At 41.6% G+C, this 57144-nt stretch overlaps 2 protein-coding genes and 1 long non-coding RNA gene across 4 annotated transcripts; 1 reads left to right on the forward strand and 2 right to left on the reverse strand.

Moving 5' to 3' along the window:
• Positions 1-341: 341 nt before the first annotated feature.
• Positions 342-16600, reverse strand: topaz1 (testis and ovary specific TOPAZ 1). Of its 2 annotated transcripts, XM_032581935.1 has the most exons (19): positions 14174-16600; positions 14044-14093; positions 13870-13955; positions 12760-12806; positions 12634-12677; positions 12438-12496; positions 12032-12118; positions 11683-11740; positions 6222-6373; positions 6031-6123; positions 5815-5930; positions 5655-5718; positions 5401-5572; positions 4659-4759; positions 4420-4585; positions 1814-1966; positions 1505-1708; positions 1236-1422; positions 342-1043 (listed from the first exon to the last, which is right to left on the reverse strand). In XM_032581935.1, exons 1-19 carry the CDS (start codon positions 16420-16422, stop codon positions 821-823), a joined length of 4311 nt encoding a protein of 1436 aa, XP_032437826.1. In that variant the 5' UTR covers positions 16423-16600; the 3' UTR covers positions 342-820. The 2 variants fall into 2 exon arrangements, with proteins under 2 accessions (XP_032437826.1, XP_032437827.1); XM_032581936.1 differs by lacking the exons at positions 12634-12677; positions 12760-12806; positions 14044-14093; positions 14174-16600 and having other exon boundaries at positions 13870-13961.
• A 3169-nt stretch (positions 16601-19769) lies between these two features.
• LOC116730609 (uncharacterized) lies at positions 19770-30787 on the reverse strand. Its single transcript, XR_004341362.1, has 3 exons — positions 30648-30787; positions 27650-27787; positions 19770-20427 (listed from the first exon to the last, which is right to left on the reverse strand). It is a non-coding gene; the product is annotated as an uncharacterized LOC116730609 (long non-coding RNA).
• Positions 30788-50386: 19599 nt separating this feature from the next.
• On the forward strand, positions 50387-54501 carry abhd5b (abhydrolase domain containing 5, lysophosphatidic acid acyltransferase b). The gene is made up of 7 exons (XM_032580009.1): positions 50387-50493; positions 51180-51262; positions 51348-51756; positions 52219-52370; positions 53685-53796; positions 53882-54062; positions 54147-54501. The coding sequence occupies exons 1-7, from the start codon at positions 50450-50452 to the stop codon at positions 54252-54254; spliced, it is 1089 nt and encodes a 362-aa protein (XP_032435900.1). The 5' UTR covers positions 50387-50449; the 3' UTR covers positions 54255-54501.
• The last annotated feature ends 2643 nt before the right edge of the window (positions 54502-57144 follow it).

Here is a 57144-nt window from a genome sequence, read left to right on the forward strand (position 1 = left end):
CTCTTCCCCCCCTTCAGATTACTGTCACAGTACACTATTGCTAAAAAATTATTTAAAAACTAAAAGAAAGCGATTCACTTTTGGATAAAACCAAAGTAACATACTTATTGCAACGGTGAAGTATCCTTCCGCCGAAGCACCGCCAGTTTATAGTTAACGTCTCTAAATGATGTTTGAAACAAATTACTCCCTTTAAATATTCCTGAATATGAAAACCTGAAATGTTTCAGAGAATAAAACATGTTTTAAACAATTTTACAGTTCAAGTTTGCATATTTAAGCATGATTAATCACAGCGCTAGTGTGATTGACAGCAACACTATAAATACACACACCCACACAAAGAAGTAAACTTTTAATAAAAAACTTAATTCAAAGAAATCGTAAATTACAGGTCCTGAACAAGCAACAGTTTTGATTATAACAAACAATACGGCAACATAATGTGGTCATATAAATACATATTTAATTATTTTATATACAGATAACACTGTAACACCCACTCCACCCCCCAAAAATTACATGTGATTGTTCCCCGCAAGAAAAAGAATTCTAAGTTGCTCCCTTAAAACTCTGAGTGAAAGCCAACAAAACTACCTCAGGAAAATAAAGAGCTTTAAATAAACATGAACATAAAAAGTTTGATCACCTGGCATCAGTCTTTGGTTGTGATTTCCTGCGACTGGGTCGCCATGTGTGTAAGGAAGAAAAGAAATGTAGAACTAGAACAGAAACACGCCGTTCTACCTGATTTCATTGATGTTTCTCGGAGCATTCACGGACGCTGGAACATAAGAAGACGTCAAAATAGTTACCGAGGTCAGTTGGGGTTGACACTTTTGGGTCGTTGCGTCCACATCTCGCTGGCCCACAAGTGATTGTGGCGGAGCCAGCGGCGCGCGGAGGGAACGTCCAGCCGGAACAGCTGCTCCTGGGAGGAGTTGACCGCTGTGTAGCGGACAGTGAGTTTGGGCTGGGGCAGGCAAGCTGCGGAGAGAAGCCGGTTACCTGCCGAGATGTACTCCCCCTCGCAGGTTTGAGTCCTGCAAGAGAGGCCATGCAGAGCACAGTGAGACCACATAGTGCGGCCTTTAAAAATAAAACTCTTTCACATTTTGTCAACTCCAAATAAAAAAAGTTTGATGTATTTTATTGGTGATTTTTAGCAGCGTGCCGATTGCAGTTTTTTGGCCGATCAAGCACTTTCGTAAAACCCTGCAAAAGCATCGACGTACCTTTTTAGAGTGATGCTGAGGGAAGAAGAGGCGGTGTCTGAAAGAGGAAGAATGGCTGACGCATTGAAGGCAACAAACATCTCCAAGGCGAGAGCGAGCTCCACCTCGCCGAGCTGACAGGGTACGACCAGCGCCATCAAACCAGGGGCAGCCGATACGTCAGGGTAGTAGCCCGCACTCAGAGAATCTGGGGGATTAACACGGACACTCTGAGGTTTTAAACAGCTAATAATGAGATTTTTACGGGACAGTGATCCAGTGATATTTACGTTTGAAGACTTCCCGCGCCCGCAGCCACAGGTTTTGCCTGCCCAGTTTCTCGAGTAGCATCTGCAGCAGTGAGTGATCGACAGCCAGCTGTTTACTCAGCATGAAGTCCAGCAGGTCTGACGCTACAGGTAGAATCTGTCTCTCCACACACACTTGAAGGTGAGACGTAAACATAGGACTGTACCTGGAGATGTCTATAAGGTCTGGAGGTAGGAGGGGGAAGGAAATGTCTGAAAGCATCAGTAAGATCAAATCCAAATACTAGGAAATGTTAAAAACCGCTCACACACACACAAACACACACACACCGCTGGGTTCCTTAACTCCTGGCAGATTACAGAGGACCTCCAAGGTGTCCCGGTGAGAGGTTTTCCCAGACAGACGCCTCAGCAGATTAGTCCTGCCCTCCAGATCAGTGGGCTCGCACGGCCACAAACCCGAACTCAGGAACCAGTTGTGTTCTGCAGGGACGAATTCCCAAACTCAACTACAAGAACATCTCAAATTAGAATGTCATGAAAAGGTTTCATTTATGTCAGTAATTTAATTCAAAATGGGAACTTTTGTTACATCAATGTAGTCCTTTTTCTCCAGGTACGACCCAGTCAAGTCTCTGGTTCTGGAATCACCCAAACTCTTGAATGGACTTTGCTTTACACTGTTTTTCTAAACTTTCCATTAATATGCTAAATCCTTTTTTGTTGGCCTAATATGGGGGTCGGTAACCCACGGCTCTGTAGTGCTGCCTAGTGGCTCTCTGGAACTTTTTCAAAAATGTTTGAAAATGGAAAAAGATGGGGGTGGGAAATATATTTTTTGTTTTAATATGGTTTTTGTAGGAGGACAAACACGACACAATCATTCTAAACGTTTTCCAATGCTATAAAAATGTGTAGAATAAATATTAAATTTCAACATTTCTGTCAACGAAGATTTGCGTCATAGCCTGTGACGTTTCTTCCAGCTGGGGCAGGTGGCTGTTGTAAACAAACCGATGGGTGTGTGGTGGGCCAGGGAGAGCTTTGGGGAAAAATAGCCGAGGAGAGATTCTACAATTCTTGGACCGAATCATTTGCATTCATTGCCAATGCAGAAGGATTACCTGAATGTTTGCTCTGTAGCGAGAAGTTGTCAAATAACAAAAAGACAGTACTTTCCGCATTATAGAGCGCACCTTACTGTAAGCCACACCTACAAATAATATTAAAAAAAAAAGGAAACATGTATATATATATACAGTATGTTGAGAAGCTGTCCAGTGATTTCCGTAAACAGAAGTTACATTACACACGTAAGAACACAATCCTGTCTTAGGCACATATATTTAGTAACAAAGTGGTTGTTTTTATAAATTGATTAATGATTTTTGTCAGTATATATTTAGAATGACACCTAGCGATATTATTGTGTTTTGTTGCTCAGGTCAGAGGATGGCTGCGTGTCAAAAGAGAAGATGCTGCTGCTATTGTCTTACCATTGCACTGACTTGCTTGGCATTTGCAGAGAAATCAAACTTTAAGTGTATTAATTTTATTTTATACACTTTACCTTTTCAAAAGGCTACTGCGTTATATTATACCTGCAGGTTCCGTTTTGTTGTGTGTTTGATCCCACACTTAACGTGATCATTTACAAAGAGCATTCGTCGTTATGCAAACTGCATTTGGGAGCAGATTTCCCCGAGTTCCAAATCGAAAAAAAGACCCTTTCCCTGTCGAATCTTCATGATAAAAATTACATCAAAAATCTGATTTCTTTATTGTATTTCTTTAATTTTATCAATGCAACAAAACATAAAACATTAATATTGTAACGGAAGGTGAACTTAAAGCATCATTGTACAACAGAGTCATGTGGTGCGTCATTAAGGACGCACTGCAGGGTGAGAATAAACATTTAATCATGAATGCTAATTATGTATACACTTAGTCGTTTTGATAATAGGCTAATATAAACACTTAAAGCCTGTTTTGCCTTTATAAGGCCTTTAAAAGGCCTTTGCCTTTAAAAGCCTTATATAAGGCTTTTAATTTTTTGCGGCTCCAGAAAGATTTGTTTTTTTTGGCTCTTTCAACATTTTGGGTTGCCGACTCCTGGCCTAATAACATTCTGATAATACTATAAGGAACTTAATTTAGCTTTTTTTTAAAATCAGTTCTAAGGCAGAAACGATTAATCGGGATTAATTGATTATTGAAATAATCTTCAACTAATTTTGTAATCAATTAATTAATTGTTAACTGGAATATGCAAAATTATTAAAAGGTCATTTGTTGAAAGAACAAAACTCTTAGTAATTAATTTTGTACAGTTTTGTACAAAACTGTACAAAAACCACATACATTTTGCATTAAAAAAAAAAAAAACCTTTGTAAATATCTTTCACCCAGAACTCCAAGTGGAAAGGTTTTCAGCTTTACCTTGTTCAAACTTTGTAAAAATAAATAAAGAAATAAGATCTAGCATTAAGAACCTTTTGCTACCTAATTAATTGGTTAATCAAAAAACAGATTAGCCCCACATTGTATTAGCGTTAAGTATGTTGTTAGAAGCATTTCTTTAGCTGCAGCTGGATCCTTTTCCACAAATGATTGAGTGTAAAGTAAAACATGCTGTGTTTTTGTACTTTAAGCAATACAATGTTTATTTTCGTATGTTTGTTTTCCACCTTTTAATGTATTTCTAGTATTGTGTAAAAAGGTTTATGTGGTTAAATAAAAATCTGCCGAATGTGCTCATTTTTGTATCCAATTAATCAATTAATCATCAGCGGAATCGATTACTGAAGTTGCACCCCCAATGCTAACCTACTTTTCTTTTTATATTCAGCCAACTGTAAGCTGATTTGCCCAAGAGGAGCAGCTTCAGTTATAACTGTCTGAGATCTGATGAGAGTCCGGACAGGCAGCGTTACCTCGGAGTGTGTTTAGCGCTCCCTCCACACTCCCACTCAGGTAGAAGAGCTCCGTTGCCACAGTGATCAGGCAGCAGCGCGACGCTCCGTCCTCGTTCCCAAATAAGCTCTTCAGTGTTGTGTAGTCGACTTTTAAGGCGGACATCACCTCCACCACTATGCGGCCCTGCATGTGGACATCATTAACCGAACGAAAGAAAGCTGGAGAAACGCAGGAGAGAAACGGAGCGGTTTGTTACCTTAACCCAGTGGTGATTTTTGTGGTATCTCAACATCAAAGACACTCCGATTCTGCCCACAAAAGTCTTCACCAGATTCTCCTCACTTTCATTTTGGCGCACTAAAAAAAATAAAAAAATAAAAAATTGCAATCATTACGGTGCCTAGAAAAAGTATCCATTTTCTGCCACAAACGTTGGGATTATATCCATTATCCAACTGGAGCTGCGTTTCCATTGACCATATAACAACGCAATTTGGTATTTTGAAAATAAATTTGTTAAAGGGAAACATGCCAATTTCGGAAAAGAAAAAAAAAGTATTTTCAAAAAAAAAAAAAAAAAAATGTTTTGCCAATAGGATGAGGTGGTTTTCCGGCTGTATTGCAATTGGTTTATTTTTCAAAACTGCAATGGAAACACATGATCAACAACCAGATGCTGCCGCTGGCGCAAACCACGAAGAAGACGACGACAGGAAGTAGTTGCAGTATTAATTTTTTTTTTTTCAAGGTTTATCGCGTGAACAAACTTACTCAACATCTGATTTTAATTGAGATTATTATCCAATGGAAACACCACAAATTGCAAAATTTTGTTTTTGCGACATTAGCGGAATAGCGACAAAGTTCTGAGCAAATCTGTAACGGAATTGAAGGTAGTGAAGCAGAAGAAAAAAAAAAAAGAAGTAAAACGTGTACTGTGCATTTAAAAATATAAAGGAAGAGTACCAAGTACTAGACACATTATTGAGAACGTTCACCTGTCTTAGCGAAAGCAGCGTAAGGCAGTGAGACCTTGTCTTTGCTCTCAGACAGAAGCGCTATAGCAATGCGGCCGCTGATTCGCTCCACCTGGTTTGGGTGTTGGCTGAACTGGCAGATGGACCTGTACACCTCTCCCATCCGTTTCCAGTCTTCCTGCTTGGCACAAAGCTGACAAAATGGATGATATGAATAAATATAATAAGAAACAGTGTAATCTTTAGGGATGACCCAAAAATCAAACAGAACTAACCTCTATTTCAACAATCCCATGCACTAAATTGAGATACTCAGGACTCTGCATGCAGGCAGGTGAGCTAAATGAGTTAAATCACAAGTTTTTACGTTATTACACAAACAATTAGGAACTACAGCAGCTAAAATCATGAGTAAAACCTGAAGGTGTTACTAACTTGTGGTTTCCACCCAGAGCGACGTGCGAGTTGTGATGAGCCACCTGCTGAAACATGGGGCTGTGTTTTACGTCGTCTATGCAGTCCAAGCTCAGCTCCAAACCGACGCTGGCCATCTGTTGTCAAACAAAACAGCAACAGAAATTCCCTCATTCACATAAAAACAAACAAAAAAAAGACTCGACAGCAAACCCGAGGATGAACAAACTGAGACACCTTGAATGTGAGCTGCATCAGTTCAGGCACGAAGTTCATGAGATCCTTGTCCCTCACGTAGTTAAAGAGAGCCAGCAGGAACTCGTGGCCCGGCTGGAGGAGGACAGGAGAGGGTTAAATCACGCGATGTCCCCCCGCCGTCTCGTAGGCAACACGCTGGATTATGTTACATACATGACTGCTGCACTGACCACTATGTTGTGGGCCAAGCTGACGCGGAGGACTGAGAAGACGTTGGACATCATGCCGGCTTTCAGCAGAGCCCAGAGCAGGGTGAGGAGGACCGGCATGGAGAAATACGCCCCCGGTGGACTGTTCTGGTAGTACCCAGTAAACACAGCGCCTGGAGGGGGCAGGTGGGAAAAAAACATACATGCTTCTGAACTCCACTGAACCTTGCAGTGGTTATGAGAATTTTTTTTGTCTCATTATAAACATGAATTTCAGTGTATTTTAATTGAGATTTTCTGTGATAGATCTTTAGAAAGCAGTTGAAAACCAAAACACTGCTTTCACAATGCTTTACAAATAAAATCCAAAAAGTTTGGGTAGGTGTGAACATGCAATCGAATTTTGATGTGCACAAAAAAAGAAAAAAAGGGAAATCCTGTCCGTCTCTGTTTGACTGAAGTGAACTCTGGCACAGTTCGAATACATATGTGAACACCAAGGGGACCAGAGACTGCTTCAAAAGCAGGAAGCGGACTACAATGAAGGGCATTCTGGGTAAGTATAACCATAACAAATGTGAGAGTCTAGTGTTAGCGACAGAAATGGCTTGTGATCTTTTACCAGAAACAGAAGAAAAATCTTACACCGCTAAAATTTGTCGCTGCTACATCTTTGTTTACATTTTGTGAAGAAGAAAGGCGCACTCGTTTCTTCTTCAGAGGTTTTCGTGCTGTTTTTTTCTTCAGTGGTTCTTGGTGCAGCGCCACCACTGGTGAGGAGGTGAACAGGTTTTTGAAAGTGTTTAGTTAATTTGTCATAGTGTGGTGTGACAGTGAACCACACCAACTGAAAACGTACAGTACAGAGCAAAAGTTTGGACACACCTTTTAATTCAATGAGTTTCCTTTATTTTCATGACTATTGACATTGTAGATTCACACTGAAGGCATCAAAACTATGAATAACACATGTGGAAATATACACTAAACAAAAAAGTGTAAAACAACTGAAAATAGCCCTTATATTCTAGTTTCTTCAAAGTAGCAACCTTTTGCTGTGATTACTGCTTTGCACACACTCTGCATTTTCTTGATGAGCTTCAAGAGGTAGTCACCTGAAATGGTTTTCACTTCATAGCTGAGCCCTGTCAGGTTAATAAGTGCGATTTCTTGCCTTATAAATAGTCATGAAAATAAAGAAAACCCATTGAATTAGAAAGGTGTGTCCAAACTTTTGGTCTGTACTGTACGAAATGTCGTAATTTTGTTTCCCGATCAAACAGAGTCTACTGGACTAGCAAGTGTGAAAACATCATGAAAGATTTTGTTCAGCAGGGCTCTTTTTATTTAATGCCAACCAGTCAAATCAACTTTGACCTGATTGTCAGTTGTTTCTGGAAAAAAATATTAAAAAATATCCCAAAACATAAGATAAGATAAAATAAAATAAGATTTACTGTCATTGTCATCAACAGATTACAACGAGATTGAGATTTGCTCGACTCTAGTTAAGATGCAGGTTATGTGTATATACATAATATACAAAGATAAAGAAATAAATAGTACAAAATGAGAAATAAATAGACATCAGAAGATGGTTGCAGCGCCTGAAGGTGTCGCAATAGAATTTACATTTTTAACAAAGTGGTGTCAAGAGCAGAAGTTCTTATGCCTTTGAATTTAGTGCCATGATTGCCATCGGGTAAAAACTGTTTTTTAGGCGATTTGTCCTGTTTTTTTATTGCTCTGTATCTCTTGCCTAATGGCAGCAGCTGGAAGAGACCATGGCCAGCGTGTGAAGAGTCATTTAAAATGTCCAAAACTTTCTTGTGGAGCCTGGAAGTGTAAATCTGTTCCATAGTGGGGAGGGGGCAGCCTATGGTTCTCTCTGCTGCCCTAACAACCCTCTGGAGCGCCTTCTTGTCCACGGATGTGCTACTGCCGTACCAGACACACAGACTGTACGTGAGCACACTCTCTATGGAGCAGTGATAGAAGGCCTGCAGCAGGTCTGAGGGGAGACGGTTCTTCTTGAGTATTCTCAGAAAGTACAGTCTCTGCTGTGCCTTCTTCAACAGCTCCTTGGTGTTGGTGCTCCAGGTTAGCTTGTCCTCCAACTCCATGCCCAGAAACCTGAACACTGGGACCCTCTCCACACAGATCCCACTGATGGTGAGAGGATGGATGTCCGTTTTGTTCTTCCTGAAGTCGATCACCAGCTCCTTTGTTTTGGAGGTGTTGAGGAGCAGGTTATTGACTTTGCACCACTCTGACAGCCGCTTCACCTCATCCCTGTACTCCAGCTCCCCCTTCCCGCCTGAGATGAGACCAACAACAGTCGTGTCATCTGCAAACTTTATGATCTTGTTGCTGAGGTGGTTGGAGACACAGTCATGAGTGTAGAGGGTGTAGAGAAGTGGGCTGAGCACGCAACCCTGTGGCGATCCGGTGTTCAGGCTCAGAGCAGTGGAGGTGTGGGGGCCCAGTCTGACCCTCTGAGAGCGACCTGTTAGGAAGTCCAGGATCCAACTGCAGGTGGCTGATGGTTTGCTAGCTTGGACACCAGACGTTGGGGAAGTATAGTATTAAATGCTGAGCTGAAGTCCACGAAGAGCATTCTGACGTAGCTCCCCTGCTTCTCTAAGTGGGTCAGGGCAGCATGAAGTGCTGTGGATACAGCGTCCTCTGTGGACCTCTTTGCTTTGTAGGCAAATTGGAGAGGGTCCAGCTCAGCAGGCAGGCCAGCGAGGATGTGACTCCGCACCAGTCTCTCGAAGCACTTCATGATGATCGGTGTGAGTGCCACTGGATGGTAGTCGTTCAGGGTGTTGATGTTGGTTCTTTTCGGCAGGGGGACAATGGTAGAGGACTTTAGGCAGGGAGGGACAGGGGCTTGAGACAGGGACTGGTTAAAAATCTTTGTGAAGATTCCAGCCAGTTGGTCTGCACAGTCTTTAAGCACCCGTCCCAACACACCGTCAGGTCCCGCAGCCTTCCTTGGGTTCACCTTCCTCATCACCTGCCTCACCTCACACTCCTCTACTGTGAGAGCAGAGCTGCTGTGGACAGGCAGCTGTGATGGAGCTGTGGTAGGTGTCGCCTCAAAGCGGGCAAAGAAGATATTCATCTCCTCTGCCAGGGAAGTGGTTCCCTCCGTGCATGGCTGGTTGCTGGATCTGTAGTTTGTAATGTGCTGAAGACCCTGCCACACCTGCCTGGTGTTGTTGCTCCTGAGCTGCTTCTCTATTCTCCCTCTGTATGATGCCTTAGCTTGGCAGATGCCTCTTCTCAGGTTGGCTCTGGCAGAACTGTAGAGTGCTTTGTCCCCAGACCTGAAAGCAGCGTTCCTGGCTTTCAAGAGGCCCCAGACCTCCTTAGTCATCCAGGGTTTCCTATTCGGATAGATCCTCATGAGTCTGTTCCTGGTGACATTGTCCGTGCAGAACCTGATGTAGTCCAAGACTGCTGAGGTGTAGTTCTCCAGGTCCTGATGTGCAAAAACCTCCCAGTCAGTTCTCTGGAAGCAGTCCTGTAGTTGGTGAGAGGCATCCTCAGGCCAGATGGTGACAGTCCGGGTTGTACTGGGGACACGTTTCCGCAGGGGGTGTAAGCAGGGATCAGTAGCAGGGACATGTGATCAGACTGGCCAAGGTGTGCTAAGGGTTTAGCCCTGTATGCTTGTCTGATGTTTGTGTCCAGCTTGTGTCCAGAGTTTTATCACCCCTGGTTGTGCACTTTATGTGTTGATGGAATTTGGGGAGGACTGATTTCAGATCAGCATGATTAAAGTCCCCAGAGACGATGTGAACAGCCTCGGGGTACTTGTTCTGGTTGTTGCTGATAGTATCATGCAGGAGTCCCACGGCCGAGCTAGCGTTAGCATCCGGTGGTATGTAAACCGCAGTGAGTAGAATGGCGTTAAACTCACGTGGGAGGTATCGGGGTCTGCATTTAATTGTGATGAACTCCACGCCGGGAGAACAGTGGCTAACAACTACTATGGAGTTCTTACACCAGCTGTTATTTACATAAATGCATAGTCCACCTCCTCTTTTCTTACCGGAGCTCGCTGATCGGTCCTGTCAATGTGCTGTGTAGCCTGCTAGCTCGATCTCCGGGTCCGGTATGGTTGGATTTAACCACGTCTCCGTGATCAACAGAATGCAGCATTCCCGGATGAGGTTGTCAGTTGCAATCCACAGCTTCCATTCGTCCAGTTTGTTAGCGAGAGACCTCACGTTGGAGAGAAAAATGCTTGGTAGCGGTGGTTTGTGTGGCTGTTTCCTGAGCCTCGCTAACACGCCGCTGCGACACCCCCTCTTTTGTTTACGATCTCTGCGCCGTCGCCCTGTCGTAGATACTGGGATTGTAATCCAGGGAGAGCCCGGTGTCCGTGCAATATCGACCGGAATGTTGTTGTGGACACGGAAAAGCTCCTGTGACAGACTTTCCCCGATTGCTTGACCAATGGCCAGTATATTTTGTCGGTTGTACGTGTTTTTAACCGCGCAAAGTGGAAAAGACAAACTTCGAGTCGGTGAGCACAAAGCCGCTGCGTCTACGCGCGCCGCCATCTTGAAAAATAATGGAAATGATGCATTTAGGTGACAATAAAGTGTTTTGAATCTAGGTGAAAAGGTTTAGCTCTGTCTCATACATCACTTAGAGCATACTGGCATTGTTTTTTCTGCTTTTTATTCCATATAGCCCAAATTTGCTGATATGTGAAGCTTCTCTGCAGCTACCAGGTTTGCAGTTGTGCAAAAAAATAAAAAACACAAAAACTTAAAATTTTCTGGTGATCAGTTGAACATGACAATGTGAGACGTTCAACCTCAAAACAATTGTGTTGTTTTTCTAACTTCATGATGCCATTCTCTCTGACCTGTCTGCTGAAAAATGTGATCGTCATAATTCTGTTCGTTCATCAATTCTTTTTAATAGACCTCTGTTGCTTTTACTGAGATTAAGCTACACAGAAGTAGACCCATCAGTCCATCCATTTCTGTTCACCCTTTGTCCCTAATGGGGTCGGGAGGGTTGCTGGTGCCTATATCCAGCTACGTTCCGGGTGAGAGGCGGGGTTCACCCTGGACAGGTCGCCAGTCTGTCGCAGGGTAACACAGAGACATACAGGACAAACAACCATTCACACACACACTCACACCTAGAGAGAATTTAGAGAGAGACCAATTAACCTGACAGTCATGTTTTTGGACTCCGGAGTACCCGGAGAGAACCCACGCATGCACAGGGAGAACATGCAAACTCCATTCAGAAAGACCCCGGCCGGGAATCGAACCCAGGACCTTCTTGCTGCAAGGCAACAGTGCTACCAACTGCGCCACTGTGCAGCCCCAGAAGTAGACCAAGTTTGCTAATAAGATGTCTTCTGAAGACAGGAAAAAAGGAAATCCTTTTGCAGAGCACTTGAACAGCTGTTTGAGAAAAAGTGAAAACTTTGCATTGAAAGGATACTGACCAGCTTTCTGGAGGCACGCTGGATTTTTGGCGAACTTCGTCACCGTATCAACACAGAACTAGAAGAAAGAGAGAAAAGGAAAAAAAAAAAGGATAATTTACAGTCTCTGAAAATGTGCAACGACACCAACAGCACAGCAGAGGGTGACATACCTCCTGTGATCAACAAACATCTAAACAAGGATGCAAACCTAGCAGCCTTTAAGCATGGAAAGAATTTTTTTATGGTAAAATTATATGAGGAATTCCTTCTCAGATGAAGTAATAAACGGTCTCTAGAGAGATCCAGTGGATTCCTACTTCGGCACAAAGTGTCTGAGCTGAGAACGAACGCGTTTCGCCGGACGTACCTTCTCGTCCCCCTCCGCCGGTAGATGCTGGAAGCGACACATTTTGAAGCCACAGGACAGCGACTCACTGAAGTACTGTCTGCAGTACTGAGGATTAGAAGATTTGCTCCATTACACAGAGGAGTCCATCACAAGAATCAGCAAAACAGTCATTTAGTTAGCTGAATGAATTGCACTATTGTTTGCCGCTTTTGCTTGTTTTTTTAAACGCATATTGTCCAAAAGCAACCATTAGGTTTGAAGCATAAAAACGAAAATGTGCCAATTCATATCAGACCAAATTATGTTTTGTTAGACGGATCATTTTAAACCAAATAAAGAAATACATTGTTGTAGAATTCACTTATTTAAGTGTTAAAAATAAAGTTAAAGCAGTCTTTTTTTCCCCCAATATAGAAATACTTACTTCATTTGATTTCTGACGCCTAAAATCTGTCAGGTTAGCCGGGTTTTTCATACACCGTCCTGTGGAAGGAGCAGAAGAGCCAGATGTGAGGCGTTATTCACTTTAGGCAAACCTGGACCTGACCTTTCTATTAAATAAATAAAAAGTCATCAGTGAAAAAGAAAAGATCACATTTGATCTTCTTATTCCCACTTACCTAATCTTGAGGTCACGTGTGGATGGATGAGACGACCAAAATTACTGAACAAACACACACAGATGAGATTAACACTAATTTATCTGTATTGAAAGAGTTCAGCATGTAAATTGTGTGAAGGAATACCTTTCCAGGGATCCATCCATTTTAATGTTGTTTCTATCAGATCGTCCCTGTTTGAAAACATGCAACATAGGTGGCAAAGTACTCACATCTATTTAAATGTGTCACTTTGTCACATTAAAACATCAAAAACCTCAATGGATTTTTTCTTTTTCTAGGCATTTTATGCGATAGCTGTACCAATCCAAACCTAAGCCAAACAATCATTTGCACATCACAAATCTGATTTTTCTGGAAGAGCGGCAAGAAGGAAGCCGTATGAAATCCTGCGTGAAGTTAGTCAGAAAAAACATGGCAGACGTGGAAGAAGGTGGTGTGGTTGGATGAGACCAAAAAGTAAATTTTCTATCCTAGCACAAACAAATATAGTGTATGTATGCCAAAAAAAAAATTTTAATGGTGGTAAATCATGCAGTGGTGCGCTTTTCTTAAACAGGGATGAAGGTTAAAATCGAGGGGAAGATGGATGGAGGACAAACATGGAAAAAAAAAAAAAACTGTCAGGCGCTGAAAAAAAAAAAAAAAGTACTCTTCATTCAATCCGACAGTAATTTAGTTATTTTGTAAGGAAAATTGGAAAAAATGTCCGTCACTGGGTTTTCAAAGCTGGTCGAGACAAATTATTAACCCGTAGGGATAAATATAAAAGAACATCAGGCTAACATCAGAGTTATGCTTTGTTTTGATCTGCCGCATTCAATCAACAATAAAATGCATCAACGTTTGTGGCGACAATGTGACAAAATGTTGGGAAATAAAATTGAAGGAGTGTAAGTACTTTTTAAAATCCACAAAACCGGTAATATTACGTTGATTTAATACCGAGACATTTTGACCAATAAACTAAAATGCAGTGATCCACTTCAATTCAGTTTAAATGGATTAAACGAGTTTTCGTAATGAAATCTGCATGATCAAATGTAACTTTATACTGATGTAAAGCATTATGCTCTTTTTCTCTGCCCACATGGAGAACATTTATCCACTAGGGCGCTTTCTCAAACATTTCTGATGTTTTTCCAATAAAATGCTCAAAATTTAAAACGCCAGAGAAATGAGGGGCTCTGTATGAGACACAATAAAGAGCAAGAGGACTCCCTCCAGTTACATTACCAGATGTTCGCTTTGATGGTATGGATTTTGATTTTTGGTAGTTATGTTGCTACACCGAGGTCTCCATGGTCTGCTTTCCATCTCCTCTGTAACATATTAGTTTGTCCATGAAATAGAGTAGAAAAACATTCAAAAATGGCCACAAAAAACATAAAACGTATCCAGAATTCCTACCTGCAATATCAGTACAGATGTCATGAAGATCGACTGTAACTGGTGTCACTCTGAAACACAAATACCTTTCATTTAGTACAGGGAGAAACCACTTGTAGCCTACATGATGTAGAAACACAGGAGTCCTTACTTTTGATCAAACACTGATGACTTGGTTGTCTTGGATGAAAACTTTATTGCCGGGATTGGTTTCTTTTTAGGAGCCGCGGTGTCCCTGACGGGGCCCAGGTTTAGCAGGCTCTTCTGTGGCAGATTTTCAAACAGTTCCGGATCCTCCTGCCCAAGGTTGACGAGCAAGATATCCTGTTCGTAAGCTGTGAACTCGTCCAAAACGTCAGACTCCCGTTCTTTGGTCCCCTCCGCTTCTCTTTGGTCGTCTTCCGTGTTGTAAGAGCTCGACTCCTCTTCTGTAGAAGAGCACTGCTCTTCTTCGTCGTCTTCTTCTGTGTGTTCCTCACTATGGCTGCTGGGAGACGGGCTGCTTTCGGTCGGGACATTCGAGCCAACGGTTGCCTGTACTTTAGGACCAAAGGAAACTTGCTTGAAACTTCTTTTAACGTCCTCAACTTTTTTCTCTGAGTCATCTAAAGTTTTCTTTATACCCTCATCACCACCCACTTCAGTGTTGCTGGGAGAAGACAACAATTTGAAAGCGGTGATGTCAGTCGGAGTACTGGGACTTGTAGCGCCTTCCATTTCTTTGCTGGAGTGTTCAGAAGAAGTACTGGAGGTCTCAGTGTTGCCATTAGCCACTTGCAGCAGGTAAAAATCTGTTGGTGTTTCATCTTTGTTCATAACCTCCTCATCTTCCAATATTTCCAGGCTTTCGAATGAGGTACACCCTAAAATGCACCTATATGGAGAGGTGATGGGGGAGAGCTCTGGTGGAAGCAGAAACCCATCAGAGTCAAAGTCCACATAGTTTTGTCTGGGGAAGTTGCACAAATGTTTTGGGTTGAACGGACTTGCGTCATATGGTTCCAGACTGGGTGGACTCTTCATTGGGAGACATTCATCGTTGTTGTTCTGGTCACAACTGAAGCCGATGGAGGATAGAAGGCTCTGGTAGGAGTTGTTTGGAAGTGCAAAGGATACAGGACCGCATGCGGAGAGTTGGGGTTCCTCAAACGTTTTCCCCGCAGTGTTTTGGATTTTCCTTGATAGGAACGTTGAAGGGAGCGGAGAAAACTTTGTGGAAGAAAGGCCGCTTGATGATGGATCTGATGAATTAGACAAAGCAGAGGATCCTTCCCAGTCACACAGGCTGAGCACCGAGTGGGTGGTAGTAGTCAAGGTGGAGCCGTTCAATTCAAGGCGGTTCAACAGAAAAGTTGATCCATCTCCAACATCCGGCTCCATACTAAGCCGACCTGGGCCTGAAGATGGAACGGAACGACAATGAAGACGAGCTACAGATTTTCCAGACTGCACAGATTGTTGCGCTGTCCTCAGGTTTGTCATGTTGTGGTCTTCTCCTGTGGATGAACTAGACAGGTTTGAATTCTTTGTCACAGAGTCAATGGGGCTCCTTTGTGATGAACCCGTCTCTGAACAGGCTGTGGCAGAAGCACCAACATTACATTTCGGCTGACTATTTGGAAAAGGCCAGGACATGCAAGTTCGCGCACACGAAATAGGTAGTTCCCTAAAATACGGCCTTACTCTCTGGCAAGTGAAAAACTCCGGTTCGTCCACGTTCACCTCATCATTCTCACTGAACAGCACTGGTGATATTTGAAATACATCATTTTCAGTCGGACTGAAAATAGTCTGATCAGGTCCTTTCAAGGCCGTGCGACAAACTCTGCTGCACTCAACTCCGTCCCCAAGCTTCATTCTTTTGTCTCTGTGAATCTCCAAAGCAATCGGGTCAGATCCAAGTCCAGCATCGTCCAGATGATATTGGTCCAACACACAAGTCCTGATCTCGTCTTCTTCTGTGTGTTTGCTTTTTAAGAGAGAAGCAGGAGTAGTGGTGTCTACATCCGTCCAGCCATTGTAGAAATGCTTTGAAGGCGTCTCTGAGACCTCCGATGCTGTGCCTTCTTCTGGGTGTTTGTGTTGTTCTGTCAGACTTTCAGCCTGACAGATGCTGTTTCCACTCTGCACACTGCTGGTGCTATTTTTAGCCTCACCACCTTGCTCACTGTTATGCCCTATACAAGTGGGCCAAATTCTAAATCCAGCCGTCATGTCCCGCTTGAAGCAACGCATCTTCTTGTTCTTGAGATCATCTGGTAAAATGTAACCGCAATTGTGACTGCATATGTCGTATGTTGCTGCAATGTCGCAAAGTGTTACTTTGGGGTACTTATTAATCCACACGACGATCTTATCCACCGTCTCAACGGCTCTTTTCCCGCCGTAGACCTTAACCATAGTGGAAGACGGCCTGGAGTCCGGGGTAGAGTTTTTTGGCTTTTGCTTACTCAAGGTCCTCTGCCGGGGGGAAATGTATTTACATTCCCCGCACACAATACAGAGGGAGGCTCCAACGGATCTTCTTAAGTGCCCTTCTGAACCAGCAAGTTCAGATAGGTCCAGATGTGTATCCCGAACAAATTCTGAAAGTGAAATATATCAAGTAAAGCCAATGAGAAAGGCCGTAATTATATGAACACCAAGACACTTTTAACAACTAAGAACTAATCAGTTTACTTCATTTCTTTCTTCTTTTTTTTTGCTATTTTAACCACAAGTTCCACAATTCTCTACACTTTTTTTGCCCCATTATGTAAAATACTAACATTAAATATTTAGACAATGGGATCATGAATAAAGTCTGGAAATAAAAAATATTTTTTACACACTTCAATCACACAGAAAAGCCTCCGGTCTTCTGGACAAAACTTATTTGACAAAAGAAGGTGAGGTTTTCAAACCTAAGGTACACTTTACTGGAAGTCAGGCATTGTGGCATTAAGTAGGGCTATCGCTCTACCTGTGGTAACAATAAATTGCATAAAGTAGGTTGAATAATTAAAGAGGAAAACTATCAATTTCTCCCAACTTCCGCTCAAATCAGAAGCTAAACTTGCCACATTTGGGGATTTCAACTGGACAAAGATACCAAATGATAATCAAACAAGGTTTTGTAAATCTAAAGTCTTGAACTCAATCCTCTTAATGTATGGACTGAATGAATGTAGGGACTGTGCCAAAGAAGCAACCCAATTTAATTCTGTTACTGCTTCTCAGAAGAAAAGAGGTCAAATATCCAGCTAGCCTAATGGCAGAACCTTACGAGTTTTGCAATTGTTAAGATACACAAAATACAAGCGCCAAAATCAATTCATTTTACACTCATGCTAACAATGTGTGGATGTAAACGTCTGACCAGAACTGCAAATATACCTCTGGGTAACTTTCCCACTGCAGCTCAAAAGCACTACATGGCCCGTCCTCTAATGCTTTTCAATTGGAGCAGTGAGGAACGTATACAAGAGGAATACTAAGAATTAATTTCACTCTAAAATCTCAGCGAGAACAAATATTTAGCAAACTAACTGTTCCGCTCAAGTTTTCAAATCGAAATCTCTCCCAACAGTAGAACATGGCAGCTTCCCGGTCATAAAACGTCGTGACTGCCACAATCATCGTGTTTATCTGGTTTTATTTAGACACACATCTTAACATGATCCTTGACGTTTCGTACAATCACCTCCTGCAAGACATCTTCTAATATTTGATACTGTACGGCTGAAGATGTTGAAAGTTTTGCCCCTCTGTTAGCATTAGCATCTCACACGTTACATAAAAGCATGCATAAACAGCTGGTTAAATCTATAACCTGCCTGACAAAATGTTAGATGCGTTGTGCATTTCAATAAAAACACCTCAATGGAGCTAGCTAGCGCTAGACCTACGGTTCTCCTTACTTGCTGGGCTGCTCGGTTCTGACGGTGTTCCTGCAGACATTTGTCCCCCGACAGAAGCAGCGGAGCCCGGATTGCCTTCCGCGGCCTCGGCCTTCCCTGACCCCTGTCCATCCCTGCCTTCAACGCTGCCAAACATGTCTCTAGCCCCCTCTGCGGTGAAACTGTGCCCTTCATGAATGATAAAATTACCCAAATCCTGTCCTCCCGTTGCCTTACAAGCAGCCAGTTTTAGAGGAGAGGGCATTTTGGTTGTTTTCAGATCGTGGTCGACTTCAGCACAGATACACTCGGCTGTCCGAGTCGGCGCAAACGCACCACATCAACCTAACCCTGCAGACACTCGTCTCGTTTCTACTGTTGGGTTTTCAATCTTCATACTTGCCTTTAGTGTTTGGCCCGCTCCGTTTACGCTCCATGTTGTCTCCTGTGCACGACTGAAGGTCATTTCTCCTCTTGGCTCTCTGTGTAGCAGCGTATTTCCCCTTCAGTTCTCCTTTAAGGTTACGCTTGAGAGTATCGTTTTGTTTCTCCAAGCTCTTTGGTTCTGGGACAGTTTGGCTCGATTCGTCTCGGTCCCCAGAGACAGAAGCGGTCTCTTCCACTGACGAAGGCTTTGAAAGTACATTTTGACGTTGCTTTGAGAAGTCAGGTGAAATGCCAATGGCTGCCTTCGGGGTTTTTCGCCTCCGCGGAGCTAGTTTGAGACCAACGACGTCTTTTAGGGCGAGTCGGTTCAGTTTCACCCTGTTAGAAGACGGAAACATGCTAACCAATAAAACCGTGACTAAATACACGTATTTAAAACGTGTTCAATAAAAAGTAGTTTATAATAAACGCTTGTTTTGGACCTACTCCAATATTGTCGCTTGTCATGGAAGTCCGTACTTCTCACAGTCTGAATTAATATCCAAGGTGAGCTCAAATGTAGCGCCCAACCACACTGCGCATGCGTAACAAGACTCATGGCAAGTATGACAAAGCAAAGCTTCGCCATTTTCTCACCTACCTGCCTGTCCAGACTGAAATTGTCCCTGGACTAGGCTCCTACAATCTTAAGCCTCTTTATTGCATATTTTCTCTTTAGAATATATTTATTGGGGCATTTAAAAAATTTTGAAATTATTAATGGTCTTATGAGAGCTTTTATCAAACAAAGCCCTCCAGTCAATACATAATTGGTTAAATACTTAATCGCGTATTAAGATAATATTGGGGGGGGGGAAACTGCACTGAATAAAAACCCTTAGACATTCCAAGAATTTCATACACGTTTAAACGTGAAAATAATTAGAATATTTACACATGTTAAAGCTACAGTATATGTGAATATTTATGTATCCATTAAATAATTACTGTTGACACACAGATTGAGTTTATATAACATACCAAACAATCATTTATAAATTAAATGGCACAAAAATCCAATTTCAAATTCAAGCAGCAACATCATTTGTTGGTGTCTTTAGCCACCAACAAATAATGGTGGCTAAAGACACGGAAACAACAACATGGAGGTTTGATATTTCATTCAGCCACAATTTTCGTTTGACTTTCTGGGGTACAAAAAGAAGCAATCACGGGCATTTAATACCAACCATGGGTCCATTTGTGTCCGCCTTTGACAACTGATGTTTTAAACTAATTTGATGTCATTAATAGTCTACTGGAAGGAAATGTGATTATATGAGAAAGGAAAACCCTGAGTTATTGTGGTGTCATGTCATAAGAGGTACCTGTCGTTTTTCAAAAATAGTCAATTGGCCCAAATGGGATCAGAACTAAGAAAAATAGGTTGTTTTACAAAGTTTGCGGCAAATAACATCCACTTATAGTAGGTAAGACATGAGATCAGGGCATTTTATGATTATTTATTGCCACAATTCCTCAAAATACGTCACTACAAATAAAAGTAAGCCGAGAAATGGTTTGTACAAAAAGCACAAAGTAAAGTTGTAACGGAATGAACCGACCCAGGACAAAAAACATTCAATAATTTCAATTTGGTGTGATTTAAAAAATTTTTTTTATCAGTTATAAGTACTTAAGACACACACAAATTTTGAAATACATATGTATTAATTTACTTTAGACATATTTACTTTGCTACACTGATTGAGGGTTTACAATTCTAAGATGAGTATAAATAAAATAAAAGTTAAAATAAGAAGAAATCTACTTGATTTACAAGTAGATGTGGAAAAGAAAGCAGCAGTGACTTTGGATGATGTATAAACGGAGAAAGTGAGAGATTAATGGGGTGCGAGGGGCGAGGGTTAGACCCTGGTGTTGGGAAGTAGCCGGTCCCTGGACTACGGCGGCCTGATTCACAACACCAGCTGTCCCGCCCCACCGAGTCTGCAGATGGCGCTCTGATGGTGGAAGTGTCTCTCCACTGGGAGGCAGGCAAGTGGTTCCACCTCGCTGCACACCCCCCCCCACCCCCCTGGGGGTATAGAGTCAGCTCTGCCTCTTCATCTCGTTGCTATCTTCGCTTCATCTGTGGCAGCTGTGAGAAGAAAAAAAAGAACATGCAAATGAGAATCCGAGGAAACCATTCAAGGTGAGCAGAAACAGGCAGACGTGAAGGAACTTTCTGCTTCCTCCTGTGATGTACACATCAACGATCCAGACATGAGAAGTTCTGGGAGTTCGTGCCCTACCTCTCCACACCTGCCAGGCGTTGGACCACCCACAGCCCCCCGCTTCAGTTAGAACATCATAAAAAAAAAAAAAAAATCCTCTATGTAAATTTCATAATCACACCAGGGCAATGAGGAATGTGTGTGTATGTACAGCGAAGAGGGATATAAGCTTTTACTTAGCATATGAAATGAGTTGGGATTAGAACGAGATAAAGAGCGCGGTGAAGAGCAGAGGGAGCGCTACGAGAGGAGAGCGGTCACTCATAATTTTGCTTCTCTGAAGCTCTTTAAATCTTCCTGACTGCTCTCAGAGCCGCACACGAGGCTCAGCTGAGCGATAAAAGAGCAGCAGCAGATTCGCCAATTATTCCGTACTTCACATTGAAATGTAGACTTTATCAGCATGATAAAAACGGGATTTACGAGCAAGGGAGGCAGGAGGGGGGGAAAAATACCCTATAAATGTGATGAACCAATCCCAGAAATCATTAAACGTTCTCATTTTAGCTACTTAACCGGGCCTAATTTCCAAAATAAGCAAATATTTATTCATGTTCTGGGGCAGACCGACAGAGACACATCGATCAATGACTATTAAACATAAACAGGGACTTCTGGGTCCACCCGTTCGGAGTTCTGCTGACTTTTAGGCCCTTAACAGTGTGCTTACGTTGCTGGATTTCTGGCTTTTTAAAGACGGTGTCAAGGCTGAAAAGCCACAGAATGAACGGGCTGCAATACTTTGGCGGCAGGAAGATAAAAAAAAACAAATTAGATAGTTCAGGGGGTTTGAACTGAGGTCACTATTTTACCAACTGGAGGCAACTCCCTCGGCGTCTTCATTTAATATAAATCCTGATTAGCTGGCCGTGGTCCTTGAAGCTAACAGCTAGCCCAACAGGGACCAAGACCCAAGCGGATTTCCTCAGTCTGAAAACTCCAATCTGAGAAACTTTATAGCAGATTATGAGAAAAAAACCTGTTTTATGAACCTTCAAACTGTCATGATTGCCTATGATTGTTTAGACGGGAAGGGAAGGTAAGCAGATTACAGTGATCTTCCTGCGTTGAACAGAGCATTTAAATTGTTTCCATTTATGGTAACTGTTTAATATAAAAGTAGCCATCAATACAATTGTGTTCGCTGTATTATTTTTGTCTTACTTTCTCATCTTGCAGTTAATCTGACCAGAAAAGCTCTTGTTGTGTTTCACACAGGAAGATTACTGGTGGTGCACTTCCTCCAACTTCAATTTCCTATTTCTAACAACCTAATTAGTGACTCATCACCAAAATGCAAACAAGAAGACAATTAAGGGGAAAGTATGGATTTTTAGGGTGTTGTTCTATATAAACTATTAGTGGTAATAGTTGACTGCTAAAAATACGATTCAATAGCACTGTGAGTTTACAAAAAAATTAAATTCAAGAAACATCTAGTCAAACAGCTGAGATAATCCAAACTCGGGTATCATATAATGTCCTTGGATCCAAGGCGATATTAGTGGATTTTCACAGTCTACACTCTTAAAAAATACAAAACCAAGTGAGTTTGACGCTGTTGACTGCATCAGTAAGCTACAATAGTTTTCTTACAAATTACAAGTAAATTTCTCAAATGTTCAAAAAACTGCATTTTACCCAACTTGACAGAGGGAATATTTCTGGGCTTTTCCAGGTTTCTCCTTTTGTTAGAAAATGATTTAGCTAATCTGACACCTAGCTGAGCAGGTGGCCTGACAGACCCAGCAGTCTGAGCTTTGGCTACTGTAGCAAGGAAACAAACTGCTTAGCTGAGAAGGAGGGCGACAAAAATAAAAACAGAATATCTTGACATTTACCTTGTTATGCTATAGCTATAAGTCCGAGTTTGAGGTGGCTAAAATTAGCTCAAACGAGGGGCTGTTTTACCGGCTGTAAGCCTCTCGCTGCTCTGAGGATTTGTACAAATAAACTTGCCTTACTCACTTTTCAACAAAATCTCTCCATCTGCCTACGATGGGTGGGGGGAACAATACCAAAAATAACTTCACAGAAACTCACTGTCCCTTTAAAGGTTTGTAAAAAGTCACTCGCATCAAGCACGCTGATTTTTTTCTAGGCTGGACTTGGTTTAAAGATGGCGGAAGTCCGCTTTGGACTCGATTTCTCTCAAACCAGCAGTTAGCTTCTGCCTCCGCAACCAACTATGCTAATTAAGGATAAGAGTTTTGTACTGCAGGTAAGAGATTAAACTTATAACCTTTCTACCAGAATCTTGCTGTCCAATTAAGTGTTTCAATGAACAATAAGGAATGAGATGGTGAGTAAAAATGTGTAAAATGTGTGTTTAGGAGCATGAAGCAGAGCAGTTTTACATCTCACTCATTTCTTCATGCGTGGTGGTCCTCTGATGAAAACCCCTCTGGAGAAATCTTCTGGGCTTTACATAAAAAAATAAGAAATACACCTTGGCATAAAAGTACAATTGCCCTTTCTGCAGATAATTTAAGATTTTCAGCTATAAATGCCACCACTGACCAGCCAGCGTTGGCTTGGGCATGCTGCTTTAATGTGTGTGTGCGCGATCATTTCATGCAAATCGATTGAGAATGTGTGCAACGCGCTCCGAGCGATACAAGACGTTGCACTAGTGTTTTTCATCTGCGTTAATTAAAAACGCCTCACTTTTATTTGATTCCTTTAATTGTTAACAAGGGAAGAAAGGCGCGTTTGTGTGGTTGACGAAAACCTACGGCGATTTTTACATGTGGAACAAAAGGTTCCAGTTGACGCGCAAAAAAACTGGGAGCGAATCAACGGCAAGCGGTACGTGAAAAGATAGGCGTCTAAATTCGTCTTCACATGTGTGCCTTTGTCTCGTGCTGGACTGGTGTGAAGCTGACGGGGAACGGGAGCAGCAGCTGAATTCCTTTAAATAGCCTCGCCTGCCTCATCATATGGTTGCTATGGCAGCCAGCCCCTCATTTCAAGATAACGTCCACATGCTCAGAGAGAGAGAGAGAGAAAGAGAGACCCCCTACACCTGAAAGCTATAGATCTATGCTGCTGCTGGGCGGAAAAAAGAGAAAGGAGGAAAAAAAAAAAAAGGTTTGCTGAAGAGATGCAGCCGCTTAAACGGCACATATGAATTCAGCACATGAGCGTCGGCATATACTGTGTGAGAAAAATCAATATTGGAGCAATGCATGATCAATCTCTTTCTTTTAAGGATTCAAAAAAAAAGTGCTGGGATTTAAATAAAGGGGCTTTCTGTGGCGGTTAGAAAGGGAAATAGGAAAATGTCAAGGAGGTAGGATGGGAATCATATTTAAAGTGAACCAGATGACTGAACAGCTGGTACAAGAAATGGGGTGACTGGGAGAAATGAGGAGTGTAAAAGATGATGAGAGCCGCTCTTATCGGGACTTATTTTCCTACTTTATTTTCCTTTTTTTTTTTTTTTAAATCTAATCAAAGTAGGTGCCACCTTTTCATTGATACCCCACTTTTTAAAATTTTATTTTAAGCATAGCAGCTCTTTTAAAACCACCTCTGTCGCTTTTCATCCCTTCATCCCTGCCATTCCCAACCCCCACCCTTTGTCTGGCTTCCCAGCCTCTCTTTTCAGTTTTATCCGACCTCTCAATTAGCCATAAGTTTAGCTGAGGGTCAAACAGGACGCAACCACTGCAGGATGGCAAGACGTCTCCAGCGGACTTCGCCTGAATTGCTCCCTGAAGTCCACTCTGGTAACTTCGCAGACATTTCATCTGGGAAGTCAGAGGACGGGAGCAGATTTTCATATCGACCGCATCACAAATCCCAAATTAATGAGCTGGTGAATTTTACAAAATTAAAGACAGTGGAAACTTTCCCACCAATGTTTGTAGATTGACAATATAAATCATTTCTTGGTGATATAATGTGGATTTCTGCTGCAGGAGTTCACTAAATATGTTTCTAAGAGAAGAAAGCTGCTTTTTCTTTTTGCTAGTTTGTTTAATTCGGTTGATGACATCACAAGAGGTACAAGAACCAAACTAATTCAAAAGATAGTTCCTGAAAAAACACTTTTGAATGTGAATAGAAATATGAGCGTAAAGAGAAAATAAGTTACATTTTATGGACGTTTTATCAGTTAGATAACGCCTCATGTGATGTCACCAGATATGTGTAACCGTGGCAACTCGTCTTCATTTAACTTCACTAAATTACTTTACAACAAAATGGCAAAAACTAATACAAAGACAAATCAGTTCTTTCTGCTGCACGTGTTTGGTTGATTTTACAAAAACGTAAAACAACTAAAATAGTTGGCAGAATTAAGAGTAAGATTTTTTTGAAAATCAACATGTGTTAATGAATATATTCATTAACTGGTCAGCAATTTGTATTGATAGTTTTGATCTAGATGAAATCCATGGCATATTGATACAATTTGTTTCAGATCTGTTGGAGTGAAACTACATAGAAATGTACTCTGTTGCATTCGGGTGAAAGAAAATTGAAAACCTTTAGGAAAAAAAAAAAAATCAAAACTTAAGATATATTTATGAATGTTTTCACACAAAACTGCAACACATTTGTATTTGCTATTTTTCAGGAATTTCTTTTTGATGTTTTATAAAACTTCCAAACTGTATCCAACCGCTCACGTTGAGCGTTTGGTTTTTTTTGTGTTTTTTTTCTCTCTGTAGCGAACAGAGTCTGCCGAGGAGGAAACGGAATAAGTCGATAAAAATGGCACCCTCAATTTCCTCTTAAAACACAGAGGCATGCTGATTGCGTTTGAGCGAGATGGGCGCGTCTCAGCGTCTCCTAATGCGTCTGTAAATCGAGTTGGAAGATGACGACGCCTGTTGTCTGTGCTGTGGGATGGGAGCCAGGAAGACAGAAAGATATGGAGGACGCACCGCCCTGTCAGCATACGCTACAGACCTCAGCCTGGGTCAAACCTTTGCAGACCGCCACAATAATAATAATACTGTAATTTTTTGACATACTTTTTACCTCTATACACAGACGCCATCTCCTTTTTTCCCCCCTGCAGGTTTACGTATAAATCAGATAACCGATTGTGTTTATGCAAATAACCTGCCTTCTGAACGTCGGCGGTTTATTTTGGGCTTAAATATTATCTCTGGAAACATACTGAGGGGCTGCGAGGTGCTATTGTGCATAAATAGAAGCGACTGTGTCCATTATTAAGGAGATGCTGCGGTCAGGTCTGAGAGCAGCAGCGATAAAGATGCTGGCTGAGCATTTGCCAAGCATCCGTTTCCTTTTTACACTGCTCTGAAAGGCCTTTCCCCCCCCCCCTCCCAATCACTGGTATACACACGCAGACACACACCAGGAGTGATGTACTCATGTTTCCTTTCTACTCTGGAGTGCACATCTATTTGATTCCAATTTAATTGGTTAAGAAAACTGGATTAGTCCTTTACCCTGACATTTCTGACTGAGTCGTCTTTTCCCCCCCCTCTTTTTTTCCTTAAACTGTTGTTGGTATGACACTAAATACCAGGAGTTTATGTAAATGAAACCATCTGGTTGCGCAAAATTAATTCCTTTTTGATTATTATCCGACAGTAAAACCAAGAAAACAGGCAGGTCAGTGTTTTCTTAAATGCAGCTGCTGCTTCTAAGTTATCTTTTTTTAAACGGTCTGCATTGAGCTGCCCTGAACTGCTGTATTCACACGGATGAAGTTAATGACTCCATTATGCTGGAATAGTTTTGACATTAAAAGAGACAATTATCCACACACCGAGGTATCTCACAGTCGCTTACACGCTGCAACACACACGTTAATGCACACATCCAGGGGCACGCCCTGCTGCCTGCAGCCCAGTGTTCCTCGTTGCCACGTCGACTGGGTCTGACCGCACCGCTGCTCGACAAACACATTAGGCATAGAGGATGAGATATTTTTTTCTGTATGTATAAATGTGTAGCTCATACACACTTTTTGCACACACACAGCCCCCCCCCACACACACACACACCGTCTCCATTACACGCCGACACACGAGCCCCACGCCCACTCAGAGGCGATAAGGCCTGGGCACTGGTACTCATTTAGTTCAGCTTTGTCTTTTTTTTTTCTTTTTTTTTTTGCTGTGCGTCCCAGATGAACTGCAGGGGGGAAAAAAAGAAATAAAAAAATGGGCAAAGCGCTCGCGGTGTTTAAGTTATTAGCAGAGTGGCACGGCTTTAACTTAATCCAGTGATGCTTCATAATCTGCGCTCGGCGGACGTGTGTGTAGGCTAATGGGAGCGGTGGGAAGAGCGGGTGTGGAAATGAAAGAATGTTCCTTATCGTGCGTAAAAGTGTCACGATATATTTGGGAAGATAGCCACCTTTAAATGCATCGCATTAGACAACTGACATGAGGAAACGGATGTGGAATGATTTCCTTGGATTTCGGGTTGAACTAGTCCACGTCCTGCGTCACCATTCATGCAGCTCACAGTCCCTTTCATGAGATGCTAGAGAAAAGAAACGTGGCAGCTCCTCCCCCACACGTTGCTGCACACTTCCAATCAGCTGGCCGAAAGGTTAATCACACGTTCCCCTCGCTTATAGGCTAATGCTAGCTTGGAGCTACTCTAATGAGCAGCGTTGCCAAAAAGTGAGCAAAGAAAAAAAAAAAAAAAAGATTAAAAATGATATTGATATAGATCAATAACAATAGTATATAACTAACTTTTTGTTCCATCATTTCAACCCAGTTACACTTTTTTGTGCTTCAGGTCTGTAAAAACCTGAAGCACAAAAACCATGAAATGGTGCTATTTTAACTCAAGGTTATGACACAGAGAAATTAGCAAGAGTAAAAGCATGAAGAGATTACAGAACAAATGATCTGAAAGTGAATATCCTATAAAATTATAAAGGAGAATACAGGAAACGGCACATTATCACACTTGACTGAACAAATTTTTTTTTACAAATGAGACTTCTTTTCCCCCTTTTTCCTCTTGCTGTAATCTTTTTTCATTTCCTGGCTTTAAGTTTAAATGCAGATCTATAAATTTACAAGTTGCAGCCAGATGCTTGCAGATGGTTCTGGCACTGAGGCGTGCCAATCGAGCACTAACCCTGATGACTCCTGCAGGTTGCCAGTTCCGACCGGCGCTGGCCTCGCTTCGCCGGGGTGGATGGAGGGATGGATTGGTAGATTGTGGGATAGCTGGCTGGGCGGATGGTCAGGTGCTTGGCTGGTGGGGCACAGAGAGCTGTAAGGAAACAACAAGGTCAGCGGTTTGGCAGAACGCATTCGGCATGCGTTGATGCTGGGCAGGGGAAATAAAAATGTTAAAAAACGCACTGGCGTTCCCGAAAGATGCAAAACCAAAAAGTACCACTGCCTTTTAAAAGCAGGGTTTTATTAGAAAGAGTAAAAAGAAGTATAATCCCCAACTCTACCCAACTGTTACAGTAAGGCAGTTTGACATAATAACTCCTACAGTCTAGGTATACCGAGGAGGGTAATTACAGTAAGGATTAGTGGAGATCTGCGGCAGCAGAGGCTTCCCGTGACACAAAGCAGTCACTGAAAAAGCAAACGCAGAATTACAATCAGATTTAGGAAAAGCACACACAGACAAACGCACGCACACAAAAACAGGCTGATGATGTACGCAGACACACGCAGCCATACGTGCACACGCCTTCCAGACCTACACACTCGTCGGCCATCACAGACAGGCTCGGCAGCCATTTTGCAAGGGTGCTCTGGAATGCTCAATTAGGGTAATTGCTGAGCTACACGTTCGTTTCCTGCAATTCTGCTCCATATGTAACCGAAAAGTACTACTTCACCGACTACGCTGCTCACGTTGCAGACACTGAGAAGGTCTGGAAAAAAGAAAAGTCCTGAACTGTGTGTTGGGTTTCTTTCTGCTGAGGCCCCCATGGTGTAAACCAGGACATGCATGATGGCGCATCGTCGTGCGGCGGTGTGCGAACTCTACATGTATGTGCGGATGCTGCATGGCTCGTCTGAATGTATGCGGCCGTGACGGTGGGCACACACGAGGAGGAGAGGTCCACGGTGTGGGGGAGAAATGGATTTTGTTGTAAATAGGAAGAGAAAGACGAAAAAGGACAGTGAAAGAAAATGTGAAGCTTGTTCTTGATGCCACAATTCGACAAATAATATTTGCAAATAATGATAAAGATCAGAGAACGCTTCTGGTCCAGCTTTTTCTGCCCGGTACCGATTTGCGACTGGATTCTGTTTTTGACCATTTCCACATTTTTCCCTCAGCGGATGCAAGATAATTTAATACGTTTTTGATAAAGTTAGTAGTTTAAAGTCAACAGAAAGTGAAGGAATTGCTCCGATTTTTTCAAAGAAGACACAATGTGTGGTTTTTGATTAAAATCAAAGTGAATGCTGGTGCTTGATGCATTTATAGTCTAAAACTCAAGCTAAACGTAGACGAAGGAAAAGGAAAAGAAAGGTAAATCACAACATCATCTGTGTACAGTCGTTTCATGATACATCTGCTGGAGAATCAGCAGCTGATTAGTCCGAACGCTGTTTTATGATTTTGAACATTAAATGCTGATGTGTCTCTCCGAGTGTTCGACCTGTGAGCTTGCACATCAGGAGTCTGAGCTCAGATCTCCACCCATGTCTCTGCCACACTGCTCACTGGTAAACGCCCCAAAAGAGAGAGAGCAAGAGAGAGAGAGAGAGAAAAGAAAAGTGGAATAAATGCTTCTTACATAAGAAAATCTATTTTTTTAAAGAAAGTCTGTATTGAAAGAAGTGTCAGTTTTATTATTTTGTCACACACTAAATGCTCATTTCTCATCTATAGTCGCTGACTTACCATTTCTAACATTACTAGGACTGGAGTCCCTTTTTGCAAAGATCTGCAATCACATGGCCAGTTTCTAACAAAGGCCACCTAAGGATAAGAACACAAGTATTACAGTAGCGAGCACAAAGAGGGGATTGATCGGTTCGTGTCATATGGACGGGCTGGAACCGGTCCCACGGCTCTGCGGTCGCTGGAGATTCGTGGGGGGGGGGGGATGGGGAGTGGGATGGGAAGATGACCGTGGCTGTGTGAAGTGGGACAGGTTGAATCCGAGTGTCGGCTGTGGGGTGGGGGGGGAAACGGACCGGCGCAATGCGCACACGCTCGGCCGGTGACAGACCGAGATGATCTGGATTCCTGTGCATACATGCATTTTACTGCTCTACATACAAAGCTCCCCCCCACCCTCCTTTCCTAATACTACTCCCCTCCGCCCTCCACCTCCCCATCGCTCTCACGCACCCACCCACCCCCACAGAATATGACACGAGACTGCATGTATGATCCAGCGACTCCTTTGTCTGGGTTCATCGGTCAGTAATGGCTAACAGTTTGACACGTTAAGCTACTCCTTTTTATGAATTGAAGTGAACCCACGCATACACACGCCCTCACCCCCACACACAAACACACACCCCGTCATGTGCATGGCAGATGACCCTGCCTTTGACACTTGTGCTTCACCATCACCCTCCGTCTCTACCGTACGTTACAGGAGTGTCATGACCGCCGCCACCTCAGACGCCGTTGTCCTCAGAACGCACCCACCGCCCCAACCCATCCGACCGGGCGATCAGCCGCTGTGACCGTGCTCTTTCATCTTCATGAGTCAGGAGAGTTCGACAGGAATCGCTGGCAAAGTGTGTGTGGAGACGGAGGAAGGTCCATCCTCACTCTAGTGAGTTTTTTCTTTCCTCGCCTCGATCGTATGCGGATGTTGAAACTGAACTTTCGCATCTGATGCCGGCGTCGCAAGCGGTGCCGAGGCGCCAGACGGAGGGGACCCTTTGTCTCCCACCACCGTCACACTGGGAGGGATGGCGTACATACACACGCATACACACACGCGCGCACCCACCCGTAGGCTGTACATTGATGGCTTCAAACCCACGCGTATACAGAACATGCTGCACACAATCACTTTCAGAAAAATGTTCAGAAGATGTCAAAGAAAAAAAGTGACAATAGGCTGCTGTCATGTGAACCTCCATCTGTGTGTCAAAGTACTGCCTGCGAGAGAGTGCGTGCATGTCCTCAGACTCACCTGACGGCACCCCGGGTTGTCGTGGTGATGCAGCCTCATCTGGGGCTGTGGAGCTGTGACACCTGATGTCCCACCTCCCCCTTTCATTCTCGCTCTCTGCGCCGTAGTATGGGATCAGTAGCTACACCCTAGCACTGACAGCAGAGGGGCGGGTGTGGGGGGGAGGTGGGTAGGAGGGGTTCTTATGCAGCCTGCCGGATCGTACCACCGGCCCCGCCTAGCCGAGGGGACCCCGGGGGGTAGGAAGCCCTGTCGCAGCCTGTGGAGCCGACTCCGAACCGCCCCGCCGTCTCCCGTCAGATGGTCTCTCCCTCCTCCCGCCGCTCTGATTGGTCGCTCCGCTTCCTCCTTCATCAAAATGTAAAATTCCAAGACAGAGAGAGTAGTGCATCGTTTGTGTGTGCGTGTGAAAAAAAAATTTGTCTAAAAGAAAGGCCGAATACAAGAGGAGGGGGGAAAAAATGTGTGTGTGTATGATGCAGACTTGGTTGACTGCAGGCAGCAGCACATGCGTGTGCTACATGGGAGCCTTCATGTTAACATGCGTGTGTTTGTGGCTTTGCATCAGGGAGACAATATACAGAATGCTATTGTCTGTGTGGGCGTGTGATAGAGGTAGGGAGAGACACAAGACAAAGAGAGGGCGAGGGACAGGAAGACATTTCACTCTGTATATGTGTGTGTGATTGAGAGGAAGAAACAGAAAGCAATGTGTAGGGCCTGAGAGCTGTCATCATTAGTCTCTCTGCGGTGGCTGGTGTTGAGCTGCAAAAGGGCTTGTCAGTCAGTTTCTGTCACAACATTTCACTGGAACACACACACACCCAATCCCAGAGGGGATCATGTCAAGATGGGGGCCAGGCTGCTCTGACAAACCGATCTGAGCCCCCCTCCAACCCTTGACTCCCTCCTGGTAACCTTTAACCCCTCTTTGCTGACATTCATGCCAGTGGTGACACATTCCGGATCAACCGTGTGATTCCGGTTTTCCTAACCGAGGGAAGAGGCGTTGTGAAGGCGGCTGAAATCCTGCAGCCGAAAGTTTGTGCATGTGTGAAGAGGATGCGGACAGGAGCGAACGCCCGCTTACAGCCGAGTCTCCTCCCCAGAGAACGAGGCAATGCAATACTGCTGACTCACTGTACGCATGCCGGGCCTCAACGCCACACCGAGTTCTGATCCAGGTTCCGAGTCCATCAAATCTCATAAAACAAGACGGGATCGGCAACAACTGACAACTGCATGGTGGACATTTAACTAAACATTCAATGGTTTTTCAGAATTAGCTTTTTAAAAAAAGATTTTATCCAGTTTATGACGTTTACCAATAATTTATGACAGACATTTATACAGAAGTCAGAGTTTATAAAAAACTAAAAGATTGACAGATGAACAGATAGACTGGTCAGACTTAATGGTGGATAAATATATGGACAGACAGACCTAAGGATGAAAGTAATTATGAAACAGAAAATAAAAACACAGTAAGGATTTTCTGTGTTTTTAACAGAAGAACACAGAACATGTACATGTCTGTACATGGGGACAGACATGTACAGTCTGTCCCCATGTACATGTGGACAGACTGACAAAGCTTCTAGATGAAGAAAAGTGCAAAAAAGTTTGAAAATACATTTTTGGATTGTGGGGTAGATGGATACACGGACAGAAAGAAAGGATGGATAGATGCAAAGGACAAATGGACTAGAAGATGGTCTACAAGTAAGAAACTAATGGATGAATGGACAAACTGGTATAAATCAATGAAAGGTTGGACAAACGGATGGATGAACCGGTAAAGACGGATAGAGGAATGGACTAACGATGGGTGAATTAAGAGATGTAAAATACTTTAGTTTGGCAATAGGGATTTTTTTTGCCATACATTCTTATTCAGACGTAGAGAAATACATCCCTTGAATCCCACACTTTTTCAGATCGAACAGGAACCCCGAACACAGCAGACCCCCAAAAGCATTTCCCTCCCATCCAACCGTTTTCTCCACTCAGCGGACTTTTATCTGCACACATAAAACTCAGTCCTTCCCTTTTCCCTTGCTTTTCTCCGTCTCTCCCCTGCTGCCGATTTAATTACCTTCTATATTTATCGGAGCTCAAGATGCTATTTTGGTTTTGAGACTCTTGTCACTGATATCGGGAGGCTACATTATTCAGAGTGAGAGCACCGGGGGCCGTCACACTCGGAACAAGAGCACTGTTGTTAACCCTGTAGAGGAGGACGGAGGATGTGTCACACTCGCGCCGTAATGCCAGTGTGTAAGTCGTCGGGCAGAGTAAATGTATTTCCTGTAACAGTGTGTGGGAAGCGCCGCTATATTTCAGAAGGTGTGGTCCTTCCTCTGTCTCCATTTTGTGACTGCTTCATCTCAACTCTCGGCTTCAGAACATCAAAGGAGAGACGGCTATCTTAAAAACAGACACACACGCACAAACGCATAAAAACCACAGGCGAAAAACAAACAACAAAAGGAAAAAAAAACAAAAAAAAACAGAAGTGCATCTATCCTTGTGCACCGGCTGCTCGTGTGTGCGCACACACAAAGCGGCGGACACAGTATAGATCGCTGTCCTCCATTTTTGGTTGTGATTTATGGCTGCTCTTCAGTAGAGGCCACAGTCATCTGGGAGATGATGGCCATATTGATCTGATAAACAGTTTCATTTACTGCCAAAGCCTGCCATTCATACTCACACACACACAGAGGAAAAGCAAAGACACATAGATTCACAGCAGGAATAACCCAGCTTTCTGCTTCATCAATTCCCCACCTCCTCCATGTCTGCTTCTCTCTTTCTCTGCTCTTTCTTTTCTCCTCCCCCCAGGCCACCTCACCCTCCCCTCCTCTCCAAGCGTGCTTTAACTCTTTTTCTTCAGCCTCCGTTCTCGCCGCTTCCAGCGTCTGCTGCCAGTCACCTGGTTCGGTACCAACGCCGCTCCCTCTGCAGTCTGGCCTCGTTCCCCTTACAAGCTCTACTACGTTGAACTTTTCCCCCTTTTTGTCGCGTTGCCACCACAAACTTCAACACATATCATTAGGATTTTATGCGATAAAGCAGCACGAAGTCACACATAAATGTGGCACGCAACGAAGATCGTAGATATGCTTTCAGACATTTTTTTAAAGTAAAATTATTAATTGTGGAGAAGATTTCTTTAAGCCTCCCCTTCGCTCAGGTCAACCTAAACAAAATAATGAAACACCAGAAATCACCTCCTTTTTAAAAAAGGTCTGCTGGTGTGTAAGCTTCAATTTATCATCAGAAAATAGAAAGAGTATCGTACGCCTGCAAACCAAGCAACAAACATGTCAAATGGGCCAAAACTGTCAAGTCAAAAATAACTGTAGGCCAAAAAAAATATATATATAAAAATATATTTTTTTTAAATTAAGGAAATAAAGTAGTTTGATGTTTTTTATTTATTTTTTTTTTTGTAGGACCACAAGCTTAAATATTTAGCATGTTTGCTGTATTATACTAAAGGGAAATCGTTATTAAATTTTGGAGGGCTCAAGTAAATAAATTTATTCTTAGTCCAACAGCTGGATTTGGGTCACTTTCCCAAAAACGCTAGCTATAGTTACCCAACTTTAATAAAAGCTGCTTTGTGTTGGCTTTTTAGTAAAAGTCTGGATAAATGTGGTTCTACTTCCTATAAAAGCTTGATTATAAAAACATAAATAGTTTGTGTTGTACTTAATTTTTCATTGAAAATCGTTTTTTAAAATAATTTTACCCCAATTACAGATGAAAAGTCTCCATCTATATGAACTGTGTTGGAAGAGAGAAATTTGTATCATTCTTGAATGATAATTTGGGGGCTGAACGAAATCAGTCTGAGGGCCACAATTAGCCCCCAAGCCGCATTTTGGACATCACAGACTTAGAGTGACAGGACAGCTAAGAAACTTCTTTATTAAAGGGGATGTGCTCGTAGTTCCAGACCTTTGACCTCATCTTGAACTCAGATCAAGATGAGTTCATCTTGATGAACTTCTAGTTCAAATGCCATTCATAAAAAAAATAAATCATTAGATATGAATACTTTGAGTTTCCTGTGCGTCAAAACAAGTATGAGACTCAAATAAGATGAATGTTAACATTACTTTATCCACTTAAATCAGATGTAATTATCAACCAGCTCCAGTCGGTTTCCAGCTTGAACTGGATTTAACAGGCAGATGTAAACAATTTACATCCTGTTCAAAAGAAAAAGTGAAGCTTTTCAGCTCATCTTACAGCCGAGGTACAAGATGTTCAATAATATAGGCGACTGTTTGCTCTGCTGCGTCTGTGAGCCCTCCAAGCTTCAGCGGCATCCTGGAACGTTATTAGCTGTTCTACGCTTAGCTCTGCAGGGATGTCTGTGTGCCCTCATTTATGCTGGCTGTGCCACCGCTTTAAGAGCAAAACCGGAGCGCTGCTCATCTCTCTGCTCTTTGGTTCTTGTTTCACGCCCGATCCAAACGAGAAGAGTGACCAAACGTCTGCTTCAATGAGATGCTGACTGTTGGTCAAATCAGGTCCGTTTGATCAGCAGAATCTATGCAGCAGGTCCCATTTACACACTGAGACCTACGCTTAGTTCATGTGATAAAAGAGGAATATAATCCACAAAAGTAATAAAAACATTAGGGTTTGTTTATGTTTTGATGCAAATAAAAAAAATTGCTTATGCAATTGTGCACGCCTGTATGCACAATGTCTAGCAAAACCATTAAAACCTCTTGAACTTTGTCCTGTTGCAACCATAAACTTCAGTGTATTTTATCAGGCTTTTATTTGAAGTTGAAACTTCAACTCCATTTTATTTTCTTATAGAAACAGACTCTGTAATGTGCGGCATACATTTGTATACCTGCAAATCAACACTTTGTCTAATCATTTTTTGCTGAAATTACAGAAGCAAAAGTTATTTTTTTCCCCGTCTACCAAGTTTGATCATCTGGAGACAGAAATCTTCAAGCAGAAATTTTCAATTTTCAGGTCATCATGCTCTGGGGATGTTTTTCTTCGTGAATCAGAAATAGTGTTACATTAAGCCAGATAGTTTTTGGTCTCTGACCAGATCAGGTTTGCCATGTCACCAGGTTGGTTTTTGGCAAACTGCTAACTTTTTTATCTCTGAAACACTGGGACACGAGGGGGGAAAAAAAATCATAATCCATATATTTTGTTTCTTCCATTTACGTCACAATTATGCACAACTTTGTGTTGGTCTGCCACATAAAAGTTTGTTTTATAAATATGAAAATCTTCAAGAGGTGAAAATTAATAAATTAGTACTTTAACACATTCATTTTGATGAATTAGTAGCTAATAGATTTTAAAACATTGAAATTTTAATGCAATTAATCACTTTTCATCTTTACTTAAATGTTCTGAACTTTTGTATTTGTGTGTTTCTGATATACTTGTAAATTTAACAGAAATTTGCCACATCGGGGTTTCACTTTAGCTCCAAAAAAATGATCTGACTGGATGCTGGAAAAAGACTATTTTTGTGTTCAGGTTGTGCTAAAAGGAGTTAGCCTATCGCCAAAAATATTAAAGCCTAAAAAAACACTTTGATGCTAAAAAACACAGGCGTCCCCAGCGCTAATGTCAACATTCATAGTTCTAATTTCTAAAGAAATATTTTAATAAATTATTTCCATGAATGATCAGTGGTTCACTTGAAAGCTGAATGGGTAAAATGGCACCAACTATCAGATTAAAAACAATAAACATTCTTGTTGTTGAGCTCATATTTAATAATTTATCAGCAAGAGTTTTTCAACTGAAAATGTTGCTTATTTTGTCAATACATAGTTTGATTAAGGTGTGATTAACTAGTGTGAATATTTTTTCAAGGCGATATAACTTCTCCAGCCATTGATAATTGTTACATCTGTCCAGTAATGGTCCAACCTGTGGTCAGCATTAAATTAAGTGAAGGCCAATTCATTATACCTCCAATTTCTTCCTCTAAGCCGAGATGTCAGGGAATATTCCCACGTTAAACGGACAGTTTTTCCAGAGTTTCACGGCGATGTAATAGATGTGATGGGTCAAGCTGTTTTAATTAGTCCTTCTGGAAAGGCTAAATTTAGCAATAGAGTTTTTCTGTGTGATGACAGCTTAAATATTCACGCAGTGGCTTTCGCACTTGGAGAAGAATTAAATTACCACCAGTATTTGTTTTCTCATGATTTAAAAAAAAAAATGCAAATAGGAATTTGCCAACATTCTTTGAATTTCAATCAGGCATATTAGTTTGAGACCCATCTCCTAAAACGCTCTGTGTCCTGCTGTGTGTACATGCATCATTTGTCATTTCTTAGATAACGCCAAAGAAAGAGAATTTGGGGTGAAAAAAAAAAAGTAAAAATACACAACTACGAGTGCACAAGTTACTCTTTCTCTCTCAGACACACACACACACACACACACACGCCCCCACACACACATGCACACACACTAGGAGGCTTTCAGTTTCTAAATCAATCCCACATCCGTAGCTAATGCAGTGCTGGGCCCTCTTCAGGAAGCATTAGGCCTATTAGTCAAAGTGCGTACATTCCTGTATGTGTGTGTGTGTCTGAGCGCATGCAGAAGCCGCACATTCAGCAGTAGCCCATCTCAGTGGATCCTGTGGGTCAGCAGGTGCAACAGGGAATGAGGGACCTTCTTATAGAGTGTGTATGTGAGCGCGGGTGAACGCTCCCTCCCCTCGGCATCCTCTGGGCTCTTTATCGCTCTAAAATTATCCTCCATTTACTGGAAGACACTGGGCAGATTGAGGAAAAGAGAAATATGGACACTCCAGTTTGAATGTTTTCCTGGATCACTTTACTGGTGCAGAACAAAGGCAGAAGCAGGCGCTTTGCTTTGTCAAATAATCTAATTTATGTGGCACCGATAAGCTGGGAAGTCGGTTACTTGGAAAGGGTGGCGATGGCTCGTTTTCTCACATGGGGACATTTTAGCTTGATGCAGTAACACTAAACATCTGGAGTGTTCATGAGACATGAGCACCACAGCGCCAATCACGGTTGCTAAGCAGTTACAGTGACACAGCTGGGTGCTTAGCTACAACATACAACACTCTGCTACTATGGAGCGGTATGTGGAGACGAAGATGCTGTCATTAGTCAGCCGGGTCTGGCAGGGCGTCAAAAAGAAGTCTTTCAGAAATGAAAGTGAAATTACTCCTCAGAGCTCAAAACCAAGCAAAAAAACTTTTATTTTATACTCTAACCGGCCACTTTATTAGGTTCAACTTCCTGCAGTCAGAGATGTAGAATCAGTCAACATTTATGGAAGAAACTCGATGCATTTAGGCGTCCAGATGACTAAGTCAATTTCAAACTGAGCATCAGAATGGTGAATAATGGGGATTTAAGTGACTTAATGTTGCACGGTTGTTGGTGCTGGCTGGTCTGAGTATTTCTGAAACTGCGGATCTGAGACTTTCACGCATTTCCAACTTTTGGGTTTACAGATGATAGAAAAAAAGGAGAGAATCCATTGGTCAGAGGTGAATTGCCAGACTGGTTTGGAATCATGAAAAGCAACAAAGGCTCAAATACTCACTTATTACCAGCAAGGTATGCAGAACATTCTGCATGTATGCTGTAGCTTGAGATGAGCTACACCAGAGGAAAACCACAGTCAGAGGCATTTCTGTCAACGGAGAACAGGAACAACTAGAATTTACACAAGTTCCCCGATGATAACAAAATGTCAGCTGTGGTATCAATTTCAGCCATTCAGAATTTGCTATACATGAATCCGTAACTCCATCTCGTCTTATTAATACCTTAAGAGTGAGGGTGGGAGTGTAACAGTTCCAGTAGTACCAGTTGAGGCGGGCCATGCCCGTTGCTTTATGACCCCAGTATACCCACCTACTGATGGATACTTCCAACAACATACAGCACAAATCAACTCAATGGCCAACAAAGTCACCATATTTGAATCATATAGGGGAACTTTTCAGAGATGGTGGACTGAGGGATTTGCAGCCCATAAATCTGCAGTAACATCATGATGCTACCATGACAGTATGGACCAGAACCTGTGAGGAATGTTTGACACCTTGTTATGGTTTATGCTGTAAAGAATGAAGGAAGTTCAAGGGGCCCAAGGAAAGTGTATCTAATATAGTGACTGCTGAATGTTAGTCTAACCAAAGCCCCATTCTTAATCATTTAAATAAGTGTTGATCAATAGTTCTTTGAGCCTTCTAAAGATCTTTCAAAGTTTCTGTTTGGACTTAGGAATCGATCATTCTTTGAATACCTGACAGTACAAAAAGTTGAGAGGCGATGTCTTAATCAGGCTAAGTCCATTCTTTAGCTAATAGCCCTTTCGGAATCAAATTATGAATTGTTACTAACACTTTTTAAATATTTCAAACTGTCTTACAATATCTACTTCTGGTATGTTTAATAGATCTGACCAGAGAAATGGGAACAAATTGTATCTTTGTTTAAGGTTGCAATCAAATAAAATAGGTTCTTTGTTAAGTTGCCTTTAAGTCTTAAAGCAGCCCAAGTTCAGAGGAACCTTTATTCCTTTATAACAAGGCAGCTGATCGTTTTGCTCTTTTGACATTTGCTCTTTTTGAAGCAAACGGGTTTTTTTCGTATATGAAAAGAAGTCGTCTGTTTGGATGAATTTGTACACAGTACACCAATTCATTCACAGTTTGACAATTAATAACTGATCATTTTTCTCCAATTTGACCAGATTAGAGAATGGAAATGTGTTTGGCTCCATCAAATAACCAGCAGGAGATTGTACAGGTTTGTGGGGTTTTTTTACTCTCTTAAACAGAGTCAGAATCAAATCAATTTAAATGTAAACTAATATAAAGTCCTTTAAAATCCACAGTTAAATTTCACAGGATTTGAGCATCTCTTAGAATATACTTTATTACTTACATAATTCATTAAGATTAGTTAAGAAGAAATTAAGCTGGTGCTGAAACGATGCTTTTAAAATAATATTACATTTACTTATGATCTGTACCAATTGTGTTTTCACTTTCTAAACTCCTGTTTTAATTAAATCATTTATTAATTTTTAATGCTTGGCTTTTATCAAGGTTTGAAATTGAAGGAAGTTTAGGATGAAAAGGTAATGTCTGCATATAAACAGGACAAAGTTCATTTAGTCCTGGTTTATACAACAAAAAAGGGCATTTCTTCAAAAAAAAGTAGTTAGTAATGCACTAATAAAAATTTATTTCATGTATAAATAACTACTAACATTATATATTAAAACAGAGGAAGTACTTAAAATTTCCTGGTACTGTACATTGCACATTTAAGAATGAAACATTATTTTAAGGCTGTTAAAACAAAAACAGATAAGCTGGTTATGCCACAAACCCAGAACAGTACGTCCTAAAAACAATAATGAACTCTGGACACCGATGTAATGCTTGTTATTATGGCTGGGAATTACAGCACTGTGGATGACTTGGGCAATTGGGTGCAGGCGTGTGTATGTGTGTGTAAATATATGTGGGTGTGTAAATAGGTAAATATTATTTATGTATATATCCAGGTAGATGCGTATGTACTGTATATATATATACAGTATATGGGTGTATGTATTACTTTCATCTGGTTCAGGAAATATTATTATAGATATTATTATTATTGTTTGTTTTTTTTGAAAGGATACTAGAAACAGGAAGACTATTTATGCTATGAATTAATGAATAGAAAAGGGGTATGATTATATAAATTAAACTTCATCATACTCCTTTTCAGACTTACAGTCACCAAATAAGTGGTGTATTTACATGTATTTGAGTAAGTAAATCTGATAGTAAGGTATTGTATTTACACTTAGAAACATTAAAGTCTTTATTATTATTATTATGTTTTGTTGGTAAAATGTCTGAAATAAATCATCATCATCATCATGTCCAATAAATATCAACTTGCTTTGGATGTATAGACTATTTAAGGAAAAAGATGCAGGAAACTTTTAAAGTAGATGTCTGAAGGTCAATCCTCCGTATCTAACGTTAGACAGAAAGCAGTCTGACCCCACACCACTTCCTTTGCAAATCCACTCTTCCAAATCACATGAAAATTGCCACGAAGAGTTTGAGTAATCCTGCAGACGAAAAGAGATGTACATATGTAGCTAAGCAGACGGAAAGAGCACTGAAAGCATGCGTAATATATTGGAGGAATCCAGGTTTCCCCACTTAGAACAAATGCATCTAGCAGCAGTATCTAAACCGACAGGCACAAGCCAGGGCTGCATATTAGGAAGACAATGCAGCAGCAATTGTTAAACATTGCGCTTACATAATGAATTGCAATTAACCCAGATTTTCCTCAGCACACTCCATTTTTCATCAGCACAGCCCCCCACTCCGCCCCAACTCTCTATCCAAGTGGCCAACTACACACTGATAAGCAGAGTTTTAACGCATGTCCCCTGAAATGTTACAATATCGCATCCAAGCAGTGTGCAGACACCTTATTTCATGAGCTAATATTGCAACAATGACCGCGGTTTGATAAATCGTGCAGCTCTACTATGGACTAAACTGACTCTGGGTGTTTCAGTTACAATCGGCTTGATGCCGGTTTATTATTTGAAGAAAAGCACATACACTGCTAATGCAAGTGTCAGTCATCCAAGCACAAACTAATGGCTTCTTCCTATACATGTGTATCACGCTGCCTCTACAGATGGACAGATACTGGCAGTATAATTTGTGGGTTCGCTCTCTTCGATTAGATGACCACTGTAAAAGTGGCTAGTAACATTTCCAGAGAAGAGAATTAAAATTCTAATAGAATTAAAGCACAAATGAAGCTAATTTCTCCCATGTTTCCCTATAAAAGCACCATTACTGCACTCACTGTAAAGAGGTTTCTAATCGACTCCTCAGGAGGAAGTAGTTCTTCAGAACGGTGGTCAGTGAATTATTCAGGACTACCTGGTCACTCCTCACTTGATCTCAACCTCCGTCCTGCTGTATATCCCTTTAAGACCTTCGCATCAGGAGGTGGATCAAGTGTCTACAAATCAATACCATCCATTCATGCACTCGCATGATCACGCATTGTCATGTAAACGTGCACATTAACAGTCCGTTCAAGTAATGGCTCCGTGAGATACATTTTATCCTCTGGTTCTTCGGTCCAAATTAAAATGTGGCAACGTTAGAAAACAAAATTCTGAGAAGCACAAATAAAATCAATAATCCCTGTATTATCTAACTGTATCACCACCATACAGTTACCTAAAAAAGAAGAAATAAACACTTCTTATCACAACAGTACCACAAAATACCGTGCTAAAACTTTAAGTCCAATATCACTTCCATCTCCCTCCCTATGATAACGTTACATGTCAAGTTAAAAGGCATTTATGCAAAGCTCTGCATAACAAAATGTACTCTTTGTAAATTCTTTGCCTAGTTAAGAAATGTGTTTTATCTTCTCGGGACATTAAAGGCGAGATTAAGATTAAGATTAAAAGACAGCCAGAAACACATGATGTCAAGCTTGGAGCACAGAGCAGCAGAAATGCTGTCCAGATAGAGCTCTGCATCGTAGGGCGGAAGTGAAACAGATAGAGGTTATTATATTTATGTCTATTAATTGATTCAGCGGTCAAACTGCTCTTAAATTGTAAAAACTCTCATGATCATGTCAGATCATGACCAATTCAGCACACATAACTTTTTGTTTCAAATAAAAAACACGTAAATCAAGTTATATCTTCATTTATACGAATACTAAAAAAAAAATGTAATTCATGGCTGACAGAGGCAAACCTGGGGATCACCAATATAAATAATAACCCAATAAAAGAAACATTAGGCACTCAGATCAGTCAGACAAGGCAGCTACGATGACCTGTGGGAAAACGAGGAAGAAGAGAGTCGTTGCAGGAGAGGGAGAGGAAGAAACTAGTGGAGAAAGCGAGACGGTGAGCCTGGACATTATAAATCATGTCTGCTGTTGGCGCCGGCCGCGTATCCTAGCAACCAGACAGACCCCCTCCGCCTCTCCTCCATCCCCTCTCCATCTTCCACTAACAGCCTGGCCACTCTGATTACCCATACTGCACCGGGCCGTGCCCTAAAAACTCCTGACAGAGTTTGGTTTGAGCTTACAGCTTGATGACAGATCGAGGCGGAGTTAGCGCTGAGCAAATCTAGCAGGAACTGACCCCAGATCAGTGAGCTGGGAGCAGGTAACAGACACCAGTCAGGATCTCTCCCTCTATACTGGCACACTTAGATGGAAAATACACATATCTTATTTCAATGTAATGTAACACTGGCAAAAATTCGTGCAAGAATATGAAGGCTGACCATTTAATTGGCTGAGTTTTAATGCTAACGTTAGCCCGATGAGGGCAAGAAATGAACGCAGCAGATTACAAATGAATCAAAAGGTCTGTCCTCTAAAACTAATGGCACATGACAAAGTCAGGTAAATAACAACACCATGTTGGACATCTACTAATGTCCAATATGACAATGTTTTCCAACTCAATTTGTCCAGGCACTGATCCAGATGCCAATATATGCACATATATTTCCACCTAATTGCAGAAACATCAAGTCCCTCATGTGGAGGAATTTACATATTATCATGCCTACTCTGATCAAGAACGCCCACTGGCAGTGGCACACATCAACACAATGCTTTTTTTAAAAAGGTACACCCTCGCCGAGCTGAATGAGAAAAACCACTCCTTCATAAAAGCGAAGCATTTCAGATTTAAACTTAGGAATCATCTTTAACCGAAATCATAAACTACATACTACTAAGGCTGGTGGAATAGCAACAGATTTTTGTAATTCATAGTTTTTTGCTACATAAAATGGTGGAAAATAAAGATAGTGCTTCAGAGTAACATTCCACATAATTCAGAACACATCATCCCCAAAATGGTGGTGGAGGCATCATGCTGTGGGGTGGGGTGCATTTCATCAGGAAAGATAAGGAACTTGGTCAGAGTCCCACTAGCCCCCTTAGAGGGGCTAGTGGGACTCTGACCCACTAGCCCCCCTTAGCCCCCCTTAGAGGGGCTAGTAGGTTTTCAACCCCTCTAGGAGCTAAAAACCAACTAGAGGGGTCTTTAGCCCCTAGAGGGGTTAAAAACAAAGGCATCTATCTTCATCCATATGTGAAGATGGATGGAGCCAATTACAAGATGTGAGACTTTGGCAGAACAACAACTGAAAGACATAAACACGATAAGGAGTAGCTATGATCAAAGTATACTCATCTGTTTGGATGGCCCAGTTAAAGTCCAGACCTAAGTCCAGTTTCTACAAGACTTTGAATCAATAAATCCAAATGTCTCCAGATGTGCAAAGCTAATAGAGCGTTACCTCAAAAGATCGGCATCTGTAACGGCAGGAAAAGGCAGAAGCTGTTCCCTCTAGTGGGGCTAAAAACAAAGGCATACCATACTGCCACAAAAAACAAATGACAAAATGTGAAACATTTCAAAAGGTATTAATTAATTCCCAAGGCACTATACCCACGTAGTTTATGTAACAGACGGTGAGCAAGAAATGAAAGAGAAATTAATTTTTGTGAATCAAATGCAATAAATTACAACAAGGCAACATAAAATAAACTAATTAAAACTATTATTCCTCCCTAAAAAAAAAAAAAAAAAAAAAAAAAAAAAAAAACTTGTTCCAGTGGGCGGAAGAGTCGGACTGATGGACTGCAGATGATTGGATGATTTAGTGATAAATCTTTAATCTGGGTAGAGGAGGCTGAAGCCTCTGTTTGTTCCCATCCCAATGAAACATATTAGGATGACTAACCGAAGACAAACAAGCAGATTTCCTGAAATTGATGATGCAGGGCTGCGTGTCGGATAAGTAAGTAAACAACAGTCATTACCTCTGCCGGGAATTAAGAGGTGGACACCGAGATTTGAAAACACATTTCCCATTCTGTCAAATTAAAGCAAGTTTGGTAACAAAGGTGTGTGCATAGTACCAATGTTTGACTAGACAATCAAAGACAAACCCGTAATGTCTCTCTCTCTGTTGAATAGCTAATGTAGTTCATTTATTATGGTTATGGATGTCATATGTTCCTCTCTCTGTCATGATGGTGGCACTGCAGCCGTTCTGCACACCAGGACCACGACACTCAGCATTAGTCAGCATTATCTCATCAGCCTGTCACGGTTCATTTTAGTCCTGCAGAGATATTTACCTTAAAGGCCTTTCAACCTGATAAAGGTCAGGGGGGGCGATATAATCTGAGCAAATACCCCGACGTATCTTTAAATCTGCTTTTCAGGAATCTCTCGTGTTATTTTTGTTAACATGCGAGCTAATCATATTTAAATTGCCATGTTTTCTGATGTCTGAATTTGTTACATCTGCTTCCTTTTATTCACTGGGACACATTTAATGGAGCCTGACTGGTTCCTTTTTACAGTGTACATAAATATGTTTACTTGAGGGTCATAAAAACATACCATCCTCAAACAGAGCAATAAAATTTCCAGCAAGATGTTTACATCCACTGGTCCTGTTTATGAATGTCACGTTTTGGTGATTGGGGGTGATTTTGATACAATATTTATTGGCAGAAGCAGTAGAGTTCATTTATGGTTGGTTTTCTTATTTATAGTCCATAAAGTTTAAAATGGGGTTGAGGTCAGGGTTCCTTTTTTTGTTCCCAAACTAGTCTTGATAAGATTTGTTTAGCCAATTGTTGCACCGAAACATCAAAAATTAGCCACATATCAAATTTTTCAGCAAAACTGAGATTCTGAGATGAAAGAAAAATAGTCAGGATGCTCGTGAAGCACCAAGCATAAAAAAAAAAAAACAAACTGGGAGTTGCTGGAACCCAAGAGTCAACCGTCTAAGATGAATAAAGTTTGGATTGAGGGAACGCCAACCAAGAAACTCCTGCTCTAAAATAAACCATCATGAACAAACCAAAAGCTTCCTAGAAAAACATTTTATGATCAAACAAAGACTAAACCGTTTGGCCACAATGACAAGAGCATGTCCAGAAGAGTGGAGGGGCTTTCAATTTCCTCCTCCCCCCAATAAAAATAAATTAAAAAAAGAGGAATAGTGCCCCAACTTTCAACCATGGTGGTGGCAGAGTCATACAGTGGGACCAGTGGTACTGGTGCATTGAAGAAAGTGGGTGGAATATGAAGACAGAAAACACTAACTTAGTCTCAGTTTTCAATAGCTGGATAGATTAAACCTTAGACGCAACTGAACAACATCGTCAAACACATTCAAACAGCTACAACCAAACATTAAGCTTCTAAAAGTGCCCCGACTCTAGATCTCTAGAAAATATGTGGAGCAAGTTTGAAAGCTGGACAAGAACAAACATTTTAAGTTAACTGCTGCAAAGAAGAATGGCTAACCATCCAGTCCGAATCTGATCAGTGCCAACAAAACCACGTGGTCCAAGTCTACCTTCTTTAATGGCCAGAAATATGAAGTATTCATGGGATTTTTGTGTTTTTGACCTTGTGTGGACAACAGAATCATTTTGAGCCTTGAATTTGAAAAACAATGATATTGTTTGCTGTTTGATCATCCCACCCAGGAAAAGGAGCAATTGAAATAAATAATTTAAAGCAAGAAATACATCCGTGGGATGAATAAATGTACGCCGCTGAGCAGAACTGTAGAACTAAAGCGGACTTTCTCAACCAAGTTGACATCAAAATGTTTTGTTCTCTCTGCCAAATTTAGCCAGAATAAAATGTAGGTGGAAAAATTAGAGAGAAACTGCATTTCAAATCTCAGCTTTTAAAAAAAACAAACAAACATCAAAACCTGACTAACAATCCTCTTAATATTTCTCCATGATATCATAAACACCAGTTACTCTCCTAATTCCTGCATGCTAATAATAGGCCACACTTCCCAAGCTGAAACATTACTACTTTTACTGCCGGATTATAAACAGGATTTAGCTCCTTCATACTAGATTGCACTTGTTTGCTGAAATTTAAAGTCCATCTGCTGCCAGACCACAGGTTACGAGTGTTTAATCGCCGGGCGGTAATGCGCAACCTCAGGCTAGTTTTCAAGTTCTATGAAACAATAAGGAGCTGCTGGCTCTCTGCTGCAGATTTATGTCGTCTCCTCACTGAAAGCTTCGCTCAGTTATTCGGTCCGCAGACAGCTGAAGTCTCACGCTACCTCTGCCGGTCCACGGGCCTGGCCGAGGCCTCGCCGTCTGCTGGCGTATGAAATTTCTGAGCTCTCAGCAGAGTGAAGGGATGGCGAGAAGGAGCGCGTGCATCAGTGGGAGCAGAGGAAATGGAGCACTCAGGAACCACTCAGCCAAGCCACAGTCTGAGAGCCGCTGGAAGTGGGTGGTGGTGTGAGAGGAAAATTGTGTTAGAGGGAAGAAGCTCAGAGCAGCCAGAGAGTGAGTGGTGCACTGCTGGAGCGTGGCTGCGCCCCCTTGTGGAACAGAGCTGGTAGCTTTCGCCTCCAATTCCTTTTTCTCTCCAAACTGACAAAAAATTCACAAGGATTTGGAACATTTTAGAGGAGTAAAACCAGTTGCAAAAATTTATCTTCTTATATTTTAATGTTCTGGATGGTCAGATTTTATATAGACATTTGTTTTTGCGAATAAAGATTTGCAGTGCCTTGCAAAAACATTCACACTTCGAGTCTTTCTCACATTTTGACATATTATGGCAGCATAAATCTATCCGTTACAGGGATTTTTTTTTTTTCTCGCCCCGCAAGGGGTCATTTTTTTGGTGGGCTCTAGTGTCCCTTTTTCCAAAGTAGGCTGACAGGAAAGGGGGAAGGAGAGGGGGGAAGACATGCGGTAAACGTTGGATCCGGGAGTCGAACCCGCGACAGCCGCGTCGAGGCTACGTTGCCTCTGAATGTGGGTCGCGCTAACCCCTCCACCACCACGGTATGCCCCCGTTACAGGGATTTTATGTAAAAGATCGAATTGAGAAGATCTGACAACTAAAAATCAAACTGATTTGCTCATTTCCATTCAACCTGCATGGTTCAGTACTATGTAGAACCTCCAATAGTTTCAGGTTAGGCTGCAAGGTTGAAATTAGTGAAGAGTCGGCCCAAGACATAAGCAAACTAACTCTATGAAAGCCTCAAGTAACATTTGTTTGGGAACGTGAGTACTTATTAAATTAGATTTTACAGCATAGATAAATGAAAAGATTTTAAACTGTTTAGAAGTTAAATTTAAGAGTAAAAAGAACTGGCAAATTTACTCTGGTAGTGTGCAAATAGTCATCTTCACAGTTTGACTGTTGTGTTACCATAGCTACAATCTGATGCTATGAGTTTAATCTTTGTGTTTGAGCTCCGTTTGTTCACTAATACGTGCCAGCAAATCAGAACCCATTATCACTGATTGCTTTTAGCCAGTCAGACTCGGCCCCCTGTCACTGGTTCCACCAAACCTGTACAGAAACGCCGTTAGCGATGGGAATGCGGGGCCCCTGAACTACAGTCTGCTTACGGCCCTGTACAAACTTGGGCCAGCACCAAATTAGTCTAAGACAGTCACCCTGACTACCTGAGCAGCAATTTTCAGGGTGTGATGCAGATTTTCAACTGGATTTACACCTAGACTTTGACTGGGCCATTTGAACACATACACATTGACTTCACTGCAATTCAACTGCACACTTAAAATGTACATATTGAGTAAAATTTTGTCACAAAGTTCCAATAATGAATTAAAAAATAGTTTTAAAAAAAAAACAACTGTTTTTTTAAGCAGTTTAAAAATGAATAATAATGATCATTCTTCTTATTTTCTGTGACCAGTTTGCAACGGAAAATAATCCCCACTGCATAACACTGCCACCATCTTGTTTCTAGGTGGATATAATGTGTCCAGGTTGATGCAGGGTGTAACTTTAACTAGGACACTTTCTTTCACACCTACTTGATTTCAAACAGGACTTCTTGCAGCTTTCTCTCCGCAATGGCGTTTCGCTCCATCACATAAATTCCACATAAGATTTCTTTTAGGTTTGCGGCTGTAATGTAGCACAATGTGAAAACATTCAAAGGATATAAATTACCCTTCACAGGCACCGTACAAACTATTATGCTGCTCTCGAAGCCTCCAAAAGACACAAATTACTCCTAAATGTCAAGTCAGCACACGGCGACGAGAGAACTATTTCTTGAAGGATACTCCTGAGCTTTTCAAGGATAACACGTCCATAAATCTATAAGATAAACCCCTCCATCCCACTTTTAAGATTTAATGAGATTCAGTGCAAGTGTAGACGTTAAATAAAGGAAGAGGTAAGATAAAGGCGAATTTTTCCTGTGGCAATGTAATCATACTGTACACTCAAGTGCTGAAGGATAATAAAATAAATTAACTGCGTTTAATCTCTGCCTTATCTTAAATTAAAGGAAGGGGGGAAAAGATAAGGAAAGGTTCAGACGAGCTGCCAGGTATTAATCTATAGATTTCGTTTGAGTTTGTTAATTACACACGACTCTGAAAATATACAGAGATTCATTTTTAGGCTAACAAAAACAACAACAAAAAAACATAAGGAATCAGCCCTTAAGTCCTTGCCTGAGTAAAGGGATTATCAAATGTACAATTTTACACAAACACTAACATTATAAAGCAGGAAAGTCTTCATAAAGGCCAGAAAACAAACAAAAACGCTTTAACCTTTTCACATTTTGTCACAAAAACAATCAAAATACTTTAATATATTTCCCTGGAATTTTATGTGGCAAAAATTCTGTGAAAAAAAAAAAAATCTGTTTAGTACATTTTTATCTAGTCCTCTTTACTCTGACACCACTAAATAAAAGTCAGTGCAACAAGTCCCCATCTACGTCAAGCTGTTCTGAGGTTTCAGAGGAGGATATACGAAACAGCTATTAGGCTAATTGGGCTAAACATTAACCTAACAGCCACACTTTTCAGATTTTCCTCAGTAATAGTTTGAGGACCAATAATGTACATTAAAGTGAATTGTACCATTTACACACGTGCATGTATAAAATACTAACTAAAAATGTTATGATCAAGTTAATATGAAAAGTAATTTATTGGATGATGCTACACAATGTAGTGGGCGAACAAATACATTTCTACTTCTACCCACTCATTTGAGCGTAAATATACTTTACTGTTCTTTCCTTGCTTTTATTTTAAATTATTTTCTTTGTAAATAAATTAACTTGTTTTCTCGCACGACGTTCAATAAAGTCAAACTCAACTCAATGTTTCTGCTTATAAAAGGGTGACTTGGTTCGACGAAAATTTACATATTTTCACGGAAAAGGTATTTTTTTACAAAATACAGGCAACTGTAAATTTTAAAGTGAAACATACATTTATACATATATTTTTAAAAAGTTACTTTAAATATACATACCGATGTGTACGGAACCACTCGAGCTTCTCGTTTCCATGTTAAAAATAACGCATTTTCCTCGACGAAGTTAATTAGCTCACCTGAGCAGCTTTTGGCAACCAGTTGCTGCTGCCTTCAAGGACAGTCGGACATAGAATTGAACGAGCAACCCCTCAAATACAGCCTCGCGCCAACTATAGTAAAACGTCACCTAAGTTTTATTATTTATTTATTTATATGTTCTTTACGGTTATACACTCCTGTTAGTCTCGTTCTTTTTAGTCGTGTTCGGCTACACAACTACTCCATAAGTTTACGGCATGTACTTGAAGGCATCGCAGTAACTTTTCAACAGCAGTGTTTCGCTGGACCACAGCTTTTCAGACGACTAATACATAATGCGAAGGATGGCGGAAGAGGTTCAGCCACGAACTGAACAAAGGTTAGTTATTTCTCATTGTCTGTTTTTTTTGTTTATTCATTCACAGTGAATAGATATTTTGCTGGAAATGCGAAAACCCTTGGACCGTATAAACTGAAAGTTGTATTTGATCCCTGTATGACTCCAGCTCTTGTCCTGAAACTTTGACCAGTCTGCATTTGTTTACATTTGGTCACTGAAACATTTCCAACTTTCTTTCAATACGATATTATCATATTTAGTATTGTTTATTGCGACAAAATGCTTTGTTTTAACCCAGTTCATGGTCTTTGCTAAACTTTACTCTTGTTAAAACTGCTTAACTAAATTTCCCAACTCTAAATTTGCTCGTTTTTAATGTTTTCAATGTTTGGGTTCTGAATGTATGGCAGGTCGTCGTAGTATTTAATGCGCACCCACCTGAGCTGTCGGGATTTCTGCCAGTGTTGAGTAATTTCAAAGTAATATGTCTATTTGGTAAAGACGTTATGAAATAAATGTACAATACACGTTACTGCTGATGAGTTTTGAGATGCCCCAGAGCAAAGTTTCGTGACGTCGCATTGTGCCTTGCCTGATGTTGTCAAGGTTTTTTTTTTTTTTTTTTGTTCTTGTCCAGAGATAACCAGGGAGCACTGATAACAAAAAGCACATGGACAAAGTCCAGTGTATGGGTTTATGCTGAGCTCTGTTTTTTCTGACTTCAGTTCGTGGATAGCAAACTGGCTCCCCTCCTGGTGCCCCACTTCTCCTACTCAGCTGAAAGATGCAGAGGAAAAAATGCTCAAAAGTAAGCAAAAAAAAAAAAAGAAAGAAAGAAGAAGTTATGTTTCCTCTACTTTTCCATATCTTATTGTCCCTTCTCTCTGCTGAAGCTGTGAGGCGACCCTACTCCAGGCAGCACATCCGCATATCCAACGGCAACTACCTGTGGACCATAGCCTTTTCCACCCACCTGCACCCGAACTCACCGTCTCTCCTGCCGCCTCGCTCCCAGTCCAGGACGCCCGTGGTTCTGCTCCACGGATTCGGAGGCGGCGTCGGCCTCTGGGCCCAGAATCTGGACGCGCTGTCCAGCTGCGGACCCGTCTACGCGCTGGACTTGCTGGGGTTCGGCAGGAGCAGCCGCCCCCAGTTCAACACAGACCCCGAGGGGGCCGAGGAGGAGTTCGTGTCGGCCTTGGAGGAGTGGAGGGAGAAGGTGGGCCTGGAAGAGATGGTTCTGCTTGGACACAACCTCGGAGGATACCTGTCTACGGCCTACACGCTCAAATACCCAAACAGGTGCTATTTTTTTTTAAGATCATGCTTAAATTAACTTAATTTAATAAATTTATGAAGTAATTGTTAGCAGTGGGCGATATGGACTTAAGGTTTTATCACGGTATTTTGTGCTGCTATCGATAGCATTAAAAGTGACAATAAGAACTATTTATCACTTGAAAAACATATTTATTTGTAATACGCTTCTTTAGGACACATGTTACATAAATTTGTGTCATGAAACTGCACACAGTAACTGCATTTAGTTATATTTTCAAATGTATTAATATTGTTTGATGAATGAACAGTGGAGAAAACAGTGACACTAACAATCCCAACAGTTTTGGGGTGCTTAAAACATTGCTGACTGGAATTTATCGTGACAACGATGGATCAAAATTCTTATCATGATAAGAAATTTCTCGCGATTAACGATGCGATAAATGCCCAACCCGTAGTAATGCGGTGTTTCTGCTTGTGCAGGGTGAGACATCTGCTGCTGGTGGAACCGTGGGGGTTCCCGGCCCGCCCAGACAACCCGAACCACTACTCCATCCCCGTGTGGATCAGAGCCATCGGGGCCGTCATGAGCCCATTCAACCCGCTGGCTGGTCTCAGGCTGGCCGGACCTCTGGGTCAGAACACACACACATTTACAAACCTACACATGCACTTAAACATTCCTGGGATCTTGGTGGAGTTTTTTTTGTTTTGTTTTGTTTTTAATGCATGTGTTTTAAAGTTTAAGTTTATTACACAGACGATCAGATTACTGTTCCAAACATATACTATTTCTCCAGTTCCTATTACATAATTGGGGATCAAATTAAAAAAGTCTGACCCTTAGTAGGTCTGAAAAGGGGGGGAAACTGCATAGCCTGTTGTACTGAGGTAACAACAAAAACAAAACTAATATGTTAGTCCGAAACCTAAATCCATTTCAACAGTTTATATAGGAATTAAAAAGGAAAAAAGGGGGAAATTCTAAAAAAAAAAAAAAAAGAAGAAGAAGAAGAACAGGGAAAAAATATAAAACACGGCTATTTCTAAATAATTTAGAATAAACTATTCTGCTGTGAGACAGCTCTGTTAGCGGTGGAAAACATTCTGGACTGTTCCTGGTTTTCCCAGAAGTGGACATCCCAGGAAGTTCACCTTGGGGGTCAAACTGTGTTACGCCAAGAAGAATTGCAAAAAGCCATAGTGCTGCCTCTCAAATCCACACTTTATAGAACAGAAATTTCTTTATTGTGCTACAGTGATGAAATTCTGTTGCGACAGCAGCAAAGTGACAGGCAATCAAAACAAGTTGGTTTCACACAAAGATAAGAAGATAAAATATATATGAACAGAATAAAGAATAAAATACTTTATGTCAAGGGCAAAATTTTAACAAACACTGTGCAGTTTTTAGATAACTCAGAGCCAAAGGAATGTGTAACTGGGTAGGTTAATTAAAAAAAAAACAACAATATTTGCAATAAGTGACTAAACCAACGATGCAACAGCAGAGATGTGGAGATGCCATCAAAAATGTAATTTAAATTGAGTAAAAACGGCAAATTAAGGAATGTATGTAAATATTTGAGTTTTTTGGGATCATTGATGGTTATAAAGTCTAACAGCTGCTGGGACTAAGGATCTCCATTAACGCTGCTTTGTGCGCTTAGGATGCAGCAGTCTGACAATCCAATTACAACAAAACAAAACAAAAAAAGGCTTTTTTTTTGTGGAAAGGTTGTCACTAACAATGAGTGTAGGTTTTCAAATTTGTATTTGAAGAAAGCCAAAAAACTTTTAGATGAGGCCAAGTTTCAGCTGTTTGGCAGTAAATTGAGAGGAAACCAAACGATGCACATCAGCACAAAGTCCTGATGTTAAGTTTACCGGCATGGTGATGATCTGGGCTCGATTTGGTGCCATAACATCCGGACATTCTCCTCTCTCAGGTCCGATGCTGGTCCAGACTATCCGGTCGGACTTCAAGCAGAAGTACTCCTCTGTGTTCGATGACAACACGGTGTCTGACTACATCTACCACCTCAATGCCCAGACGCCAAGGTGAAAAATCATATTTCTTGCCCTCCTGCCTGTGGCTGTTTTAACTCCATTCAAGCCCTCAAACTACGATGTCTCTTTGTGTCAGCGGCGAGACGGCCTTCAGGAACATGACCATTCCCTACGGGTGGGCGAAGAGGCCGATGCTGGAGCGGATCGATGGGGTCAGAGCCGACATTCCCATCTCCTTCATTTACGGATCTCGGTCCAGCATCGACAGCAACTCCGGATATGCGGTGAAGAAGACCAGGCCAGATGCGGAAATCGTCGTAAGTTGTCTTTCCTCGGCTTTCCGCTGCAAAAGCCTGAAACTTGATGTCAAAAATCGTTTCCCGGGTGTCTGTGTTCGTCAGGTGATCCGAGGCGCCGGCCATTACGTGTTCGCTGATCAACCGGAGGACTTCAATCACACGGTCTTTCGGATTCTCGCCTGGACAGAGCGGAAAGGCACAAACGACTAAACGAAGCGGTGAAACGCTGACAGAAGACTCCCCAGATTGACCAAAGCTGAACCCATTCCACTACTAGAGAAATAACCTTCTTCATCATGCACTTTATTTTGTTCGAGAAAGACCCTTGACAAACTGGAGGCTCTCATCACTCCAATTCTTCTAAAGCCGACTTCTCTGGGCAAAAAGTTCCAAGATTTATTTGAAATATTTCTTGTAAATAAATGTGAAATCCATTTGATTTCTCTGTACTTGTCAATGCTGTTTCTTTGAATTCTTTTTGGGCAGCTCTGTCCTGTCCAGGGAATTTGCTATTTTTGATGCAGGCAGGATAAACAGAATGAGGGAGGGGAATGTGAGGCAGAGTTAAACGGGGCAAAGGGGCCGCCGACACTCTCGGGAAGCTTTCTCACTTCTTTGGAACCACGGAGTGAGCGCGGCCAGCAGATGGCAGTACAGCGGCGTCACTGCTTTGCAGAGGGAACAACAGCAAATTGTAACACAAAGCAGCAGCCCTCACATATTGAGCTGAGTGACCCACTCAGGAGACCTGGACAGTGATGCTCTCTCTGAGCCCGTTCGACACTCAGCCCACCACTAAGTCACAGCTGCCGTGACAGAATCGGGTCAGAGGCATGTGTCGGACTAAAAATAGGCCTTCTGTTCAAAGAGGCATCACTGTGATTTAAAGAAACTCTTGAGTCTGCAGAAAATGAATGGGTCAAGAAAGAAAATGAAGTTCATCTTTTCGTTGGGGGATGCTTGAGTGTCACTCTGACACATCGTCTGGGACATGTTCTATCTCGCCTCATAGTCACTGATGAAAGCAAACCGATAAAAGGGAAATAAGAACTAGCATAGCTTTTGTTTTGGTAGATTTTTCAAAAATAGAACTACAACAAAAACAATCAAATAAAATGGCTGAATTCAAAGAAATCATTAAAATCGACTTCAATTGTGGCTTTTAACATTGTTTTACATAAATCAACTAAATTACATGAATAAAGTAGGTAGTAGTCTCCACTTTTACTCTATAAGTAACGGTTAACTTTAAATTATCTTCCTCAATGGGCTACATTTTAAAACTACAAACTCACATTTATTAATACCAAATGAGTAATAAGGATGCCACAGTTTTAGACTTTGAGTCAATTTTGTGCATAAGCAAAATATGTTTTTCAAAGCAGATGAAGTGACTGCCTAAGCACCTTCACTTTTTCTTCATGAATTCATCTGGTTTGTATTACACGTTAAGAAACTTTAATGACTTGGTCAGTAACTTCTTAAATCTCTAACAAGGTGGAATGTAACATTTTTCACAAAAAAAAAAAAAAAAAACCCAGCTAGGATGTGCCGTTTGGCAAAAAGCTCATTGTTAGCAATTTGACTTTAGCATTAGCGCTAACGCTAGGCCAGCTAAAGTGGGATACAAATGTAAATTCTTGATTCAACACACACATTTTCTTAACACGAGTGTTACTTTAGTTCTTTGCCATGTCTAATTTGTATTCAAATCCATTTAAGTGCCAGAATAAGTGTTGTTTGGCAAAAAGCTTAGCTTGCTAGCAAGTTTGACTTTAGCAACAGCGCTAACGCTAAAAATGGCGTAAATTCTTGATTCAACACATAAACTTTCTTAAACACAAGTGTTACAGTAGTTCATTGCATACTTTTTTTATTCAAATCCATTTGTTAAGAGCCAGAGTGACGAGGAAAATCTTGGTTCAAATGTTCCAAACAGAATAAATGCACTTAAATCAAATGTTATTTTCCTCCAAATCTTTTCCATGTGTAAAACTAGGCTGCAATATATTTCAAAGCTTTTCCCCACATCTTTATTGGAAGTGCCGGCGGAGCATTGTGAAGCGAAAAAGTGGAATAAAGTTTGGATTTCCATGCAGCATTCTGGAACTGCTTCGAACATGGAAATATGAGTTACTAATAATAGTAATTGTCGTGAAAGTAATCATCCAAAGACCCTGAGCGTCTTGGCCTTCACCGGTTCCTGCAGCTCAGTTACCTCTGCCCATCTTTGTCACTCCTGAAACATCAACCCAGCCCGCCCCAGCTGTCTCCAGGCAACAGGGTAGCCACGGAGACCGAGCCTTTTGGATTAGCCGACCTGCAGGAAGTGATCCCGCGGTCGGACAAGGTAATTATGGGTTGTTTTCTTGAAGATGCTGGCTTGCCCGTCTGTCTGTCTGTTTCTCAAGGCAGTCCATGCGCGCGCGGCCTCTTGTGGAAGAAAACGTGCGCGCGCAACGTGCCCGGGCCTCCGTCCATAATGTTCACTTGAATTGAAAAGGCTGTTAGCTTTTTTCCCCCCCCATCTCCGTCTCTCTCTCTCTCTCTGTGTGTGTGTGTGTGTCTATCTCTGTCACCCACTCGGTCACATGATCGTGAAATCATTTTATTATGAAACAGAAAACAAGCCAGAGATGTGACAGCCGCTTTCATGCTGGGCTTGGATATAATTGAAAGCACAGTGGCTTGAAATAGCCGCACATAAAAAGATGGCTGCAGACAGGAAGGCACACTGTTTTAATGCTGTTGGTAAACTAGAAACAGCTTGTAGGGAGATCTGTGCTGTCAGGCCACTAATAAGACCATAATCGTTTATGTTCCGAGGTTTGTTGGCGGTTTTCAGTCCGCATTTTCTCACGTTCGGAGTCCGACAGAGCCTCGTAAAAGTATTCACACCTAAGCTGGGCGATATGGACTTACAAGTTTTATCACGATTTTCTGTAGAACTATTGTGATAAAATAACGATTTATTACTGGGGGGGTTTTGGGTTGGGTTTTTTTTAGGTAAGTGCATGGCACAGCAATTAAACCCCCACAAACACAGAAACATTCCCATTTGTAACGCGCTTCTTTAGGACTTTAGTGGCTTAAATACATA

This window comes from Xiphophorus hellerii, chromosome 13, assembly GCF_003331165.1.
Source record: "Xiphophorus hellerii strain 12219 chromosome 13, Xiphophorus_hellerii-4.1, whole genome shotgun sequence".
In the NCBI taxonomy this organism is placed as follows: Eukaryota; Metazoa; Chordata; class Actinopteri; order Cyprinodontiformes; family Poeciliidae; genus Xiphophorus; species Xiphophorus hellerii.

What these genes read in the sequence shown, in the direction of transcription:
- topaz1 (XM_032581935.1), bottom strand. Translation starts at nt 16,422, where the DNA reads ATGGTTAAGGTCTACGGCGGGAAAAGAGCCGTTGAGACGGTGGATAAG. An exon ending in ACCATCAAAGCGAACATCTG is followed by an intron (nt 12,807 to 13,869) that starts GTAATGTAACTG and finishes GTTTTCAAACAG; the next exon opens with GGACGATCTGATAGAAACAA. An exon ending in GCTCTGGGTGGAAACCACAA is followed by an intron (nt 5,719 to 5,814) that starts GTTAGTAACACC and finishes TAACTCATTTAG; the next exon opens with CTCACCTGCCTGCATGCAGA.
- abhd5b (XM_032580009.1), top strand. Translation starts at nt 50,450, where the DNA reads ATGCGAAGGATGGCGGAAGAGGTTCAGCCACGAACTGAACAAAG. An exon ending in CAGCCACGAACTGAACAAAG is followed by an intron (nt 50,494 to 51,179) that starts GTTAGTTATTTC and finishes TTCTGACTTCAG; the next exon opens with TTCGTGGATAGCAAACTGGC. An exon ending in CAGGCTGGCCGGACCTCTGG is followed by an intron (nt 52,371 to 53,684) that starts GTCAGAACACAC and finishes CTCCTCTCTCAG; the next exon opens with GTCCGATGCTGGTCCAGACT.